Source organism: Ostrea edulis, chromosome 2 (assembly GCF_947568905.1).
Source record: "Ostrea edulis chromosome 2, xbOstEdul1.1, whole genome shotgun sequence".
Classification (NCBI taxonomy): Eukaryota; Metazoa; Mollusca; class Bivalvia; order Ostreida; family Ostreidae; genus Ostrea; species Ostrea edulis.
Window position 1 is genome coordinate 86,263,091 of NC_079165.1, and position 72,089 is coordinate 86,335,179.

At 35.4% G+C, this 72,089-nt stretch overlaps 2 protein-coding genes across 5 annotated transcripts; one reads left to right on the forward strand and one right to left on the reverse strand.

Moving 5' to 3' along the window:
• Positions 1 to 12,443: 12,443 nt before the first annotated feature.
• LOC125681718 (uncharacterized) lies at positions 12,444 to 49,903 on the forward strand. Of its 4 annotated transcripts, XM_048921905.2 has the most exons (39): positions 12,444 to 12,589; positions 16,663 to 16,725; positions 17,461 to 17,625; positions 17,893 to 18,074; positions 19,299 to 19,437; positions 19,727 to 19,891; positions 20,161 to 20,342; positions 21,880 to 22,018; positions 22,309 to 22,473; positions 22,743 to 22,924; positions 24,464 to 24,602; positions 24,889 to 25,053; positions 25,319 to 25,500; positions 26,514 to 26,648; positions 26,760 to 28,077; positions 28,380 to 28,550; positions 30,164 to 30,339; positions 31,844 to 31,978; positions 32,087 to 32,277; positions 34,482 to 34,671; positions 35,750 to 35,865; positions 37,470 to 37,587; positions 38,807 to 38,980; positions 39,714 to 39,746; positions 39,995 to 40,177; positions 40,568 to 40,735; positions 41,130 to 41,312; positions 42,273 to 42,373; positions 42,587 to 42,713; positions 43,642 to 43,838; positions 43,952 to 44,042; positions 44,122 to 44,317; positions 44,426 to 44,607; positions 44,860 to 45,012; positions 45,135 to 45,271; positions 46,235 to 46,377; positions 46,931 to 47,028; positions 48,984 to 49,125; positions 49,230 to 49,903. In XM_048921905.2, exons 1-39 carry the CDS (start codon positions 12,553 to 12,555, stop codon positions 49,295 to 49,297), a joined length of 6,831 nt encoding a protein of 2,276 aa, XP_048777862.2. In that variant the 5' UTR covers positions 12,444 to 12,552; the 3' UTR covers positions 49,298 to 49,903. The 4 variants fall into 4 exon arrangements, with proteins under 4 accessions (XP_048777862.2, XP_048777874.2, XP_048777868.2 ...); XM_048921917.2 differs by lacking the exons at positions 22,743 to 22,924; positions 24,464 to 24,602; positions 24,889 to 25,053 and having other exon boundaries at positions 12,445 to 12,589; XM_048921911.2 differs by lacking the exons at positions 21,880 to 22,018; positions 22,309 to 22,473; positions 22,743 to 22,924 and having other exon boundaries at positions 12,445 to 12,589.
• Positions 49,904 to 62,576: 12,673 nt separating this feature from the next.
• On the reverse strand, positions 62,577 to 65,538 carry LOC125681722 (uncharacterized). Its single transcript, XM_048921926.2, has 2 exons — positions 65,432 to 65,538; positions 62,577 to 65,132 (listed from the first exon to the last, which is right to left on the reverse strand). The coding sequence occupies exon 2, from the start codon at positions 65,103 to 65,105 to the stop codon at positions 63,441 to 63,443; it is 1,665 nt and encodes a 554-aa protein (XP_048777883.2). The 5' UTR covers positions 65,106 to 65,132; positions 65,432 to 65,538; the 3' UTR covers positions 62,577 to 63,440.
• Positions 65,539 to 72,089: the final 6,551 nt, after the last annotated feature.

Below are 72,089 nucleotides of genomic sequence, written 5' to 3' on the forward strand. Positions count from 1 at the left end.
TATAGTTACATGTATCCTATATTTTCTGTAGTGTGGTATAGTTATCCTATATTTTCTGTAGTGTGGTATAGTTACCCTATATTTTCTGTAGTGTGGTATAGTTATGCTGTATTTTCTGTAGTGTGGTATAGTTACATGTATCCTATACTTTCTGTAGTGTGGTATAGTTAACCTATATTTTCTGTAGTGTGGTATAGTTAACCTATATTTTCTGTAGTGTGGTATAGTTAACCTATATTTTCTGTAGTGTGGTATAGTTATGCTGTATTTTCTGTAGTGTGGTATAGTTAACCTATATTTTCTGTAGTGTGGTATAGTTAACCTATATTTTCTGTAGTGTGGTATAGTTATCCTATATTTTCTGTAGTGTGGTATAGTTATCCTATATTTTCTGTAGTGTGGTATAGTTATCCTATATTTTCTGTAGTGTGGTATAGTTATCCTATATTTTCTGTAGTGTGGTATAGTTATCCTATATTTTCTGTAGTGTGGTATAGTTACATGTATCCTATATTTTCTGTAGTGTGGTATAGTTATCCTATATTTTCTGTAGTGTGGTACAGTTACCCTATATTTTCTGTTGTGTGGTATAGTTAACCTATATTTTCTGTAGTGCGGTATAGTTATCCTATATTCTCTGTTGTGCGGTATAGTTATCCTATATTTCTGTAGTGTGGTATATTTATCCCATATTTTCTGTAGTGTGGTATAGTTATCCTATATTTCTGTTGTGTGGTATAGTTAACCTATATTTTCTGTAGTGTGGTATAGTTATCCTATATTTTCTGTAGTGCATGTGGTATAGTTACATGTATCCTATATTTTCTGTAGTGTGGTATAGTTATCCTATATTTTCTGTAGTGTGGTATAGTTATCCTATATTTTCTGTTGCGCGGTATAGTTATCCTATATTTTCTGTAGTGTGGTATAGTTATCCTATATTTTCTGTTGTGCGGTATAGTTATCCTATATTTTCTGTAGTGCGGTATAGTTATCCTATATTTTCTGTAGTGCGGTATAGTTATCCTATATTTTCTGTAGTGTGGTATAGTTAACCTATATTTTCTGTTGTGCGGTATAGTTACATGTATCCTATATTTTCTGTTATGCGGTATACTTATCCTATATTTTCTGTAGATATTATTTCATCCATCGTTTTAACATGTTCTGTGTAGTTAACAGCGTTAATTCTTGAGCACACAATTTCCCAAGCTGTTTGTCTTACTTTTCAATTCACATTATGTAGGAAAAAATGTCTTGAATAATTATTTAATTTCACCTAACATATCATATAATAATTCATCATTTTTATAAGTCTTCTTTAAATATTTCTCATAAGGAGTTTAAGCTTAATAAAACTTTTGCTGACTTGACCTATACACAATAGCATTATTAGAACAAACTCTCATTAACTAACTTAGGAAAACTTTATTTCTATAGCAAAATCGTAAATTGTAATGAATTTAAATTGCAGGATTACTTAAAGTTTCTTTTGAAAAAGTGTGAAAGATCACAGCTTATAAAATTAAGAATGAGTGCACATTCACTATTTATTGAAACAGGCAGATATTGTAAACCAATAATCCCCAAGGAAAGACGTATATGCTATGCTTGTAAATTATTTGTTGAAAACGAAAAACATTTTGTACTTTACTGTCCTGTGTATGACAAACTTCGATTTCAAAATTATGATATTTTAGTGATAAATTATACTGTGGTACTGATCCCATTAAAGAAATTGTTAACCTATGTGATTATAATTTTACAAAACGTTTGTGTAGCTGTTTAGATAGATGCTTTATGCAGAGAAAACAAATCCATGGACTTTAAAGAACTGTGTGAATATGTATGCTATATTCATTGTGTCATAATTTTTTTTCTTTTCTTTTTGTTATATGTCATTTGTTTTGTTATTTTGACTGTATGCCAACATTGTGATGTCAATAAATAAATTGAAACTGAAATAATCCCATACAATTGAAGTTGATGGATTTCTTAAGTTTGTAAATGTATTTCCTCTTCTAAAATAATTTATATAAATTTTCGTTACTTTCCGGAATTAAATTGAATTAATTTTTCCCCATTTAAACTAAAGGTGTTTTCAAGAGAATTTTCACTTTTTTGTTTGAAAATTAATGCTATGATACTTTTTCATCAGTAAAATGATGTTTAAAAATGTTATGATCTTACGACAACCCTAAGACCATCCAAGTCCAACTTTGTTAGGACAATCCTAAGACATCTTTGATATACAATTTATGATTGTCCTAAGATTGTCCCAGGACTGCCCTAAGATTTGTCCTAAGATATATTTTAGGATCAATCTTAGCATACTTTCGAAAACCAGGCCCCAGAATCTCAAGTCAAGTGTTTTACCAAATGCGCTATCTGGCCATCGGCGATTGAACTCCTCTGACCGCCTCTTTCCATCCTCCTTAGATATCTTCGCACTGAAAACACCAACCCAGGATCTTTATCCTCCGACAGACACTTGTCAGTCTACGTCATCAAATGCGACAGGTAGGGGGTGAATTTATGGCTAGCCCGGGACTCCTGCATTTATAGTCAGGAGCTATAGCCATTGAGCTATCCGGGCCGATATTAAGTACATGTACTAAACCTCTATAGATTAAATATTTAGTGTCTTTTATTAAATTTGTGAATCAAATTGGAAATAATTGCACGACAATTTCTTAACTTGAAATCAAAAAGACACACATAACATTTGGATATATGTATTTCACTGATTAGGACTTATAAATGAGAAGAAACGTCAACCTTACATTACATGAATGTTAAAATTGATTGTGAAAATAATTGCACGACAATTTCTTAACTTGAAATCAAAAAGACACACATAACATTTGGATATATGTATTTCACTGATTAGGACTTATAAATGAGAAGAAACGTCAACCTTACATTACATGAATGTTAAAATTGATTGTGAAGATACAATAGAAAGGGGGTCCTCTATTAAAAATCATTTCAGTCGCTGCTATCGAATTACAGCATTAATTTCGTTTAATCTTATCATTGAAAAGCATACAGCATGTCGTGATTGGGGGTCACAAAAGCCTTTTACAGTGTAAGATTAAAGAAGTTCGTGACGAAATCGCACAGGTTGAATCACGATTGCATTGTTCTGCTTATGGTGAAGTTTGGTGTTTATTCTTTGGTTGTTGTTGTTATAGGAGCAGCGTAGACGATTCGAACTGACCCTCAACCGAATTTAGAAATGGACTATTGCCGATGTTGGTCACAAATTAAAGCTAACATAAATATAGCTATGATGCACCTAATGGTTTTCAATTAATGAACAAAACTTATTGAAATAAAGGCTTTAACACAAATGTACAAGTGCTGATTCCATTAATGTTTGATATTAAATGTAGTTTTATAGAAGTATACCCTTTAAGAAGAAGAAATCCAACATCCAAAAGACGAGGAATAACGACTCAGCTGAGAAAGAACTGTTCTCATTTTTACTGGAGGTGCTGAGATGTAAATATTTTATTGGAGGTGCTGAGATGTAAATATTTTGAAAAGAATATTAGTATAAAATATATCCATTAGTTTGCCAAATAAGACTTTGTTTGGAAAATATTGTTTAGGGTGGGGGGGGGGGTATTTTCTAGTGGCGATAAAAAAAGTCATTAGCTTTTATCCATTGAGGGAATGAATTAGTTTACTACGATAACGATTCCAATGACACGGATTTCCTTATGATTCAAATTCGCCATGACCTCATCTTAGCGTACAAGGTCACAGGTACCACTGTTCATGAAGACATTGATGAGAACAATGCATTCTCACGGGGTACACCTCTTCTAATGTGACCAATTGCAATGTGTAACAGTATGACACAAATCCATCCCCAAGTCAGGTGATACAAAATGATGTCATGGTAATTGTGATGCTTAACAAATTTTATTTCGTGGGAACGAATTTAAAAAAAATTCTTCTATTTGTCCTAAACCAGCCATCGTATTGCATCTATTTTTAGAAATGCATGATTTTAAGTAAATTCTAATACTTTTTTGAAAACGTTTGGATAGAAAAAATGATTTTACATGTAAATTGTATTTAGTATAGAAATACGGGCAATGTTGAAATTTAGATTAAATCTCCGGGTTCATTGACACGGCCTTTTAATATCTCTATCAGACTTTTTAAAATAAATGAGATATAAACACCCACTAAAACCAGATTCTTTCATATCACAATCGTTGAGGGGTGCAAGATAGAATATTTGACTTGTACATGTATCTGCTTGCATTGAAGATTTCGAAATATGGAATTTGCTGCGTTATTATAACGTCTCAATCTGCATTTAGAAACCAATTAGAGATTGAGCAGAATTTTAAACTTTCTGGATCATTCAATGAAGAACATACTGAATGCTGACAGGGAGTATATTTCTTAATATATTGGACATTCAAAGGAAAATTCCTAAACATTTTCAACAATGCTATTTACACGTTGTTGCATCCGCGAAAACATCTCTTCACAATCGAAATCAGTTGTCAGGTATTACAAAATCGAACTGTCTTTGTGAAATAATTTCATGAATGCAGTATTTAGGACTCCTTTCACATCTAAAGTCGGCATTTATAAACTTCAGTGTATAGTAAATTAAGAAGTCAAGATACCCTAAACACACTACTAAAATAATTTTTTTTTTTTTTTTTAATGCGAAGTAAATCAAAACGTACCGTATTCCAATTAATCACATCAATAACACATTTTCTTAAATTTGAAATAGATATTTAGATTCGAACGGATATCATGAATATAGAATACCTACATTATAAATATAAATAAACATTGGTTAAGGGTTCATGTTAGAAATATAAAAAGAGTGATAGCATTGAGTTCAATGTTTGATGTAATAAAATCAGAGGTTATAGAAAATGATAAAGGGGAGATGTTTAAAAAAGAAAAGAAAAGAAGAATAGTTAGAGAGAAATAAAAAAGAGACACGTTATTCAGAATTAAAATGCATATTTGGGGGGAGAGGGCTTCAGACATTTAAAACACAAAATCTGAACACTCATGTTCAGTTGAGAGAACAATTTTTGATGTGCATTCTTGAGACCATCCTTTCTTTCTAGCTGCGTGACAATTTTCTTCAATTACTTTATATTTATAAAGTTTAAATCTAGCGTTTCTACTCTTTTTCACTGTCACGTTTCATAATTTCCATACTTTAAATATCTGAAATGTTGTTCATTGTCATTTTATGTCGTGGAAGTTCATAATCAAGCCGGTGAAGTTAATAAGTAGTCGAGGCCGAAGTGGAACTGGTCCGCTGTGACGTATAGGCGCACTGCTCTACAATAACGAAACAATCTGAATTCACCAATGAGATAAATCAGAAAAATTATCCAATTATATGTAAATACGTGTGTACATATAATTAGATATGTACATATCATTAGAACTGTACATGTTAATGGGTGTATAATAGTAGATTTGTACAATTTAGTTAATGTGTACTTGTTATGAAATGTTCACATGTTACTAAATTATGTGTACATATTATCAAATGTGTGCATGTCATTCAATATGTAAATATCATTAAATGTGCATGTTATTACAAATTTCAATGTTATTTAACGTCGGTATGCTAATAAATGTGAACTGGTACAGAATTAACCGAAGTCCGGCAAAAATAGAAAAAAAAACCAAAAACAACCAAAAAAAACTTGCTTTTCATTAACAACCATTTACCGTAAAATATATCAATGTAAAATACTACCTTACAGTAATTAAAGTAAAAAACTTCTATTACTTTATATCAGACCTCGTTAATATTATATCAGCCCTCAGTAACTATATATCTGTTCTCACTAACTTTATATCGGACCTCACTAACTTTATATCAGATCTCACTAACTTTATATCAACCTTCACTAACTATATATCAGACCTCACTAACTTTATATCAACCTTCACTAACTTTATATCAGATCTCACTAACTTTATATCAACCTTCACTAATTCTATATCAGACCTCACTAACTTTATATTACACTTCACTAACTTTATATCAGACCTCACTAACTTTATATCAGACCTCACGTACTCAATATTATACCTCAGTAACTTTATATCAGCCATCACTAACTCTAAATTAGACCTAAGTTACTAGCTTTATATCAGCCCTCAGTAACTCTAAATTAGACCTTACTAACTTTATATCAGACCTCACCAACTTTATATCAGACATCACTAACTTTATATCAGACCTCACTAACTTTATAATAGATTTCACTAACTCTATATCAGACCTCACTAACTTTATAATAGATTTCACATACTCAATATTAGACCTCAGTAACTTTATATCAGCCCTCACTAATTCTAAATTAGACCTTACTAACTTTATTTCAGACCTCACCAACTTTATATTAGACTTCACTAACTTTATACCAGATCTCACTAACTTTATATCAGACCTCACATACTCAATATTAGACCTCAGTAACTTTATATCAGCCCTCACTAATTCTAAATTAGACCTTACTAACTTTATATCAGACCTCACCAACTTTATATCAGACATCACTAACTTTATATGAACCTTCACTAACTTTATATCAGACATCACTAACTTTATATGAACCTTCACTAACTCTATATCATACTCACTAACTTTATATCACACATCACGTACTCAATATTATACCTCAGTAACTTTATATCAGCCCTCACTAATTTTAAATTATACCTCACTAACTTTATATCAGACCTCACCAACTTTATATCAGACATCACTAACTTTATATGAACCTTCACTAACTTTATATCAGACATCACTAACTTTATATGAACCTTCACTAACTCTATATCATACTCACTAACTTTATATCACACATCACGTACTCAATATTATACCTCAGTAACTTTATATCAGCCCTCACTAATTTTAAATTATACCTCACTAACTTTATATCAGACCTCACCAACTTTATATCAGACATCACTAACTTTATATCAGACATCACTAACTTTATATCAGACATCACTAACTTTATATCAACCTTAACTAACTTTATATCAACCTTCACTAACTCTATATCATACCTCACTAACTTTATATCACACATCACGTACTCAATATTAGACCTCAGTAACTTTATATCAGCCCTCACCAACTTTATATCAGACATCACTAACTTTTTTATCGGAACTCATCACTTCATATTTTACCTCACTAATTTTATATCAGACCTTACTAACTTTATCTCCCTCATGTTTTATATCAGCCTCTACTAACTTTTTATCAGACCTCATTTACTTTATATCGGACCTCACTAATTTTATATCAGACCTCACTATCTTTATATCAGACCATATTAACTTTATATCAGACCTCATTTACTTTATATCAAACCTCACTAATTTTATATTAGACCTTACTAACTTTATATTAAACCTCACTAACTTTATATCAGTCATCACTAACTTTATATTAGACCTCACTAACTTTATATTAAACCTCACTAACTTTATATCAGACCTCACTAACTTTATATATGACCTCACTAACTTTATATTAGACCTCACTAACTTTATATTAGACCTCACTAACTTTATATCAACCTTCACTACCTTTATATCAGACTTCACTAACTTTATATCTGATCTCACTGCCTTTATATCAGACCTCACTAACTTTATATCATACCTCACTATTTATATTAGACTTCTTTAACTTTATATCAGACTTCACTAACTTTATATCAGACCTCAATAACTTTATATCATACCTCACTAACTTTATATTAGACTTCACTAACTTTATATCAGACCTCAATAACTTTATATCAGACCTCACGTACTCAATATTAGACCTCAGTAACTTTATATCAGCCCTCAAAAACTCTAAATTAGACCTTACTAACTTTTTATCAGCCCTCACCAACTTTATGTCAGACATCACTAACTTTTTTATCGGACCTCATCACTTCATATTTGACCTCACTAATTTTATATCCCACATGTTTTATATCAGCCTTCACTAACTTTTTATCAGACCTCACTAACTTTATATCGGACCTCAATTTATATCAGTCATTACTAACATTATATCATACCTCAGTAACTTTATATCAGACCTCACTAACTTTATATCAGACCTGATGTACCTTATATCAGACCTCACTAACGTTATATCAGACCTCACTAACGTTATATTAGACCTCACTAACTATATATCAAACCTCACTAACTTTATATCAGTCCTCACTAACTTTATATTAGACCCCTAACTTTATATTAGACCTCACTAACTTTCTATCAGACCTCACTAACTTTATTTCAGACCTCATTAACTTTATATCAGACCTCACTAACTTTACATCACACCATATCAATCTAATTAAAATTAGATGTTAGATCCGCTCACATACTCGCTACACAAATGTGTAGCGAGTATGTGAGCAGATCTAACATCTAATTTTAATTGTATTGAGACCATATAAACTTTATATCAGACTTCACTAACTTTATATCAGCCCTCATTAACTTTATGTCAGAACTCATTAACTTTATATCAGCTCTCACTAACTTTATACCAAACTTCACTAACTTTATATCAGACCTCACTAACTTTATATCAGACCTCAATAACTTTATATCAGATCTCAATAACTTTATATCAGACCATATTAACTTTATATCAGACCTCACTTACTTTATATCAGACCTCACTAACTTTATATTAAACCCCACTAACTTTATATTAGACCTCTTTAACTTTATATCAGACCTAACTAACTTTATATTAAACCCCACTAACTTTATATTAGACCTCTTTAACTTGATATCAGACCTCACTAACTTTATATCAGACCATATTAACTTTATATCAGACCTCACCAACTTTATATCAGACCTCACCACTTTATATCAGACCCCACTAACTTTATATTAGACCTCACTAACTTTATACCAGACCTCAGTAACTTTATATTAGACCTCACTTACTTTATATCGGACCTCACTAACTTTATATCGGACCTCACTAACTTTATATCAGACCTCAGTAACTTTATACCAGACATGATGAGCTCTATATATCTGCCCTCTATTACTTTATATCAGATCTTACTAAGTTTATATCAGCCTTCATTAACTATATATTATACCTCACTAACTTTATATCAAACCTCAATAACTTCATGTCGGACCTCACAATCTTTATATCAGACCTCACCAACTATATATTAAACCTAAGTAACTTTATATCGGAACTCACTTTTTATCGAACATCACTAATTTATATCAGACCTCACTAACTTCATATTAGACCTCACTAACTTTATATCAGACCTCACTAACTTTATATTAGACCTCACTAACTTTATATTAAACCTCACTAATTGTATATCAGACCTCAATAACTTTATATCAGACTTCAGTAATTTTTATCAGACTACATTATACAAATATAGCCCTTTGATGAGGTCGATCCATAGATATATCGACCGATTGAAAGGGCTATATTTGTTATATTATTTTTCAAAGAATGCTTGACAAAATTAGGTAAAATAAATTGCATTTTTTTGTTTTTTAACATATTGAGACTAAAAAATATGGTATGCTGTTTTAGTTTCAGTGTGGGTTCTTTATACTGATAGAGTAATTCTATGAAACATGTAATGAATAGAGCATCTTCCCATGTCCGGAAATTATAGCAATTTAATAATAATTTCAATTCACTAATCTATTATTAGAAAGTACAGGTCAATCCGAGTTTTATTTTAATATATATATTTATAATTAGAAAGACCGGAAAGAGAATTTGATTGGTTGGAATAACATACGTCAGCGAATCATATTCATTGTTGCACGTAGCAAAATTTCCCTAATCTATTACTAGAAAGTACAGGTCAATTGGAGTTTTTTTTTTAATGTTTACAATTAGAAAGACCCAGTGAATCCGCATTTCTATACTCTGGCACGTGATGTAAAACGAACCACTGGTGAAGTGCATTACAATACTTAAAAATAATATAAACTTTATATCAGACCTCACTAACTTTATATTTGAATTCAGTAACTTTATATCGGACCTCACTTACTTTTTATCAGACCTCACTAATCATACCACCTTCACACTCACGGATTTGTCTTTCGAGTCCTCACGGATCTCCGACTCGTAGTCAATCGTAAGCATTCGTAAATCACTCGTCGGTATCCGTTAATAACCCACAACTCGCACACACTCGTAATGATCCGTGAAAGTAGGGGCACATTTTTTGACATGTCCAAAAAATTTCACTATTGTCCACGGATTTCATTTTCCATGAATGACTTGTAACAATCCGTAAGTATCGTAAACTGGTCGCAAGAACACGTAAACTGTTCGTAAGAATCCGTAAAACACTCGTAAAAAGTTGTTGGTTTTTTTTTTTTTTTTTGTTTTTTTTAAACAAATCTTTGCGGTTAGTTTACGATACGTTACGGATAGTTTACGAGTTATTTACGGAATATTACGAATGCCTAAGTGATATATTTACGATTTCATTCACGTCGGGTTGCAATCGCTTTACGGATTGTTCAGAGTCATTACGAGCGCTTTACGTACAGACACGATTACTTTACGAATACATACTTAAACTTTACGATTAAGGAAAGGTATAAAAGACGCACAATCTGACAGTTTCTTTCATTTGTTATCAAGACATTAAAGAAGTTACACTGACATTAATGAATGTCAGTTGTCGAATGATGATACAAAACCAATTGCGAACACTTTTGAGTCAAAACGTAAACAATCGTAACTAACTCCTAACTATTCGTAACAGCACCTTATCAACACGTTAACAGGTCGTGATTTACATGTAAAAGCTAAGCTAAATCGTAAATTTCCGTTATATACTCGTAACAATCCCTAAAAAGCTCGTAAAATATCGTAAATTGCTCGTATTTATCCGTGTTCACTCGGAACAAATCGTAAATTTTTGCCGTAAATGCATCGCAAGAACTCGTAATAAACCAATTCGTGTACTTTTACGGATTTGTGGAATACGTAAGAATCCGTAAGAAAAATCCGTGAATGTGAAGGTACCTTAACTTTATATCAAACCTCATGAATTTTATATCAGTCTTCACTAACTTTATATCTGACCTCACTAACTTTATATTAGACCTCACTAACTTTATATTAGAATTCAGTAACTTTATATGAAACCTCAATACATGTAACTTTTTTATCGGACCTCATCACTTTATATTAGACCTCACTAACTTTATGAAAGGTGAAGATAACGAACAGTGATCAATCTCATAAATCCTATAAGCAATACAAAATAGAGAGTTTGGCAAACATGGACCCCTGGACACACCAGAAGTGGGGTCAGGTGCCTAGGAGGAGTAAGCATTCCCTGTCGACCGGTAACACCTGTCGTGTGTCCTATATCTTGATCAGGTATTGTATTGTTTATTGGCTTTAAGCCTTACGGCTCATCAGCATAATATATATTCAATTACAAAGTATAAACAAAAAAATGTATACAATATGAAAAGTGGAGTGAATATTAGAGGATGGACATACATGAAGAGAGTTATAAGTCAAGTTTACATTAAAAAAAAAGAAACCAACAAAAACCAGCATATACATTAGACGATAGTTTGGTTAGATCGTAAGAGTAAAGCACTTTTTAAAAATTTACCCAGATTACAGATTTGTTTTCTATTATGAATCAGGTAAACAGTTAACCGTAATCAAAATCAGAGTGCCAAGAACGGCCTAACAATCAGCATGAAACACGTCTGACAGCGTTTGACCAAATGATAGGTTATATTGGCAAACTAGATCGTTATAACGACCATAGAATTTGCGAAATGCAATCTAATTAAAACTATGGTAGCGGATTCAAAACAGCTAATTTTAATTAGATTGTGCGAAATGCTGACTTTAAACAAGACTATTGAAACCCCTACACCATCAAGTTATACAACAAAATGATGACATTTTTACTTTAATTACATCATGAAATAACAATATGTTTACTATAGTTATACGACAAAATGATATTTTTACTTTTTAAAATTACACCATAAAATAACAATATGCTTACGATATTTTTTACTTTGATTATTCCATAAAATAACAATATGTTAACTTTAATATCACGACAAAATGATGACATTCTATTTGCTTTAACTACACCATGAAATAACAATATGGATGTACCTATAAGAGAAAATAATAGCAGTGTATTTTAAAAAATAATTTGTCATATAAAATATATCAAAAATGGGGTACAGGTATATGTATATCAATGTCTTCTCTACAAAATATAAACAATTCTAGCTCTCACATTTCACAATTCTAAATCTGATTTGGTTCAATTCTTTGAATACGAACTTTAAAGAGCCCGCTCCGATACTGATACTTCAAGCTTGACTTGCTATTGATTTTGCAAAGACTGTGCAATGTGCCCGTAATTGATATTTTTCTTTCACTTGACTGAAATACTTTAACTGCGCTGGTCGCAGTTTCTGGATAAAAGAGTAAATTTATCTGCTGGTCAGAAAATGATTGCCGGGAAAATAATAACTTGCTCAGCAACACGTGAGTGATGTCATAAGATATTTCCATCGATTTTGTAATGTTTATTGCACTTTTATTCAGCTAATTGTTGGAAGATTAACCATTATTTGTTTTTAAACCATGATGATTAAAGGTACATATTTTGCAACGTTAGCAATGAAAAACGAGACGTGAAAATGTGTACTGCAGTGAGTTACTATGTGTTATTACGTCCATCCGGTAAAAGATAAGAAAATTACATAACGGCGTTCTTGTTCGCGTATTATTGCGTGTATAGAGTTAGAAACAAATTTTCGAGAAATGAAATTATGAGAGGATAATAAAATAGTAAGTCTGGCCTTATAAAAAATAGCATCTTTGAGATTCTATTTTAAAATTTAGATAACGACTGAATGTAAATTGAATAATTTTTTTTGTGTTAATTCTCATATGTAAAACCAAATTACCTCTTACCAAGTATTATGAAATACATGTAGATTAAAAAGACCTTCAATTTTCATTTTCTAGATTTCAACAAAACAGTAAAGCCGTATTTGCGGATCTATGTACAACTGATCATGCATTTATGTAGAATTGTGAGGATAAATGTATACAACATGTATATAAAGGGTAGAATTGTGAGGATAAATGTATACAACATGTATATAAAGGGTAGAATTGTGAGGATAAATGTATATAAGGGGTAGAATTGCGAGCACGTATATGTAGATCTAAGTAAAATGTTCATACTGAATTGTATTGATTGATTGAATAATGTTTAACATCACTCTCGAGAATCTTTCACTCATATGGAGACTTGTAAATACGTACATAAAATGTATTGTAATTTGTTCATCAAGGAATGAAGGTAATGGTTTATCAATTCAAGGATATGACCTAATTTAGGGCTGTTTTGGCTATTTACAAAATTATCCCTCATCCTGTATTGTACTGATCAAACCGATCGATGAAAATGGTTGATGGAATAAATATGCTCAAATTAAAATGAATACAAAATTACGAAATTGGAGATAACGTCATAAAAAGTTAGATGTGGTTTTTAAAATAATAATTATAGATCAATGGCATATCTTTCTTTGCAACAGTTTACAACCCTTAATATGCAAAGAGCAAGGTATTCGATACAATGATTTGTCACTACGCATTACTCAGTGCAGTGCGCGGTCCGCACATTCATTGTCATATAAATCGGGGGAGAAAAGTCATAACGAAATGTCTCCACTTTTATAAACTAAGTAACAGTTATTGATTGGTTTTATCTTGTTTAACGTCCCTCTCGAGGATTTTTCAGGCCTATGCTCGGTGCTAACGACATTTGAGCAGGAAGGGATCTTTATCGTGTCACACCTGCAGTGACACAGGGCTTTATTTTGCGGTCTCATGCCAAGAACCGATATTGAATAATGAACTTACATCTATTTGGTAACATAAGAAAATATAAGTTTTATTAAAAAAGTTTTTAATTTGGCAAAAAGAGAAATAAATGTGCATACATTGCGCACGTCATGGTATGCTTGTGAAATATATTTTTTGTGACAGTATAGACCGTATTTCCTCTTTTATTATATAGCTTATAAATAGTCTAATATAAAATCTGCGTAAAATCTAGAGAATGTTAGCGTTCAATATCCTGAGAATTTATTGAACGCTAACTTTGCATTGTGTAAATTGTATGCGCCCGAAACATTCCGAGTATGAGCGTTCAATATTGACGTTACCGTAACGACGTAAACAAGCCAAAATGTCAAACGACGGTCCTCCGAATCTGACAGAGCCGGTATTTGATATTTACTTAAGCAAAATGTTTTACTGTACATAAATTATGATGTCCCCATTTACAAAATCAGTTTGCTTCATGCATTAATGACGGGTTAAATATTGAACAGTTAAGAAATGCATGCTGTTATTGCACACTGCCAATATTTCGGATGAATTCTCGTCTATTTTGGAGTAGTTTGAGTGAAAAGGGATATAATTTAACAACTAAATACTTTAGCTATATAATAAAAGGGTTATTGAACTTATATAGGTGAATATTGGCACTCGTTGGCTGTCAAAATGCACTCGCAAGCTCGTGCATTTTTACAGCCTACTTGTGCCAATATTCACCAATATAAGTTCAATAACCCTATATTACTGCATTTTTTAAATATCGCGGGCTATTTTCCTTCAAATCTATTAATTTTTACAGTTCAAGATATCAATCCATCAACTTCCTATCAGCATTAGCATTCCAAAACTTTAACCGTTTCCCGAATAGTGTACCGATTTTACCTCTAACACGTATGCTTAACAATTTATGAATAGCTTACTGGTTTACCTCTAACACTTATGTTTAACAAATACGGATAGCTTACCGGCTGTACCTGTAACACTAATGTTTAATAATTTACGGATAGTTTACCGGCTGTACCTTTAACACTAATGTTTAACAATTTACGGATAGTTTACCGGCTGTATCTTTAACACTAATGTTTAACAATTTACGGATAGTTTACCGGCTGTACCTGTAACACTAATGTTTAACAATTTACGGATAGTTTACCGGCTTTACCTGTAACACTAATGTTTAACAATTTACGGATAGTTTACCGGCTTTACCTGTAACACTAATGTTTAACAATTTACGGATAGTTTACCGGCTTTACCTGTAACACTAATGTTTAACAATTTACGGATAGTTTACCGGCTTTACCTGTAACACTAATGTTTAACAATTTAAGGATAGTTTACCGGCTTTACCTGTAACACTAATGCTTAACAATTAAACAATATATGTTAAATTAATCCACCAGACTGATGTATTTTATATATTCATCTGTATGTGTATTTCAGCATTTGTTAAAAAATCATGCGTGGCCTCCAAAGGTTGAAATTTTGTATCATTTTATAAATTATTAACAAAATCATCCAAAATATTTACATAGTTTCCAAGGCAACATATGAATCGATCTTTAACACATTGCTAAAAAGTCCTCCGAAATTCATAAATGTATTGATGGTCTAAATTCATTTTTTGTATATTTAAAAAAAAATATTATTTACAGGAATCAATTAGCACACACATGGGGCGGAGTAAATCGTGATAATCTTTTCGATACCGATTGCAATAAAAAATATTCCTTCAGTCCGGCCCGATCGATTAACAAGCCATTGTGCAATTATGAAATTCTCTGCAGAACAGTCACCGATCACAGAGCAAAACTCAAACCGGCTGTGTTTTTGTTTTGGTATTCGGGTTTAAAGTATGTGCCATATCTATACCTTCTTCAAACGGACAATTGTCTCTTTATCTTTATAATCTCGGCTTGAAACAAATGTAATGTATACTCTCAATATTTTGCAATAGTCGTTGGTGATGGAAACTACATTCTGTAATGTTTAAAACACTAAGATCGCACACGAGGCCCGGCAGGATATGGTGTCATTAATGATGTATGTTCTGCATCCACGCGTTACTTCATTTCACTAACGGAGCAAATAACTTTTTCTGCACAATTTTAAATCTAAAGCTAAGCGTATAATTTCTATAAAATGCATTAAAAAATAATCAAACAAACATATTTTGTTTCTCTAAGAACCTGCATACCTAAGTGTATAGATCTTTTTTTTTTTTTTTATTATGAGATGATCAAGAGATAGATGTGCTTTTCTAAAGGATTCAGAAAGATTTGCTGTTACGACATTTAAGGAGGAGGTCAATTTTGTCATATATATAAAAGATGCATGTAACTGCCGAGATTGAAAAGGCTCTGCTCGTTACATATTTAGAGGGATCTGCCAGAATCATATGTCCATAGTCTACGTAATTTCCATTTAAAAGAACATTGTTTTTAGTATACTAAAGGGTGAATTATTCCACTTGTCCATCACTAATGTATTGCGGGTCTTAAAAGTGATGTCAATTTTATAAAGTTGTAATCGATCCTTCGCCCTAAAATGAAACATGCTTGAAAATTTTCAAACGTTTTGGTCAGAAAATGAATTTATCTCCTATAACGCTTGAACCTTCCCCGACAAGTACTGAGAGTTTCAAAGATGTTCACCTACCTTCATTTTCGGTTTAATTCAACACTGGATTTCTTTTATTTTAGTGTTTGCCGTTTTCTCCGCTGTGGTCACACAGTCCTTGGGACCCCCGACTGGTGGAATCTGTGGTGAGTATAAATAGATTGGACACCACAGGTAGAGTTACAGGGAAGTTTAAGGAATACAGTGGAGCACAGTTACAGCGAACACGCTTATAATGAATTAACGTTTCCAGAGAAGTGATGTTTACTTATTCTGTGTAGTTTTAAAACACATAAATTTCTTGGATACTAGTATAGCGAATTACACCTGAGTAAAACACGGTTACAACAAATACGTTTATAATGAATTCACGCTTACAGTAAAACACGGTTACAGCGAATACGTTTATAATGAATTCACGTTTACAGTTAAATACGGTTACAGTTAATACGTATATGATGAATTCATGCTTACAACGAATTCATCTTTATTCCTCGTGGCTTTAAAACATATTATCAATTTCTTGGATACAACGAATAATTGTTTGTAACAAATCAAAATTCTTCATCCCAAGCACTCGGCTATAAGTATGTTTTACGGTACAAAGACCAAGCGTCCTAGTGATTGGAACGTTCAGGTGATTAGATTTTACGTATTTCATCTTTTAATCAGATATATTTCTAACAAATGAATGAAGAGATCTGAAATATTATACACAACAAATTTTACAGAGTATAAGTTATCTTTCGGTGGAAGAAAGGCATGATCTGTTCATCGAATGAAACTGCGTCCGAAATTCCCATCGCTATATGATAATTTGAAGATTTTCTGAAATGAATTTTTCTTCTTCTATATTTCCTATTTTTTCTTTATATATGCAGCAAATATTACTGGACTGCCCTGTCCTGTAGACTGTCATTGCTACAAAGACAAAGCGTCAGATGATTGCTTCGCTTATGACCAGTTTGGGAATTCCCTACCATGTCCACAAATAGACTCTAATATTACATTGGCCACCGCACGGAATGAAACGTCAGACGCTAAAGGTACGCATGTCATCAACGTCATACACACAAATATAAACATTACACCCACGTCATGATTAGAATGAGAAGCTATTTTAGTAGTAAAGATTTCAACCGACGACATATTGCTCATTGCATTCATCTCTCATTTGGTACATGTAATGGTGAGCTTCAAAAGCATTGTCTTATTACCAGAGAAATAGAGTACAATAAAAGTTTAACCTTGACATAACACCTTCACCCACAAATGAGACATTTGTGCTTATTCTGCTTATTCGACTGTTTTAGTATTTGAAGCGTCATCTGTGATGGGAACTTGTAGCAAGTTTGCCAAATATTTGAGTATCTGGTCGGGACTTACAGCAGAGGTCAAACAGAAGATAATAAACTTCCTCTCTAATCCTAGTGATCCAAGCATCACTTACGAAGACGTTGCCAAAATGCCACTCGAAGCCTTTGCTGCCGCAAACGTTAGTATAAATATTTTCATGTACCTAAGGTATAGGATTCAGAAGATGAGAATAAGTACAATATGCTCCTTAAACCACATATTGACGCTATGAAAGTGAAACAGCTTAAGTGTCGGCGAAATTCAATTTGATAAAATTACCTAACTTAGACAAGTGTACAAAATTTCAGCATAACTCATCCATGTTTTCCATCTTGTGCTGAAATAAGTGAACCTGTAGTGTCGAACTCGCTAAAAATCGATGGCAATTTGATCCTATTCCACAATTTACTCCAGAATAAACTCTTGATATGCAAGACATGAAAACTGAACTACACCATAGACTAATATGTCAGATGTATTGGTACTTGTATCTGTTGAATAGTGACCACAGCATTTCGTGAACTATGGAATGATGGATTTACTATTGTACTTAATCTTGGACAGAGTGACTATTAGGCCCAGAAGACGTGTCTGTATAGTCTGTTTTACTGTATCTAAAAACAAGAAACCTAGATATACTTTGCTGAACTGCTCTTGTTTCATTTGGAAGATACCTTCAATGTCTCCATTAGTATTTTTTAATCAACAGTTTAGGCAAATTGCACAACAATAACAGAAAACATTTGCCCCTATCAATGCAGTGTTTCTACCTGAAAGCATTCTGTCTACCCTGAATAAAATTGCCATAGAAATAAAACAAATCTAAAGATTTAGGTAAAATTTTCGAAATGTTTTTGGGAAAGAAAAGAAATGAAATTGATTGCGTACTTCAAACATTTTGACTTTAATATACCTGAGAGTAGTTCACTGTAAGGCTGTTCCGGGAGTCCTAAGTTCTATTTAGTAATAGTTGGAATTTAGAACTGAAAACGTCTATACGTTTACTTCAAACTGGATACTAGGCAGAGTTGATGCACCGTTTCAGGTGTTACTAATTTTAAGACATAGTGATTCTTATAATAAGATACAATCTACATAATGGACATTAATTTTCCAATTTCAGTTCAACACTAAATTATCACTTTAATTCAAGACCAGTGACTCTGAAATATGAATCGCACTCAAATACGTACAAATGCAACATATTGACGTAATGTAATGAAATGGTATTTGTTGAATTAATGCATGTCAGTTTGACATTAAAACATGACGCTAATTTCCAATATTTCAATGGTCATTCAAATATCATTTGTACATGATGGAAAAGGTGAGGATAACGAACATTGATCATGATGAATTTCAGAGAAGTATGTGGAGCGAAATCTTATCCAAGGCAACAGAGAAACAGAAGTTGGAAATTCAGTCGAAGCTTATGAAGACCAATGACTGTGAAACTAAAAGCAGGCTAAAAGGACTCAACACCACAACTGGTGGTTCCTGTGGTGAGTATCAATGGACTGGACACTACAATCGTTTTATAGAAAATCAATTGAAGTATTTCATGAGGTACATCTCTAACAAATAATCAAAGGGTATGGGATGCAAGATATAACTTCTATTATGGAATATCCTTTACTTTTCTGTTAAAGTAAAGGGTAAATTGTTCAAATAATAAGTCTTGTCCGAAATTCCATTTGATTGATGTTAACCAGATAACAGTTTCTGAAATAAAAACAAAACAATGTATTAAACTTCATTTCTGTCTTTGCATTTTCCACTTTACATCTGCAGCAAACGTCACTGGACTGCCCTGCTCTGTGGAATGTCATTGCTACAAAGACAAAGCGCCAGGTGATTGCTTCGCTTATGACCAGTTTGGGTACTCCCTACCATGTCCACAAATAGACTCTAATATTACATTGGCTACCGCACGGAATGAAACATCGGACGCTAAAGGTACGCATGTCATCAACGTCATACACATAAATAAAACCTTACAACCACGTCATGAGAATATATGATTTGAATGAGAAGCTATTTTAGTAGTAAACATTTCAACCTGCCCAATGAAATATTGTTCATTGCATTCATCTCACATTGGGTAATTTTGAACTTCAAAAGCATTATCTTATTATAAGAAAAATAAAGTACAATAAAAGTTTAACCGTGACATAACACCTTCACCCACAAATGAGACACTAATTGTGTTTATTCGACTGTTTTAGTATTTGAAGCGTCATCTGTGATGGGAACTTGTAGCAAGTTTGCCAAATATTTGAGTGTCTGGTCGGGACTTACAGCAGAGGTCAAACAGAAGATAATAGACTTCCTCTCCAATCCTAGTGATCCAAGCATCACTTACCAAGACGTTGCCAAAATGCCAATCGAAGCCTTTGCTGCCGCAAACGTTAGTAAAAATATTTTCGAGTACCGAAAGCATAGCAGTCAGAAAACGAGAATAAGCATGAATGTTCCGAAAACCACATATTGACGTTATGAAAGTGACACAGCTTAAGTGTCGGTGTAATTCAATTATATAAAATTACCTGATTTAGACAAGTGTAGAAAATTTCAGCATAACACATTCATGTTTTCTTTCCTGAACTCCGATTAGTGAACCTGGAGTACCGACACTTGTTAAAAATCGATGACAAATTGATCCTATTCTACATTGTACTCCAGAATACACTCTTGATATCCAAGACGTGAAAACTGAACACATCATAGACTAACATGCCCGATGTATTGGTACTTGTATCTGTTGAATAGTGACCATTATGGAATGATGGATTTTCTATTGTACTTAATAGTGGACAGAGTAACTATTAGGCTCAGAAGACGTGTCTCTATAGTCTGTTTTACTGTATCTAAAAAAACAAGTAACCCGTATATACATATGTACGTTATTGAATTTATTTCAGTTCATCTAGCAGATACCTTCAATGTCTCCAAGAGTGATTTTAATCCGTATTTTACGCAATCAGCACACTATTACCATGAAAAAAAGCTTGATCCTAACAATTTAGTTTTTCTACGTGAAAGCTCTTGTCTATAATAAGTAAAAGTGCCACAGAAAGGTAACAAATATAGCATCTGATCCCACCTCTGGTGTGTCCAGGGGTCCGTGTTTGCCCAACTATCTATTTTGTACTGCTTATAGGAGTTATAAGATTGATCACTGTGCATTATCTTCACTTTTCATAGAGATTTAGGAAAAATGTTCAAATCTTATAAGAAAATATCGGTTCCCAATGACTGATTGATTCTATATTGTATGACATTCCTCTCGAGATTTTTACTCAAAAGGAGATGTCAAAATGGCGGCGAAGGGCTGCAAAATTGAGGTGTAGGCTCGTCGATTATGACCTTTGAGCAGCGAGGGATCTTTATTGTGCCACACCTGCTGTGACAAAGTCCTTTCATAATTCAAGAAATTGATTGCGTACTTAAAACATTGCGAATTTATCATACCTGAGAGTAGTCTACTGCATGGCTGTTCCAGGAACCCTTAGGCTAAACTCCATTTATTAATAATTTAGATTTTGAACATAGAACTGGAAAAATACGGCTGTACATGTACTTCAAATTGAATACTAGGCAGAGTTGATGCACCGTTTCGGGTGCCACTCATTAAGACATAGTGATTCTTATAATCAGATACAATACCGGGTATACCATAATGAATATCAATTGTCCTAGTGTAGTTCAACATTAAAATAGCACCTTGCTTCAAGAAAAATGGCGCTAAAATACGAATCCCACTCAAATACGAACAAATGCAACATATTGACGTAATGTAATAAAATGGTATTTGTTGAATTAATGCATGTCAATTTGACATTAAAACATGACGCTAATTTCCAATATTTCAATGGTCATTCAAATATCATTTGTACATGATGGAAAAGGTGAGGATAACGAACATTGATCATGATGAATTTCAGAGAAGTATGTGGAGCGAAATCTTATCCAAGGCAACAGAGAAACAGAAGTTGGAAATTCAGTCGAAGCTTATGAAGACCAATGACTGTGAAACTAAAAGCAGGCTAAAAGGACTCAACACCACAACTGGTGGTTCCTGTGGTGAGTATCAATGGACTGGACACTACAATCGTTTTATAGAAAACCAATTGAAGTATTTCATGAGGTACATCTCTAACAAATAATCAAAGAGTATGGAATGCAAGATATCTCTACTATTATCGAATATATTTTTACTTTTCTGTTAAAGTAAAGGGTAAATTGTTCAAATAATAAGTCTTGTCCGAAATTCCATTTGATTGATGTTAACCAGATAACAGTTTCTGAAATAAAAACAAAACAATGTATTAAACTTCATTTCTGTCTTTGCATTTTCCACTTTACATCTGCAGCAAACGTCACTGGACTGCCCTGCTCTGTGGAATGTCATTGCTACAAAGACAAAGCGCCAGGTGATTGCTTCGCTTATGACCAGTTTGGGTATTCCCTACCATGTCCACAAATAGACTCTAATATTACATTGGCTACCGCACGGAATGAAACATCGGACGCTAAAGGTACGCATTTCATCAACGTCATACACATAAATAAAACCTTACAACCACGTCATGAGAATATATGATTTGAATGAGAAGCTATTTTAGTAGTAAACATTTCAACCTGCCCAATGAAATATTGTTCATTGCATTCATCTCACATTGGGTAATTTTGAACTTCAAAAGCATTATCTTATTATAAGAAAAATAAAGTACAATAAAAGTTTAACCGTGACATAACACCTTCACCCACAAATGAGACACTAATTGTGTTTATTCGACTGTTTTAGTATTTGAAGCGTCATCTGTGATGGGAACTTGTAGCAAGTTTGCCAAATATTTGAGTGTCTGGTCGGGACTTACAGCAGAGGTCAAACAGAAGATAATAGACTTCCTCTCCAATCCAAGTGATCCAAGCATCACTTACCAAGACGTTGCCAAAATGCCAATCGAAGCCTTTGCTGTCGCAAACGTTAGTAAAAATATTTTCGAGTACCGAAAGCATAGCAGTCAGAAAACGAGAATAAGCATGAATGTTCCGAAAACCACATATTGACGCTATGAAAGTGACACAGCTTAAGTGTCGGTGTAATTCAATTATATAAAATTACCTGATTTAGACAAGTGTAGAAAATTTCAGCATAACACATTCATGTTTTCTTTCCTGAACTCCGATTAGTGAACCTGGAGTACCGACACTTGTTAAAAATCGATGACAAATTGATCCTATTCTACATTGTACTCCAGAATACACTCTTGATATCCAAGACGTGAAAACTGAACACACCATAGACTAACATGCCCGATGTATTGGTACTTGTATCTGTTGAATAGTGACCATTATGGAATGATGGATTTACTATTGTACTTAATCTTGGACAGAGTGACTATTAGGCTCAGAAGAAGTGTCTCTATAGTCTGTTTTACTGTATCTAAAAAAACAAGTAACCCGTATATACATATGTACGTTATTGAATTTATTTCAGTTCATCTAGCAGATACCTTCAATGTCTCCAAGAGTGGCTTTAATCCGTATTTTACGCAATCAGCACACTATTACCATGAAAAAAAAGCTTGATCCTAACAATTTAGTTTTTCTACGTGAAAGCGTCTTGTCTATAATAAGTAAAAGTGCCACAGAAAGGTAACAAATATAGCATCTGATCCCACCTCTGGTGTGTCCAGGGGTCCGTGTTTGCCCAACTATCTATTTTGTACTGCTTATAGGAGTTATAAGATTGATCACTGTGCATTATCTTCACTTTTCATAGAGATTTAGGAAAAATGTTCAAATCTTATAAGAAAATATCGGTTCCCAATGACTGATTGATTCTATATTGTATGACATTCCTCTCGAGATTTTTACTCAAAAGGAGATGTCAAAATGGCGGCGAAGGGCTGCAAAATTGAGGTGTAGGCTCGTCGATTATGACCTTTGAGCAGCGAGGGATCTTTATTGTGCCACACCTGCTGTGACAAAGTCCTTTCATAATTCAAGAAATTGATTGCGTACTTAAAACATTGCGAATTTATCATACCTGAGAGTAGTCTACTGCATGGCTGTTCCAGGAACCCTTAGGCTAAACTCCATTTATTAATAATTTAGATTTTGAACATAGAACTGGAAAAATACGGCTGTACATGTACTTCAAATTGAATACTAGGCAGAGTTGATGCACCGTTTCGGGTGCCACTCATTAAGACATAGTGATTCTTATAATCAGATACAATACCGGGTATACCATAATGAATATCAATTGTCCTAGTGTAGTTCAACATTAAAATAGCACCTTGCTTCAAGAATAATGGCGCTAAAATACGAATCCCACTCAAATACGAACAAATGCAACATATTGACGTAATGTAATGAAATGGTATTTGTTGAATTAATGCATGTCAGTTTGACATTAAAACATGACGCTAATTTCCAATATTTCAATGGTCATTCAAATATCATTTGTACATGATGGAAAAGGTGAGGATAACGAACATTGATCATGATGAATTTCAGAGAAGTATGTGGAGCGAAATCTTATCCAAGGCAACAGAGAAACAGAAGTTGGAAATTCAGTCGAAGCTTGTAAAGATCGATGACTGTGAAACTAAAAGCAAGCTAAAAGGACTCAACATCACAACTGGTGGTTCCTGTGGTGAGTATCAATGGACTGGACACTACAATCGTTTTATAGAAAATCAATTGAAGTATTTCATGAGGTACATCTCTAACAAATAATCAAAGAGTATGGGATGCAAGATATCTCTACTATTATCGAATATATTTTTACTCTTCTGTTAAAGTAAAGGGTAAATTGTTCAAATAATCTCTTGTCCGAAATTCCCATTGATTGCTGATTAACAGATAACAGTTTCTGAAATGAAAATTAAGATAAATCACACTACATTCCTTGCCTTGCATTTTCCACTTTACATCTGCAGCAAACGTTACTGGATTGCCCTGTCTTGAAGAATGCCCTTGCTACAAAGACAAAAAGCCAGATGATTGCTTCGCTTATGACCAGTTTGGGTATCCTCTACCATGTCCACAAATAGATTCTGATATTACATTGGCCACCGCACGGAATGAAACGTCTGACGCTAAAGGTACGCATGTCATCAACGTCATACACAGAAATGTAAACATTACAACCACGGCATGATTAGACTGAGAAGCTGTTTTAATAGTAAATATTTCAACTTGCCCGGCGAAATATTGTTCACTGCATTCATCTCTCATTGGGTAATAGTGAGCTTCAAAAGCATTGTCTTTTTACAAGAGAAATGGAGTACAATAAAAGTTTAACTTGATGTAACACCTTCACCCACAAATGAGACATTTGTGCTTATTCTGCTTATTCGACTGTTTTAGTATTTGAAGCGTCCTCTGTGATGGGAACTTGTAGCAAGTTTGCCAAATATTTGAGTGTCTGGTCGGGACTTACAGCAGAGGTCAAACAGAAGATAATAGACTTCCTCTCCAATCCTAGTGATCCAAACATCACTTACCAAGACGTTGCCAAAATGCCAATCGAAGCCTTTGCTGCCGCAAACGTTAGTACAAATATTTTCAAGCATCTAAACATAGCATTCAGAAAAAGAGAATAAGTGCAATATAGTCCCGAAGCCACAGATTGTTTCCATGAAAGTTAAACTGCTTAAGTTGTGTCTGTGGAGTTTGATTTGATAAAATTACCTAATTTAGACAAGTGCAGAAAATACCAACATAACGCATCCATGTTTGCCATACTGCATTGAAATATCTGCAATCCGAGAGAAGTCAATGATAAATTAAAGCTATTCTACGATGTATTGCAGAAGACACTTTTAATATGGACTAAGTGAAAACTGAACGACACCATAGACTAACATGACTTATGTCTTAGTATTTGTTGAATAGTGTCATTTAAGAAATATGAAATGTTGGATTTCCAATGTGCTTAATCCTGGACCGAGTTGCATGTCCAAGGGTCCTTGTTTGCCCAACTATCTATTTTGTATTGCTTGTAGGAGTTATGAGATTGATCACTGTTCGTTATCTTCACCTTTCATCAGGCTCAGAAAACATGTCTATTAATTAAGTTGGTTTTACTGTGTCTAAACGAGTAACCCGGAAATAAGTCATCATTTCATCTATGAGATACCTTTTATGTCTCCATCATTAAGTTTTTATTTTGAGCTGCGTACCGCAAGATTTCGAGGCAACAATTTGCCTTAACAATATGTTATTGTTGCATTGAGACGTTCTAAGCTCAATCGAAAGAAGTTATAAAAGTGATTGTTTATTCTTAAAACACCATAACTTTAAAAGTTCTGACAATAATCCAACGTATTAAATTGTTTCGGAATTGGTGCATTGTTTCTCGTACCGTTAATCATAATTTAGCGCTCCTTACATGGTATGTTTCGTAACAGATAGAGATTGTGGTGTTTTAGCACAAATAAAGTCGCAGTTTTGCTTCAATGTTAATGATTCTGAAACGCAAATCCCACCCAAATAAGTACATACACATTACATTGATACAATGTAGACCTTTTGATTGTCATTTGAACATGATGTATTTCAGAAAACTATGTGGCATGAAATACTATCCAAGGCAACAGACAGACAGAAGTTAGAAATTCAGTTAAAGATTATGAAGACCCATGACTGTGAACTTCAAAGCATGCTGAAAGGCCTGAACTTCACACAACTCTACAAGGTAAACTTTTGACAATGTCTCTTCATAATAAACTAATAATCAGTGCCTTCTTTTAAAAACTCTTTTTGATATATGTTACTATCATCCAAAACATTTGTTTGTTCTTTTCAGAGTAGTGAAACAAAGGGCGAAGTAGATTCCTCTATCTTCGAACTAGAGGTCTGCAATTATCTTCTACGTAACTGCTCATCTCCTGATATCTGGCAATTCATAAACACCACTGCGACTGTCTGTCTTGCGTATATTTCACAAAGCAACTGTAGAGACTACATGGTGAGTTTACCAACTGGAAGTATGCCTACCCTAAGTGGATACAGATCAAGCCCAATGCCCAGTGGAAGTCCAACAATGCCAAGTAGAACTGGATCCTTTTCTTCACCAACCGGAAGTATGCCTACCCTAAGTGGACACAGGTCAAGCCCCATGCCCAGTGGAAGTCCAACCATGCCAAGTAGAACTGGATCCTTTTCTTCACCAACCGGAAGTATGCCTACCTTAAGTGGTCACAGGTCAAGCCCCATGCCCAGTGGAAGTTCAACAATGCCAAATAGAACTGGATCCTTTTCTTCACCAACCGGAAGTATGCCTACCCTAAGTGGTCACAGGTCAAGTCCCATGCCCAGTGGAAGTCCAACCATGCCAAGTAGAACTGGATCCTTTTCTTCACCAACCGGAAGTATGCCTACCTTAAGTGGTCAAAGGTCAAGCCCCATGCCCAGTGGAAGTCCAACCATGCCAAGTAGAACTGGATCCTTTTCTTCACCAACCGGAAGTATGCCTACCTTAAGTGGTCACAGGTCAAACCCCATGCCCAGTGGAAGTTCAACAATGCCAAGTAGAACTGGATCCTTCTCTTCACCAACCGGAAGTATGCCTACCTTAAGTGGTCACAGGTCAAGCCCCATGCCCAGTGGAAGTTCAACAATGCCAAGTAGAACTGGATCCTTCTCTTCACCAACCGGAAGTATGCCTACCTTAAGTGGTCACAGGTCAAGCCCCATGCCCAGTGGAAGTTCAACCATGCCAAGTAGAATTGGATCCTTTTCTTCACCAACCGGAAGTATGCCTACCTTAAGTGGTCACAGGTCAAGCCCCATGTCCAGTGGAAGTCCAACCATGCCAAGTCGAACTGGATCCTTTTCTTCACCAACCGGAAGTATGCCTACCTTAAGTGGTCACAGGTCAAGCCCCATGTCCAGTGGAAGTCCAACAATGCCCAGCGGAACAAGACCCATTTCTTTGTCAACTGGAAATACACCAACTGTAATGCCGAGCGGAGTTAGGTCTAGCTCCATGGTAAGCGTAAGTGTTTCTCGGTCCATGCCTATCAGCATGACGTCAGACGTTCGACGTTTACCAACTACGGCCAGTTCACCTACTAGTGAGAACCCGCCTGTAGGATATGCTCCTGCATCCTTCAGTGGATGTGGTAAGTAGAATAGAACTAGATCTAGAAATATTCTCTTAAAAGCAATATCTTAGGCCAAATGTTCATACATACGTTCATTTTTTCGACCTACACATTTCTTTTTATATTATCTGATCTCTTCAGTCTTGATGACTAAATTTGCATTGCATAAAGTACAAACTTATGAAAAAGGACTTGAATCTTGTAATACATGTATATTGTACTTGTATATCAATCTATCTGTCGATGACAGATGCCGGAGTAGAGAGACTGGAATTTTGTAATGTACTGTTCTTGTATGTCGATCTCTCTGTTGATGACAGATGCCGGGGTGGAGGGTATCAGATGTCCCCAGAATTGTTCCACATGTTACAATGACAAGCTGACTACAGACTGCTATTCCTATGACAAATATGGGAACTTTCTGGGTTGTCGAAGCTTTGCTGGAAATGCCACGATGATGAAAGCCCTGAATGACACAACAGCAGCTGCTAGTAAGGAAATTATGTAGAATAGCTTTATTTGATATCACAATATTTTGAAAGTTCGCAGAGTGTAATATATGCCTATTATTGACACTTTAAAATGAGAAATTCATATGAAATAGTTGAAAATGGAAATGTGTCATTTTTTATCGAGGAAAGCTCGGACGGGTCAAAGGCCCGTCCGCGAAGGAAGGCTCTAAAGGAACATGTAACATGTATGTTAAAGTAAAAAGTCAAAATCGGCAAAAGAATGAAAATAATATCTATATATATTCACTAAAAATTCTGTAAGCCTTGTAGACGCTGCCATATTGTTTATTTATTTACTTAATTTTGCATAGTATTACATTGTATGTTCTTTAGTTGCTTTTAAATTAACAGTTATTCGAGCTTTGACTGCCACAAATACAAGACTCTGGCGTGCAATTCGAAATTTAAACACTCAATTTGTTCCAAATGCATTATGCTATAATTACATATTCACAGTGTTTAGCAAACCAGTGATACAATTAAGTAGATGAACGAGTTGAGTTTCTCTAAATAAAAATTATCACCGATACTTTTTCACCAATCTAAATTTGCTGGTTTTGCTTATTTTCATCGGTTTTTAAAATTGCAAACAGGAAGTATAGTTGTCGTTTAATTCTTTGGTTGAAAGAAAAAATTATTAAAGCTAAATGTGACGTCACAATGCAATGTATATATTCCCAATTCGATATTTACAAAAAGAGTACAGTGATATATATATATATATATATATATATATAAAAGGAAAAATGTGAAAAACTTATGAAAAATTAACTATTCCTATGGAACTTGAACATTTTGGTCAAAATGGCTTAGATTCGAACACAAGCGCGAGGATATGTATTTCACCATATTGAATCTCGTCTACCCAACTTCACGTCGTTCTGAGACCTTACAAAAAGTCTGTAATAGAATGCAAACTACATTTTCTCAATAATGGGCCTATAATCACTCCTCGATTGTACCAAGTTTCCTATGTTTGTAACTATGTTAAACACGGAAAACACCGACGCAAAATATGACGTCAAAATGCACTTTTTATATCAACTGCGTTGTATTTCCCGCGTTCAAGAAATAGGCGGATCAAATGTCTTAGGTCGTGTAACAAGATGATGAAGATGCTTTGACAGCTGTCTGTGTCTGGATAAGTTGGGAATTTGTTTTATCCTGTTATGGATATACATACTAATACCAATACTTTTTACTTCGCCCTCAAACACGTTCACGCCGTAAAACATATTATATATTTCAAATAAATGGGTGTCTCTATTTCTAACTTATCCCATTTAACTGAATTATGATTATCACTTGGAACACGACAATGGCCATTACATACATCGCTCTGTCCAACGGTCACACCATGAATGCATATTATTTCAGTTTTTCTTTAAAAAAAAAAAATCACAATATTGTTTGCAACCAGTTTCGGGGGCCCCGTGGCATGGTTCACGTTGGGGCGATAAATTTCACACACACCATTTTCTAGTTAGCATTCATACAGTAGTAAGACCCATATATATTATTACTTTGTTTTCATGAATAGTTTAATTCAGTCTTGTGTTTCCTTCATTTTCTCCATTGTAATTTTTTCAAAGTATTCGACGCAACCGCTGAAATTGGAACATGTTCGAGACTGGCAAAGTACCTAAGAAAATGGATTAGTATGGATAACAGCACCAAGGAGAAGTCCAAGCAATTCTTAACTAACCCGACATCAGTATCTGATGACGAAGTGGAACGTCTTCCTGTGGAGGTTTTCGCTGTTTCCAATGTAGGTGATTTTTCGTATTTGGTTTAGTTATTAGTCCCTCTAGTAAGATAGATGGCTTGTCTTTTAAAATCTGGTCATGTTTCAGAATCTCTAAGTTAGACAAGTATATACTAGTACTGGTTAATTTTTTCATCGTCGATCAAAATTCTGGAAAGTATATGAAAGAAAACTCGTTTTATAGGGTACATAGAAACCTGGAGTCGTATACTTATAGCATTTCTAAGTATTTTCTTATACGGATGTACACTGTACGTAAATTTTTAAGCACATTCGTAGCTAAGCAAGATCTTAAAGATCTGTTGCATAAAACTTCTAAACAACTCCCATGACTACACATTTGAGTCACATAATCTTCTCTTCATCAGCTGAAAAATGACGAGGACTACCCATAGTGCTCTTGAAAAATGTCGCCGTCACTGCGGTATTAACAAACCTGTAGATAAGATAAAAAAAATCATTGCGAAAGAATAACAATTGGTTTTCAATTCCGGTCAAGCCTCCTCATACCTTCGTAGGTTTTGTTGTTGTTGATAATTGCTTGGTTTGAAAGAAAAAAAATCCCAGTTAATAATGATGTCACAATGTTTACATCAACTGTGTTATATTTCCGACGTTAAATGAATAGTAAAATCGTGTTGCAATACGTTAAAGGTCTTTGCTCGTCTCAACGATCGCTCCGTAAAAGATATGAATTCTTAGTCAAGTACACTGACGCCATGACAAAGCACTTCCGCTTTCCCTTTAATGTAAACAAAGTAATCTGTAAATATTGTAAATGATAGAGGAATAAATAATCGAATTGTGGAAAATTTTAAGTCAAATTAATTAAAGGATTCATCTTAATTCATTGAACCTTTTAGATCGATTTTATTACAATATTTGTTTGTTATCGATGGCATGTTTATTAACGTCTCCTGCGTGGAAAGGAAAACAAGATACATGTACTTTACCTGCATTCGAAATCGATAGCCTTTGTTGGGTGAATAAAATAAGTAATCGGCCATTTAAAAACAGAATGCTGCTCAAATCCATTGTCCAAACTACAATTCAGAGCTAATTACACATTAAATCACAGTTCGTAGAATTTAATCCGAGTTTCCATATTTTCAATCCCTGTTAAACTCTTTACATTGATTGGGATGATACTTCGATCTTTGCGGCAAACGTTTACTTGATAATGCAATACATTATCTTTCAAAAGCTTCGTTTGAGAAAGCACTTCAAAGCACGGAAAGCACGTTTTATCCCGTGAAGATCCGGGTTAGAGTAGGTCCTCACTACCCCTTGCTTGTCGTGAGAGGCAACTAAATGGGGCGGTCTTTTGGGTGAGGTACGATAAAGATCCCTCCAAAGGCCGTGAATGCCAAGCATAGGCCTAAATTTTGCAGTCCACCGGCAGTGGTGACGTCTCCATATGAGTGAAAAATTCTCGAGTGGGACGTTAAACAATATACAATCAATTAATCAAACTACGTTTTGTTAAATCATATCCTATCTTTTACAGATGACTTTACTTGCTAACGTAGCACAACACGGCTCCACCAAACAAAAGTTGTATTTGGCTAAAGCAGCGACTCTCACCAGGAGCTGTCTAATCCAAGACCATATGAAGGCATTCAACCTCGAACAAGAGTTCAAGGTATCCCCTATTTATGTCCGAGTCACTTTCACACCAATTCTGTCGAAAGGTATATGGAAAAAAACGAAATACATAACGAAATATTGAATATACTTGGTTTATGTATAGGATGCAAGACAATCAGGAGCAGTGGACGCGGCCTACTTCGATGAATCTGTGTGTAAAGCGTATATGGCAGGGCAGTGTGATGTACCAATGAGTAAATGGCAGTTCGTGATAGACAATGCACAAGACTGTCTGCTGGATAAAGCTGTATGTCTCAAGGACGTCACCGATGCCACCCTGGACACCTTGCTATCGTAAGATATATATTTCTCCCTAGATAATGTGAATCTCTCTCTCTCTCTCTCTCTCTCTCTCTCTCAGGAATATTTGAACATAACATAAAGTTTCTTGCTCCATAGACGAGCCATTTGAATTGTTTGTCTGTCTTTGCCTACGTTCTGCAACTTTTCAAATTTTTTTTAGAACTGCTGGGTCAAACAAATCAGGCATAAGTTATTTTTTTTTAATTTGATCAAATGAAAAGCTAAGTTCCTTCCATGAGGGAAATATTGGGAAATGATGAAAATAACCCCTCAGCCGGAAAGTTAAAACAAGGGAGAAAACTTTCTTCTGTAGAGTTGAAATTCAAATTTGTTTAAATGATGACCACTAATATACCGTGTATAGTTATATGTTTTGAGAATCTTTGAATTCTTATTAAGAACCACGCTATATTGCAATATGTCAAATTAGTATGTAAAATCCTCCTAGTTTGTTCAAATTATGACCCCCGGGTCTGGGTGAGACCACAGTAGGATTTAAATTTTTCTATAGATATATAAGGATAAAAAATTAAGTGCCCCGAGGATCCATGTGTCATTTTTGATATGCAATCTACATTCAGATATCCGGGGCCATAATATTAGTTTTGATACTTATAAAAAATACAATGATATATTTCTTTAAAATATTCTCGAGACCATTTGTAATATGATCAGCAGCATTCTGATGAGGTATTATGTTTCCCGAGCTAGGTAATAATAATAATGGTAGATATTACACAATAAGAATGGTAAATATTGCACAATAATAGTGGTAAATATTGCACAAGAGTGGTAAATATTGCTTAATAAGAATGGTAAATATTGCACAATAATAGTGGTCAATATTGCACAATAAGAATGGTCAATATTGCACAATAAGAGTGTTAAATATTGCACAATAAGAGTGGTCAATATTGCACAAAAAGAATGGTCAATATTGCACAATAAGAATGATAGATATTGCACGATAAGAATGGCAAATATTGCACAATAATAGTGGTAAATATTGCACAAGAGTGGTAAATATTGCTTAATAAGAATGGTAAACATTGCACAATAATAGTGGTCAATATTGCACAATAAGAATGGTCAATATTGCACAATAAGAGTGTTAAATATTGCACAATAAGAGTGGTCAATATTGCACAAAAAGAATGGTCAATATTGCACAATAAGAATGATAGATATTGCACGATAAGAATGGCAAATATTGCACAATAATAGTGGTAAATATTGCACAAGAGTGGTAAATATTGCTTAATAAGAATGGTAAATATTGCACAATAATAGTGGTCAATATTGCACAATAAGAATGGTCAATATTGCACAATAAGAGTGTTAAATATTGCACAATAAGAGTGGTCAATATTGCACAAAAAGAATGGTCAATATTGCACAATAAGAATGATAGATATTGCACGATAAGAATGGCAAATATTGCACAATAATAGTGGTAAATATTGCACAAGAGTGGTAAATATTGCTTAATAAGAATGGTAAATATTGCACAATAATAGTGGTCAATATTGCACAATAAGAATGGTCAATATTGCACAATACGAGTGTTAAATATTGCACAATAAGAGTGGTCAATATTGCACAAAAAGAATGGTCAGTATTGCACAATAAGAATGGTAGATATTGCACAATAAGAATGGTAAATATCGCAAAATAATAGTGGTCAATATTGCAAAATAAGAGTGGTAAATATTGCATAGAGGAGCCATATATTGAGTCAATTTGAAGCTCTGGAAATATTGGCCTATTAGGCGGATGAGGACAATTTGTCAAATATGCAAACTCTAAATGTCTAATAATACTATGAACGATTCAATTATTAGATGAAAATGTACCAAAAAATGAAGACTTGATATTCAAAATTATGCTTTTTAAAAGAAAAATATGCTTAAAATTTCCGACACTAAAATTACCTTGTATGCAGTATTTAACGATATTTTCACGAAAATATTCTTAAGTACTGCAAAGGTACAATGTCTGAAATTAGAACGCAAGCATCCTCAAGTAGTGTTATATCCCCGTTGTCATAAGATATGGAGGCGGGTTGGAAAAGCACCTGCTCATGCAAGTGATAAACGTCATTTTCTTCAGTTTTGTTGGTTTTCTCATTTTATGTGCGCTGTTTTTCTTGTTGGTTTTAATATCGTTTGTTCTAAAATGAATGCATTTATTTGCAGGGCCGAGTCCATTAAACAATTGTGCAGCAAACCAAACATTGACGATATTTCGAAAGATCTATTCCGAAACCGCTTAAACTCCTATCTGAGCAGCAAGACTGCATATGCCTGCGATCGGGATTTCTTCAGTGTGGTCAGGAATTGTAGTCTGGCACCAAAGTTCGTTACAAAGTTCTGTAACCAATCAAGAGTAAGATATTATTGTTCTTATTCAGTTCACTCGTATAATGTTTTATATCTCGCTAGTATTATACTGATAAAATGTGTAAAAAGTGTGACCCAGGGCCAATATTTGATTTGATCATTTTAATTACTTTTTCCATCGATTAAAAAGTCTTGAAATCATGGCCATCCAAAGCACATGTACATGTATTACAAATCATTCATGAAATACGCGTCACAAATCAAATCTACGCTAAACGTCATACCCTTTAACAGATGGGTGTTTATATTTCAAGCAGCATCATACAACAGCAATGTCTGTATTGTGCACTAATTTACTGCAAAGGAGCCTTGTAAGTTACCGAGACACAATTTGAATTTGTAGAAGGGGGGGGGGGGGGGGGGGGGCGGGGGCTTTGAAGCAAGACACAAATTGATGATGTTCTGCTAGAAAATTAGACGAAAATGTGTCTGCTTTGGTAACTTTACTCCTGAGATCAGATGGCAATGTAAAACATTTGCGACAGTAATTTAGAGGGGTTTTATGCCGAAGCATTATTTTCCCGATTTTACAAATTTCGTCAGATTATCTCTAGCTCCAGGCATGATATATACACGTGCATTACATAAAGTACCAAAAGCTTTTTCTTTTTCCTCAGTCACTATCCTTTACGCATAGAAAGTTGTTCTTCCAAATTTTCATATCTCTCTCTCTCTCTCTCTCTCTCTCTCTCTCAGGTAATCGTTAACAGTTGTCACCGACTTTGTTAACTCATGGCCATCAACATTATTTTCATCTATACCTACTCGCAAACTGGAAATCACAATGCGAACTAATTCACAAAACGAATCCAGAAATCAGAATTGGGAGCATTGGCAACTAAAACTTTAAACAAAAGAGCAAAACAGACACGCCTCATTAGGGAGTGGGGGTGGGATAGGTGTCATGCTTACCCGGATGAGTCCCCTTCCGCACTGCTAAATGGAAAACGTTTTATGAAACGAGTCATGTTACTAATTAGATAACAAATACGGGTCATGAACAAAAATGTGCAAGTATTAATACACAGTTTTCTATTCTCCGTTCATTTGTCCATGTGTTCCAGATTGCAGAATTTACACCGACAGGCGAACAATCTCAAGACTGGAATATTTTGAAAACCGAGGCTCTGGCCGATCTGAACGTAGATTACTCCGCTATGGACAAGAGTACGCTGTCCACGTAAGTAGTGTAAAGAATCAGTTAAAACACCACTCAGTAATTCATAAAAAGGAAACACTCCATATTTTTATTTAAAACAGATACTGACACCATGAGAATTTAAGAATCAAACAAAGAATACATTAAAAAAGAAAGAGGTCAGACGGCTGTCGCAATCACCAGAAATCTGGGTTTTTTCTTTTTCATTTATGGTGTATGTCCGTGTAGCGTTTTTTATATAATATTCTTAAGACACAGTTGACTATGCTATCAACATTCTCAGCAAATGGAGATTCAAGAATGATCAACTGAAGAATCATGTCCCCAATGCAAGATAACTAAGTGATCAGCTGAACGGGTGTAAACAATTTCTGATGACGAATATTTGAAATAGTAACTCGTAGGAATACAAACTCCATACAGGATCGTTTCAAGTTTGTTCATTGCATGCTCCCGGAATAAGTGATGGAGGAGCTTAAAGCTATGCATAGAAATATGCATGCAAAATTCGGATACTGGTCACATTAGCTTAATAGTTCTGATGCTCACTTTGTAATGTAAAAACTGTCCATACCTACTGTATATCACTAATAAACAAAAACAGACTGTAGGAACTTTTCAATATCAGGAGATAAATAATTACGCCATGGGAGTCTTCGTTTGAACGCAAAATTATTTTGGGTTTTTCATACCTAGACGGTATGCATTGCAGAATTAATAGTGATTGAGAGTTAGTTTAAACTTGCAGTCATTTATCTGAAGCGAACGGCCGTGCCACGTAAGTGCACATTAATTACTAGAACCAGCTGAAGTTGAATGTGAATTTCCAAATATGAATCATGATGAACTACAACGAGATTCGACAAAGGCGTCCATCCAAATATCAAGATCTCAACGAAGCTTATTCTCAGTACCAGAGCCGCGTCAAACCCAAGAAACGTAACACAGGAGAGTGACGTAACATAGGAAGTGACGTAACATAGGAAGCGCCCAGTATGAGAAATGAAAGTTACAGGTCTTTCGGATACATATATGCCCTGATAACGAGGATCCCGTTTTACTATAGGCGTGATCATAATAAAGAGCCCTCACTGCTACGGCCCTGAGTGTAAACTTATGTAACTTCTCCTGCAGCTGGATCTTTAGGTGATCGAAAAATAGAATGGGACAAAAATGATTTTTGAAAGTTTGTCTTTAAGAAATTAGATATTCACATACGAAGCACACAACCACTAGAAAAATATAGAAACACTATACGGACAAGCATGTACAAATATCAGAAAATAATTTGATAAATAAAAATATCTCTTAAGATTTCCTAATTTCATGAAGTTGAAAGTGAAATACACCAATATTAGGAAATGGAGTTGAAAACTATATATATTACAGTTACATTGCTTTTATAGAAAAATGAAAAAAAAAACAACCAAAAACAATAAATTAAAATTTAACGAGATTTCAATGGTACAACAATTTATGATCCAACAACATTTGATAAAAGGTACAGGTCACGTTATCAGGACTTGATACGTTATTAAATGCCCAAGTTCCCTATTCAAGCCATTCATAAGTATTTCACAATTAGAAAAAGCACATGTAAGGTTGTAAATCGTTTAAATCTACAGATATTTACCAGTCTCCAAGTCCACGATGAAATCCATGAACGGCGCGACATTAACGAAAGTCAAAGAGCTGATATGCACAGACAATGTGATGTCCGGAGACAGATTTGACGAAGAACAGGTGGGTACATCTAGCGTATTCGGAAATAGTATACAAGAATGTTAATTAAAGTAAATATGTACTGGAATATCCGGAAATAGTATACAAGAATGTTAATTAAAGTAAATATGTACTGGAATATCCGGAAATAGTATACAAGAATGTTAATTAAAGTAAATATGTACTGGAATATCCGGAAATAGTATACAAGAATGTTAATTAAAGTAAATATGTACTGGAATATCCGGAAATCGGTTTATTGAAACTATCAAATAAAACATTGACACTCCCATCTTCACCAGTCCAGGGTTATTGATTCGTTATCTTGCACTAACCCTTGACATCAGTCGCTATATAAAAATTGGGCTCATTAGACCATCACGCAATCCACTATTATAAATCGCTGCATCTTGTTATGGTGTACATGGATATAAATGACGTGATCTCATACTACTATATTGATGAACATGTGCAATTGTAATATTTACACCACTAATTACGTTTATTGATAGTAGATCAAGTTTGGAAACATTTTTGCTACAGACAATATTGCTGAAACGATTGAAATAGCCATAACTATAGGTATCAATGCACGTGCTTTTATTTGAATCTCTCGCTTTGCGTTGTTATAAATAGAACCGCATTTTCATTGGTTCCCACACTTTTCGGGAAACAATCAGAACGAGCCCAACTTTTATATAGCGACTGATGTCGAGGGTTAGTGCGAGGTAACGAATCAATAAACTTTGACTTGTGAAGATGACACTCCATACAATGAAAAAGACAAAGTTTCTTCAAAAGAAGAAAGAGAGTGTGCTGTTGTACCGAACAACATTTGTACAATTGTACATAATAGAATCTTTTACTTGATATAACAATCTATATCTGTTATAAATGAGCATTACGTAATGAGCATTACGTTATTAATGGATTGAGTTAGAACGACATACATAATGTTGTAAGAATAGCTGGAACCAACAGCAAGTTTGTCTAAATCAAGATGAGTTTGATTCAAATATGTAAAACTTCTGTTGCTTCTGAAAAAAATTGTCATCACACGCACTGCTTTCTTTGATGTTCATATATAGTAGACTTTGGCTAGTATATTTAATGACCATTAACACAAAAACAGTTTTATTTAAAACGCCTCAGTAAATTGTCACAGAAACGAAAACCGTATGTAATGGTCGTTAAGAGGGAAAACTAGGATATGGACTGATTCATAGCTGTAAACTTTCAGACAAGTGATGTCATGGATATATTGAGAGAAAAGGGAGTACTCGACCAAACGGCAGACAGGGATTGTTTCCTGAAGTACGACCCCTCTGTGGTCGCCGACGCGTTGACAGATGATGACCTGATAGCAGAGATATCCAAAGGCACTGTCAACGCCACCAAACTTACCTCAACTCAGGTATGCAGAAAAAACAAACTCACCTCAACTCAGGTATACAGAATAAACAATCTCACCTCAACTCGGGTGTACAGAGCCAACAATCTCACTTTGATTTGGGTATTCAGACCCAATTAAAGACACACTTAACAAACTGATAAAGAGCAGACTTAACAATTCGTTACAAATTAGAAAAAGGTCTCATTTAACAAACTCACTTCAATTCATGCATGCAAAGTTGTCAAAGGACTCACTTGTGAACTGAAGAAAGGACATTGGTTAAAAAGTCTAGCGATGGTACCTTCGTAAAACAATATGATGATAAAACAAACTAAAATTGATATAATTATTATAAAACAAACTAAATTACTATGATCATTATGAAACAAACTAAAATTACTATAGCTTTCTGTGCAATGCTCACAATTCATTATTTTCCCGAGTTGTTTGATATCATATGGGTGCTTGATGAATGCGTAAAGAAAAAAGACTGATGTTGCCAAAAGCGTGAAAAAGGTTACATGTAAGTTGACAAGATATATCTAGATTGCTGTACAGAAGACTGCAACAAAAATTGACATCCAGACAATCTGAAAAGTTTTTTAAAAACATATTCTTTACTCCATTTAAAGACTGTTTTGGACTTTGAAATTGTCGGGTGCTTAAATGTTGGGGCTAGGCGTTGCTATTGTCGTATTCAGAACATTGTTATTTGAAGTGTGATATTGAATGAACTTGTTTCATTTCATTTCAGAGTTTCAAAGCTATGGAACACATAAGGTCGAACGTAAGTATTTCATGCAAACCCATAGACTGCGGAGGGTCAGGGGCAGTCCCAATTCTTTTATATACTTCTCTCTTTTTCTTTTTTATCCAATTTCGTTGGCTTATCAGAACATTTTCGAGTTTTCCCCCTCCCACAACCGTTGTTACGGACATGCTCTAAAACGATGCATTTTGAGTTTAAAAGATTATAATGCTGCTAACGCGTCACTGTGTGAAACACGACCATATCTCAGTTTTATAATTCTACAGCTGACAACGGACGCACAAGTAAAGGATAATGCCGTGTTGATTGTCCGCAATGGAGCAGACGTCCTTTCGTCGTTCAAAGGCCGGATGTCCGAGGATACAGTGTCGACGATCCTGGAGACGTGCAAGAATCTGGAGGCAGAGGATAAAGTACCTCCCTCTGTTAAATCGGCGGCCATTATTGCGGTAAGATATTATTTACTCAGGTATTCAAGAATATTTAATTTAAGTTGGATCTTTGCAAATTTTAATGGCAGCCATTTTCTTATGAATGCATCGAAGTTGTTAAAAATGTACGTATAAATCTTGAATAAATAGTAAGTCTATTTCAACGGCTTGAATTCGGGCAGAAATGAAAGGAGAATGTAGAAATGAAAATGAGTTTCATGTTTGAAAATACGTGAGGGTATGAACTGCAACACTACACACCGGCATTCTTTTCATGAACTGAGCTTCGTAACGTATGCAGGCGTTAAGCCTCGCAGTTCAAACGCTCATATATTTTTAAAAATGACATTTATTTTTAAATGTCGCGAACATATGTAACATAAAGCATTAATTTGTTTATATTTTTAGAGTATAGACACTTCTAATCTCGCAAGATCCTTAAAAACAATAATGTTGAAATCGTCTAAAGAAATGCTGGCATTCGTTCCGGTGAAAACCATTGAGGATTTGCCACCTGCCCAGCTGCAATCCTTCTGCGGGTCAGAGGCAATGACAGCTGATCTTCCTGAAAAGATGGTGAGTACTGTCCAAGTGAGAAATCCTGGTGACTCTGTGTCATCGTTTCTACAGAAGTTCTAATGACTGCTTCTTCTTAAAAAACCCGTATCTCCTCTGGAAAGAATCAAATTAGACATTTATCAAAATATAAAAAAATGAGGAATTGAAACTACAACATAATTGCATATAAAATACAGACAAATATACGGAAAATTGCAAAATCATGTAAATGACAACAAAAAGGTTGTCATCTTTTGTGTAGAACTTCAGAAAAATAAGGAAATAGGGCGTTGTACTCCAACATGGATAACAGGGAAAAGTAATATAAAGATCAATGTTGACAATTGTTTGCAAATTCAGAAATGAAGTGTAACAAACATCCTCGTCTTGCACTGTTTCTCTCTTCCTGCAGAGTAAGAGTTTGATGTCGAAATGTCAGAAGAGTGGGACTCAACTGGACCCCACAACTGTGTCCAATATGCTACCAATGGTTGGCGCTGCCCCCAAGACGTTTTTTGACACTGTTCCAAATGATAGCAACTGTTCATCTGTCTTTTCCAAGATCGTTGAATCAAAGACGATAACAGCTGAGAAGGTGGGAAGAAACACGAACACTGTATAGCAGTGTATAAACATCCGGGGCAAATTAGAAAAATGAACAGTGAAAATTGTAAAGATTTAAAGTATCTTTCATAATTATTGTGTAATAATGTTTTACGTTTTACGTGTATTATGGAATGCCATACAGAAACCTTCTTATTACCTTGCCATTAACATTGGTCGTGGGTTCAAATACATTAACCGTCTTACTTCTGTCATGTCAAGCTAATGACGTAAAATAACACTCTGCATTTGATTAAAAAAGACGAGAAAATAGCGAACACTCATTTAGTATTATAAATCATATAAAGAATACGAAATTGGGAGTATGATAAATACGAAACCTCAGACATATCAGAGGTGAAATCAGGTACATAAGAAGAGGAAGCATTCCCTGTAGACCCACTGTCAGTCCTATATACTGATCAGGTAAACGGAGTAACGAGTTACTTTACAAATATTTGTTAGAAATCATCTGTGATGTTTTCTATCTGGGCAAGTTCTTGGATGCAAAATAAACAAAAACCACTTGCATGAGTAAGTCTTACTTGTACAACATTACACTGGGACAAATGGGGACAATTACTCTAGACAATATAAATGCGTATAATTTTACAAACAATGTTACATTTTCTCTCTTTATAGGATTAGTTAGATTGATCACTGTAGTGGCCGATCTAGAGAGGTTGAGGTATGGGGGTTACAACCTCCTCCACCCCTACCTCTCCCCCTACGTTAAACATTTCTAACATAAAAGTTCAGTTCTGTCACTTTTGGTTCCTTATCCTCTTTGGGCGGAAAGGTACAAATTTGGGTCGTACCCCTTTTGAAAAAAAAATCTGGATCCACCCTAAATTATTCGTTAAGTTTACTCTTTCTATTAATTACACAACTGTAATTGTTTTCATTTCATTTTAATTATAAAAGTTAAATCGAACTTCCGTCCGTATTTCAGTATGACTACGTCTGTAGCAAATTGCAAACCTGTCTTTCCTCTTCCGGTGTGGAAATGTCAGATGCCTCCACGCTTTCCGGAAATGCACTTGCTTGCTTCAGGTACGATTTTCTAGAAAAGGGTAAATATAATCTTCACTTACCATCATATCGAAATATCAACTAGTGAATTAAACTTTGCAGATTTAATAAATACAGATTTTATAATCTCATTTGTCTGCAGAGTCCAATGAATTTGGTTGTGTTTGAAACAGCTTGAATGAAGGAGTCATCTTGTCGTCTGAATTACATAGCACTGATGGTTTTCTCTTTCAGCAAAACAACGCTCAACAGTTTTCAAGGAAGCTGTGCAGATATCTCTGCAAAGATGTGTTCTGCTGACTTCTCCCTGCTGGATGGAAAGGACAGGAAAACCGAGATCAAGGAATACATCACTGAATGCGTATGTAGCTTGGCCACGTGGGTTGACAAGATTTTGAGATTATTGCTAAAACATTTCATGTCCTCAAATGACAAAAGAAATTGTACGAAAAGATCCACTACTTTAAGTGAGATAAAGAAAAGTGAAATTTGATCTGAAACTATTCATTTTAAAGCTTCATGTCAGGTTTTATATCAATCTATTGTGGTGAGGCAGATTCCATCGCCGACAACAGATAACTCAGGTGGTAGATCATCTGGTCAGGTATTCAGAGGTCTGGGGTCGAATCATGACTGGTCTTTTGCATTGTCCTTCTCCATGTTATAATATCAATACATTAAAGTGTAAAAGTGCAGATCATGAAACAGAACAGATTACACATTCTGAGGAACGAACGGAAAGGTAGAGAAGAAACGAATAGCACCCCCTATCGTCTCTTCCGTTTGAAAAATAGATAGAGGATCTTGAACGAGGGCTTGTGGGATATGAAAGTCGTTAGAGGATTTAATATTTCCCGAGCCTTGGCGAGGAAAATATTCAAATCCGGTAACGAATTTCATATGTCATAAGCACGAGTGTAAGATTCTATTTATCCCGCAACTATCATTAAAAGCATATATTTTTTGCTTTCAATTCGATTGTGACGTCGTCGCTACGTCACAGTTTGAAGAAAGTTATAAAAATTATTTTCACTTCACAAAAGACACAAAATCCTCTTGGAATAACTTTGGTGACAAAACAAGGTCTTTTACCGTCAGTGTTTTAAAACAATTTGAAAGAATGACATGTTGATTTGTTTATGTGGCGCATGAATGATTGACCTACTTAATTTGCATAATTATGAACCTGTGCTACGAGTTCATATCGTTTTTCTGAACCCGTGTTACGAACCTGGAAAAAGTACTTTTGCGTGATAAGAGGGCTTACAACCGATGTCTTCTTTACACAGCTTCAGGTTACGAGTGCTACCATCACAGAATCACAAATAAACAGCATGGGAGGCTGCGTGCAGCTGCTGGGCGATACAGAAATTTCTAAAATGGACCAATCAGCAACAGAGGCCGTAATTAGTAGTCTCTCTGATAGTGAAGAGGATTTCACCTGCTGGGACACAATGAAAAAATATGTCGACAGATTTCGAGTAGTGTGAGTCTTGGCATGTAATACCAATGTCAGTAAGATTGAATAGTAAATGCCATTCAATTGTAATATGATTTCTTATATGATTTTCCTTTCATTGGTTGATAAACCTATTACAGAAAAGGAAGTAGCACTTTGAAAAGTACAGATATTATCACCAAACTCAAAGGCTGGACTGTTTGCCTGGAAAGCACAGATTTCTCCGGTGTGGTGAGTACTAGTCACGTTAAACTTGAAATAAAATAATCTCAAAAAGTACCTTTCTTAAATAAATATAAATTATATTCAGACCGGGCTTTGTGACACTATATCTGCCATTGGTAAAAGTCTAAAGAGGAGAAAGGTCATAAAGAAAACTCTTAAAAAGGCTGGACTGTTTAAAGAATGTAAAGAAGAACTTGATGACATCAAAACGGAAATGAAGAAGTATATCAGCGCCGCCATTCAAGACTGTAGCTCTGCCAGACGTAGGAAAAGAAGCACAGGTATCACTTGATAATCTGATACTAAAGACATGGATGTGATGAATGCTTAATCCGCATCTCTATCAGTAAAATTAATTAATCAACATTCAATGCTATCACATTTTTTAGCCTCACTCACGTGCTCCCAGCTAACTGCCCTGGGATCTTCCATGCTTAGTTCTCTGACGACGTCACAGCTATCAGGAATCCAGGACTCAGAATTCACCCAGTGTGCCAGCTTGCTGGGAACCCCCTCCGACTACAGCACCGAACAGAAACAAACTCTAGCTGAGGTCGCCAAAAGAACCGGAGTAAGCGCTATTTTTGTAGACGATATTTAGCACCATCGTATGGTGTGAATTATCTAGAAAATGCACGGTATACTGAATTATTTCCTTTCTTTTAATCAAATGCTTAGGATTTATTAATTCATCTGTGTAAGCTCTAATTGCAAATATTTTACAAATATTTTCCTTGTATGATACTGATAATCCACTTTATAATTTAACTCATCTTGTCTGCACTTGTAGACCTCCAAGTAAAGTTGTTTTGTTAATTTCCAGGTGTATAGCACTCCAAGCACATGGACCACCTCCACCATACAAAGTCTGGGCTCTATCCTCCAGGGTTTGACATCATCAGAGCTCAATACGATGCAGTTCACTTATGACGACATCGCACAGTTAGGTGCCTTCGACGGATGGGATGACTCTCAGGTTTGTCACCTGTTCTACATCTTACGCCATCAAAACTCGCCATCACAGTTAAATTAATCCAAGAAAATAGGAGTGTTTCTTGGTTTATCAATATTTATATATAATTCATTGTTTTTTTGCAGAAAACCACAATATTTGGCAAATGGAGCAAATCAAGTGCCATTTCTACCATTACTTCATCAGAGCTCCGGTCACTTGGTCACATGACCTGCGCTATGTCAACGAGTCAAATCCAGCAGATTACGACCTCAATCTACGAGTATGTCTTTTACTCTCAACAATAGCAGATGCATTATTTATTGATACTTCTTGTAGTCATGACCAATCATCAGAAAACAATCCACTAGTTTTACGACCATAAAAATCTGCTGGACATTATCATAGTGTACACTGTTGACTGTTTCCTCACTCTATACAGCATGGTTTAGTAAACACTGCTACTGCTATGGGACATTAAAGCAAAACATGTTGACAAGTTGTGATAGCAAAAACACTTTCTTATTTCAGCATAATGGGAAGGATCTCATAATAGGGTATCTCTATATTTTGACCATCTGGTAGACAAATTACTGATATCTATATTTTGACCATCTGGTAGACAAATTACTGACCTGAACAGTGTTCAACGAGCGGAACCTTCTACAATGAAAAAGGGGAAATAACTAATACAGATACAATACATTTCAGGGAATTGTGTGCATTGAACGTTTAATAAAACACAATAAATTATTGGAAATCTGCGGAACTTAATCTGACACTACAATAAATTACATGGAATGTTGTGTATTGAACCCTTGACATTTTACAACAAATCAGAGGGAGTTTTGTGTATTTAACTTTTGACACTTTACAATAAATTAGGGGAGCTTTGTGTATTTAACTTTTAATAGTCTACAACAAATCAATTACAGTTAGTTTTTATGTTCTAAATTTTTCACATTTTACAACAAATTACAGACAGTTATGTATGCTGAGCCTTTGGCAGTTTACCATGAATTACAGAAGTTTTCTGTACTGAAACATTGATAGTATACAATAAATTACAGGGGTCATTGGGTACTAACTTTTGATAATATACATCAAAATACGGGGAATTTTGTTGACAGAACCCTTGATGATATACATTTAATTACAGAAAGTCTTGTATACTGAATTCCTGATAATATAAGACTATAACGGAGTTTTGTGGACTAAGCACTTCATTTTATTCAATGCATTATAGGGAGTCTGCGGACAAGATTGGTGAGGTGACGAGTTGCAGCGACACACAGATGGTTGAGTTTGCGACCCATGCCAAGTCCGTGTACGGTTCTACTGTATACAACTGGACAAGCATTCAAATCACCAGCGTTGGAGCCCATATTGGTAAGATGATATTCATATTGGTAAAATAAATTCCACCTTGGTAAGATACTGTCCACCTTAGTAGTATTATTGGAAAAATAACCCACTCATATTGGCAAAATAAGCTTTCCACGCAGACAAACATCCACATCGCTAAGATAAGCTTTTCACATTCGTAAGATAACTTTTTTCTGTCGTAAAATGGCTGAACGTTTGCCAAAACGGCATGAAGAACAAATCAGTTCTTTTCATAGGATTTAGTGTTTGTAGTTTTCATAGGATTTACTGTTTGTAGTTTAGGCCCCAGTGAAAAAAAACCCCCAGATCACCCATGTACAGATGACATCTTCATCTATGATGGATGTAGAGCAAAAATTAGGCCAGTTTCACGGTTCTAGAGTGCGGATCTTTACCGTATTATCGTTAACCGTGATCTTTGACATCACCATTACAAAGAGATTTAAACATGTAATATTGAAGAATACATCGGAAATTGAAATTCTGGGATTCAGTATTGAATTATAGACTTTGTGAAGTGTATAGGATGTTAATGTTCTTTTTTTTTCTTCACCAGGAGGCTTAAGCAAGACCGAAATTATCACACTAACAGAGGCCCAAATAGATGAGATACTGGCCTCTCACGTGACCATCATCCCGTCCTCAATATTCTCCGTAAGTAGGCCAAAGAATCATTCCGGCTAGATAGTATGTTCTATCGTTAAAGTGATAATGTCCTACATACCCGTTTTAACGATACAATGGGTACCGGACGTACATCGTTAAAGTGATCATGTCCTGCATACCCGGTTTAACGATACAATGGTAATGTCCTGCATACCCAGTTTATCGATACAATGATAATGTCCTACATACCCGGTTTAACGATACAATGGTAATGTCCTGCATACCCGGTTTAACGATACAATGATAATGTCCTACATACCAGGTTTATCGATACAATGATAATGTCCTACATACCCGGTTTAACGATACAATGATAATGTGCTACATGCCCGTTTTAACGATACAATGATAATATCCTGCATACCCGGTTTAACGATACAATGATTATAGGTTATAGACTTTGTATGGGAAAATATGACGACCGAGTTTTTTTAAGCGTAGACGGACCGAGCTTGCGAGGTCCGTTCGCGACAAAAAACGAGGTCGTCATATTTCCCATACAAAGTCTATAACCTTTTTATTATATACTTTCAATTTCATTTAGAAACTAACAATAATTTTATTTTTAACAATAACTTTATCGGTTTAACTGAGTAAAAGATGAAAAACACGAAAAATTTGAAAATTAACGGCGTAGAAATTTGATTGTGACGTAATGTTTGCGGGCCGGAATGTTTCCGGGCATATATCGTGTGATATATGCCCGCAAACTTTTAAAGAAAAAAGAAGAGATGAAATTGAAAGTATATAATAATAATGTCCTACATGCCCGGTTTAACGATACAATGATAATGTCCTACATACCCGGTTTAACGATACAATGATAATGTCCTACATACCCGGTTTAACGATACAATGGGTACCGGATGTACACCCGAAATGCAGTAAAATGAAGATTACACTCAGTACATCTTTCGGTAAAATCACGTCACATACATGTATTATTGACAACCAAAATAGTTACCATTACAAATGACTCGCCATTAATTTCATTCTAATTAACGGAGGAGGCGAACTAAAACCTACAAGTTTTAATTTCACTGTGTACAGATTCCACTTTACCGGAACTTGTCATTGCGTAAGCGCTACGCTCACAAATATGGAGATATGGCCTTTTATGGAAAATGTTACTACGCCGTTATTTTATTGGAAATTTTATAGTTTCAACAAAAAAAAAAAAAAAAAACCAAAACACACAACCGCCGTGAATTAAGAAACATACGTTAAGTCAACGCTGTAATGTCAAATTAAATTAATATGAAGGTTTAAAATTCTTCTTTTGATTAAAATTGCTTTTAATAGGCCTAATTCAAAGAATTCGATTAACCAAATTGCACTGGCAAACACAAGCTTTCCCTCTACCACTGCAGAGATTATTTCTGCCGGTTTATCTTTGAATTCTACAGTGTAATTATGTGTCCATTGGTCATCGTACTTTTTTGTCTTAAAGCTCTTTGCAAAAAGGTACGTTTCATGGTTATTCATTGAGCATTCGTTTTCGAAAACTGTAGGGTGTTCCGATGACAGTTTCCGGTAAAATGGCAGTCAATTCGAAAAGGTTCAATTTACAATATTCTTTTTATGTTATTTTACAGTGATAATGAGGTTACTTGCATCCAATTCAAGCTTTAGATTGAAGTATTTATTATTTGGTGAATTTAAAATGATTTCTGAGCGATTCTGCAATTTTCTACTACATTACGTATATATGGGAGGCATTCTAACTGTGGCGAAGGCCTGCCCCGAGACACCGTTAGATTATTCTAGCTATACCCCGACCTCCGTATTCTCCGGAAGTAGGTCAAAGCAACAAACACGGCTTTTCCGTCAATAACGGATGGGTGTTCTACCATAACATACGATAACGGAAATGCCAACTCCCAGGAGAAAATCAAATATATTTCATCATTTTAAATTATTTATTTATTTATTCATATGTGAAGGGTTTTAGTGCCACTCAGCTGGGGTCCTTTAGTGCCGCCCAAGCACAAGCTACGACCACCACTCAAAGATCCACCCTCGATTCTTCACAGCTGTCGGCGTTAGAGACTGCTGCAGGAACCACCTTCACCACCCCTAGTGGAGGTAAGAATACACTTCCGTTGTTCGTGGATAGTTGATATTCTGAATAAGACATAACCACAGTAACTATTGGAATGTTTTGACATGTTTTTACTTGATCTTTTTAGCGGACCGTAGCGTTCGGATCACGTGGTTGGCCGTCACGCTGTCTGTGTTGTTGGCGATGATCCTCTAAATGAAAATAGCCCCAGTGAATACCAGTGACTGATATCTGTGATATTTCTTGTTGATCGTTGTTTTAATACCATCGTTTTAATTGTTACTTAGTATTCCATATTTTACTAACGTTACATTGTTAGTGTTGTACGTACAAATGTTTTCAGTTATTTTCTATATGACGAAGCAAGTGTCGGTATGATATCAAGTGGCTAAACTGCTGGCAGTTGTCATAGGAATGACTACTGGTTACCAAAGCTCGTTTGTTGGAAGATAAATATCCAAGAAATATCCACCAAAAAGAATCTCACATTTGCGATATTGATATTAGAATTTGTTGTTGCTTTTATACATCTTTTTTCTTATTTTATTTCATTTCCCCCTTATTTTTGTATATTTCCATTGATTACAAATCAATATTAAAGATTAATCCTTGGTCTATGATTTTTATAGCTGGTGAAGACTGAGATAATTCGACACAGCCTTTTTATAAACATTCTGGTTGTTGCAATCGACTTGAATATTATTGCATAAACAAAATAAAGCAATTCGTACAAAGTATGCAAAATCTGTAAATGTTAAAACAATCTGCAGACTGTTTAATAAAGTTACTTCTTTTCATCAATGTCGGTTATGATTTGTTGATTACTAATCGTCTGAATTGTGTATTGGTGAATTGTCTGTCATCCAACTGTTCGTCCGTGAAGAGATACTGTCTCCTACAGTTACTATCAGAATTTGATAAAATCTTGCAGAAAAAAAGAACAATCCGCAATCCACCTTTTAAAGTTATGCATTAACAAAATAAAATATCAATTCTTTTTAAAAAGCATCTCGTCACAGTGATCAAAGTTTGATAAAATTTGACACATATATACATAAAGATAGATTTTCTTGTTTAAAGATGACATGAATTCATAAATACGTATACATTTCTCAGTTTATCTGTCATATTTCTTTTAGATAATCTGTTTTACTTTACCCTTATATACCCCAAAAGTAATTCTTACACCAGATTACGCGATGATTATACTGATAACGTGATTTTTACTAAGAGACGAACGAAAAATAACAGTTGCGGATGATCTGTAATGCATATTTACAAAACATGAGTAGAAAAAATAACTGTATTCCAGATTAGAAAAGATAACAGGAGGGGGTGAAATGATTCATGTCCCAAGTGCCTGTGATGTACAGTAGAAAACCTCTATCAAAACTGTAAAATTAATAATCCCCAGGGGAGAAGTTTTTACTCCAGGGCAGGGCCAAAATTGGTATATACTATAGTCCTTATGTCATGTTTATGCAAACACGGATCATTGGATATATCAGAGGTGGGATCAGATGTCTAGTAGGAATAAGCATTCCCTGACGACCAATCACACCCGCCCTATATCTTGATAAGTTAATCAGAGTTATCCTTAGTAAAATCAGTGTGCCAAGAACGGCTTAACAGTCGATATGAAACAAATTAGACAGCATTTGACCCAATGATAGGTTGTATTGGCAAAGTAGATTGTTATAACGACCATATAATTTGCGAAATGCTGACTTTAAACGAGAATGCTGAAACCCCAGCACCATCAACTTGTTTGTCAGTAACCTGCCTCGATTAAAAAACTGATCATACGCAGAACACGCTCTTGCGTTTCGAATCAGTTGAGAGATATGAACACCATATGCAGGTGATAATGGAATATTGCTACATAAATATGGGAAGTTAACAATAGAGAAGCTGAAATCATCCCAATTGTCATAAAGTTGAGTTGTTGTTTACCGTTAATACACATGTATCTATTTTCAATAAAATATCTAAGTATGAAGCAGAAGTGGACGACTTTGTTTAAAAACCTTGTAAACCCTTGTTTAATAGTATTGATACTAAATTGAAACTAAACGGATGTTTAGAATGAAGAGGGAGTCCTTTACTAAAATTGTAAATTTCGATATCCCAGGGATACGGGTTGTGTTATCAGGGTGGTTGCAAAATGGTCAGTGATTAAATGTTTTCACAGTTGAACATTTTATCTTATTGATAACTACCATTCCATTTTCTTTTATGCAAATTTGATATGAAGCATTTTGGGGTCAAGGGTGAGATAAATTATAAATTGCAGGGCTTTTCCACCCCAAGGCTTTAGTGGTGGAGCAAAAACTATCCGTTGGTATCTGTTGATGAAAGTCGTTCTTGCCGCTGTTCGGAGCTCCTGAGATTGGTGTATGAAGAGTATGAAACGCATAAGAACCACATGATTACTGGACACGCACTGAACAATTAACAGTTGATTAATGGACATCACCGTCTTAATAACGGACAAGTACCGGGTTAACCGAATATGGGGCGCATGAGAAACTGATATAACGTTTTTTAAACGTTAGACGAACGGACGTGTAACGACCACGTGACTGACAAAACGGATATATATCTTTTCAGACTTATCATCCCCGCGGACATACAATGTATCTCCATGATGCCTTCAAAAGGAAGGTCTACGAAAGTTGGGAAGGGTAAAAGCAGGGCACGGGGAAAGGCTACAACCCCCCCCCCCCCCCCCCCCCACACACACACACGCCATTTCCTCCCTTTGACTGGGGAATATCAGATCGTTGAAGATTCATAAGTAGAAATTCTGTCTGAATCTGAAGAGATTCCCGAACGCATTACCGTCTGAATAAAGGACAAGTACCGGGTTAAACGAATGTGGGACGCATGAGAAACTGATATAACGTTCTTTCAACGTTAGACGAATGGACTTGTACCGGTCCTGTGGACCTCCGTTTGACAACCGTTTCATGCGTTTCTTGTCCACAAACATGCGGTTGGTGTCCAGTACATCTTTTGTTGACCCGCTGCATGTCCGGTAGTAGTCCGGTCGTGACTCGTGTCCACCGGGCATTAACGAATGCGAACTGGACAATTATAGGAAAAGAAACATATGATTGATTGTATATTGTTTAACGTCCCTCTCGAGAATATTTCACTCATATGGAAACGTCACCACTGCCGGCGAAGGGCTGAAAAATTTAGGCCTATGCTCGGCGCTTACGGCCTTTGAACAGGGAAGGATCTTTATCGTGCCACACCTGCTGTGACACGGGACCTCGGTTTTTGCGGTCTCATACGAAGGATTGCCCCCATTTAGTCGCCTAATACGACAAGCAAGGGGTACTGAGGAACTATTCTAACCCGGATGCCCATGAGTTCCGATTAAAACGCATAACGACACATAGACACCGTACACTAAGCGCACTCAATAGTCCGGTGTTATCCGTTTCAAGTTTTCGAACAAGTTCAAAACTTTTTGCCGGACAAGGAACGCGTTGGCCGAAAGAGAAACGGACAATAAAAAAAAAACAACGCAAAGGAACGGACACGAACAGATTGACAATTTCGTTATCCGTTAGACGTCCGTTAGTGTTATCCGGTAAGGTGTGACTGCTGCTTTAGTTATGATTACTGATTGTAACAATATTTAAATTGTCGGGCTCGGAATTCATGTATCCTTTGTACTGTACTGTATTCCTGCAATCGGAACTCCTCGAATGTCTCGCGCACTCGACATAGATCTCGGATGTAATACAATGGCATCCATGAGCGAATTTGATGCATTGCTGTGACGTCACAATTGACAATGCATCAAATTCGCTCATGGATGCCATCGTATTACATCCGAGATCTATGTTGAGTGCGCGAGACATTCGAGGAGTTCCGATTGTGTATTCCTGTTGATGATATTCCCGCCATTATAGTTTTTAGCACAACACGCTGCTTGTTGTTATTTATTGGACATCTTTGCATTGAAACTTGGTGTCAGAAATGGCTGCAATGTGAAACCTGCAGAACCTTTGATAGTCATCAATGCAAGGAACCACTCAAACCACATGAGGTTCCTGCTCGACCATGGGCAAAAATTGGATTAGATCTGTTTTCGTTTCATGGACGAACATACTTGATCTCAACCGACTACTACTCAAACTTCTTTGAGATTGATCAACTGGATTCCACCACATCAAAGGACGTTATACGCAAACTTAGGTCTCAATTTGCACGTCATGGAATTCCTGACACATGTACATCCGACAACAGACCACAATTTGCGTCCGAAGAATGTGCTACATTTGCCAAAACTTGGGAGTTTCAACACCTTACTTCGTCACCTCATCATCCGCAATCCAACGGAAAGGCAGAACAGTCCGTGAAAACAGCCAAACAAATACTTAAGAAAGCAAAACACTCCAAGTCCGATCCGTTTCTCGCTGTACTGAATTTTCGAAATACACCCACAAAACATCTCGGCACAAGCCCCGTCCAGAGACTCATGAATCGGCGCACAATGACTCTACTTCCGACTAAAGAAGATCTTCTAAAAACAGGAAAAAATCAGACGTCGAAAAACAAAAACTCACGAAAATGAAAGCAAAAATGTCCGAAAACTACAACAAATCCGCTCTCACCCTACCACCACTCGCATTGGGAGATATGGTTCGTCTGAAAACTCCTAACAAACCATGGGGAAAAGGAGTAGTTACTTGTGAAATTGACTCTCGATCGTACGAAGTCCAAACCGAATCCGGGGGAATTACCGGCGCAATAGACGACACTTGCACAAGTCTCACGAAGCTGGTTTCCACCGTGAACAACCTGAATTCAACATACTGACCCCAAGTGTTGATTCTGCTTCAACAGTACCGACAAAGGAGGGTGTTCCGAACATCGATAGTGATCAGATACCAAACGCATCCACCAGCACAATCTCCGACAGCCACAATCACGTCACACGATCCGGTCGTGAAGTCAAACCACCCATGCGACTGCAGGACTATGAACACTGAATATGTCAGAACACAGACTGATCATTTGATCCAATGAACAGTGTTTCTTTTAGTAGCTGTTATAGTTGTGTGTTTTTTTTGTACTTGATGTTGTAATTTGCATTACATTCAAATGTGCTAAACTCATTATCCTACAATAGTTAAATCTGGTCATAAAGTTCTCTAGTCAATTGAATATATACTGATCATGGACAGTGACTTTTATATGGACTGTAATTTATGCTTCTTGACTGTGAACTCAAATGGTTTAAAAAGCATAACGTTTCTATGTCAAATGAGGGGGTGTAACAATATTTAAATTGTCGGGCTCGGAATTCATGTATCCTTTGCACTGTACTGTATTCCTGTTGATGGTATTCCCGCCATTACAGTTTTTAGCACAACACGCTGATTGTTGTTATTTATTGGACATCTTTGCATTGAAACACTGATGACATAACATGTAAAATAGATACAACATGATATGTACGGTATGGTCATAGCTACACAAATTATACTACATAACATGATATGTACGTTATGGTCATAGCTACACAAATTATACTACATAACATGATATGTACGGTATGGTCATAGCTACATAAATTATACTACATAACATGATATGTACGGTATGGTCATAGCTACACAAATTATACTTAGTCTACATAACATGATATGTACGGTATGGTCATAGCTACACAAATTATACTACATAACATGATATGTACGGTATGGTCATAGCTACACAAATTATACTACATAACATGATATGTACGGTATGGTCATAGCTACACAAATTATACTACATAACATGATATGTACGGTATGGTCATAGCTACACAAATTATACTACATAACATGATATGTACGGTGTGGTCATAGCTACACAAATTATACTACATAACATGATATGTACGTTATGGTCATAGCTACACAAATTATACTACATAACATGATATGTACGGTATGGTCATAGCTACACAAATTATACTACATAACATGATATGTACGGTATGGTCATAGCTACACAAATTATACTTAGTCTACATAACATGATATGTACGGTATGGTCATAGCTACACAAATTATACTACATAACATGATATGTACGGTATGGTCATAGCTACACAAATTATACTTAGTCTACATAACATGATATGTACGGTATGGTCAGAGCTACACAAATTATACTACATAACATGATATGTACGGTATGGTCAGAGCTACACAAATTAGCCAAGTGTTAAAAATGATCACATAAAACATTATTTGGCAAATAATACTTCATTAGGAGGAGTAGGCAATCCTTTACCGAATTGTGAAATTTCATGATGCCAGGGATAAAGGTTTTGGTTACAGTTTGGGACCAAAATTATTATAGTGATTATTGTCTTTACCATTGCTGATACGGTGTAGAACTAAATACATATTTAGAAAGAGCAGAAAAGGATATACCAAATTTTGAATATGGCAATCCCAGAGTTTTAACTGAAAGACGGATCCTACTTAGCCGTATAGTGTGAATGTTACATATAATAGTAAAATATTTTACCAGTATAGCCACTTTCGAGTGGATTTAAGTTTTAAGAACACGTCTTGTTTTATACTGTTGCTGAATATTATAATTTTGGTTAGATATGTAAAACAAAATTTTCCCCTATATTTTATAGCCCTTTCGGCAAGTGATACTTTTAAAAAAGTAATACTCAGGTGACCAACAAGGCCTGTAGGTCTCTTGTTCATGGGTCGCGGTGTTAACGTTAGGTAACATCGGAAATCAGGACTTATCATATCTTGCATAAGGGTCTGGTGAATGGACGCATTCTCTATATTAACTAGATGCTGTCCTGAGACAGTAATACCCGCATGCATGTGTTTGCCTTTAAGTATACTCTCCGTCCCATTGGTGGATCTAGAGGGGGTTGGGGTTGGGGGGGGGGGGGGTTGTAGTTTTTCAACATACAGCCAATTTGTATGCCATTTCTTTTTTCATGTAGAAGTTAAATAAAACTAAGATTAATTAGCAGTGGAAAATACATGTATTTATTTTTATCGAATCATAGGATAAGATATAGTGCCGTTTCTAGATCATCTTTCTGGACCACCCCTATCGCTTTTCGATATCGCTGGTCCCCCACACATATATAATCATCTCTCTCTCTCTCTCTCTCTCTCTCTCTCTCTCTCTCTCTCTCTCTCTCTCTCTCTCTCTCTCTCTCTCTCTCTCTCTCTCTCTGTGTGTGTGTGTGTGTGTGTGTGTGTGTGTGTGTGTGTGTGCACACATAAGAAGCTACATTATGACTTGGCTTTCGCATAAAATGTAAGATGAGTTATAGAAAAACGTTGGTTTCGTTCCCCATTTGGCCCCAAGGTGAAAATGAAAATTCTGAAACCTTATTGCGCATCTACAGGACATCACTTTTCAGCTCCTAGAATTCTATTTGTTGATTTACCAAGCATGTTGGCATACAATCAATATGAGATATAAAATCAGAAGCTCCTGGATTTTATAGATTTTACAGGGCTTGAAATATGTCTCCTATTTAAAGTAATTCATGAAATCAACAAAATTTGTCATTCATTTCTCAGGGAGTGGAAGAAATTATTGCCTCTTTTATCGTTTTGTACATTTTACGATTTAGCTTAAATTTAAAAATTTTAATGGGGGAGGGGCGGCGGCTGCGTCCCCTTAAATCCGCTTCTGATAATGGTAATAACCTAAATATAGCTAACAGTTGGTATACACATATGTAAATACGTGTATATATTTGACATGTACATGTAACGTCAAACTGTATACCGGTACATATGCAGTTTAATATTATTATACTTTCATGTAAAATACTCGAATCTGATTGGTCGAGAAGCATTTGAAAAAACATATTGTTACCTTCTGAGAACAGAAAGCACGCCCAAACTCCCCGTCGAGGCCTCATTACGTCACCTACGAATATACCTCTCCTATGTGATGCAGCACAATATACAGATTTGTATGGTACTGACTAAAACCCGGTCTCGGTCTCGGTCCCGTGACTAAAACCCGGTCTTCGGTCCCGGTCCCAGATACTTTTATTCAATAAAAACAGAATATATCAGGATATTTGAGCCCCATTTCTCAATAACTTAGGTATGACATCTCATGCCTGCATTCTGATAGTAAATTGATCATATTATTTTCTTCTTTTGTAAAATAATATGTGAAAACTCCGGGACCGGTGGGACCGAGAAATAAAAACAGTGCTAAAAGCCGGTCCCGGTCTCGATATTTTTCCTCAATAGCCGCTTTAATCTACCTTTTCATGAAAAAATATAAGGACGTGATACTCAATGGCATCGCTTTGTATACATATATTTATTGTGTGTATAGGTTTTTTATTCCAATATTCTTTATACGTGTATTTATGTCAGAATCGAACTCAACTACATGTACATGTACGTGACATTCTGTCCCAAATGATCGCGTTACACTACCTTTTCATTAGAAGATAAGGATGTAGAAGGAAAATAATATATATGTACTTATCCTGGTGTATTTGTTTGTAATTTACAGTTAGTTTATTTGTTCATTTATTTTATTTCTTCTATTCCTGTCAAAATCAGTTTTCAAAGATTCATGTTTGGTATTCCGAACCCGATCTCTTTATATGGGTATAGTTGTATATAACCAATAAATAATAACTATAAAATATTTTTTCCTTTCTTATTTCATACTTAGTTTTCTTTTTTTTTCAGTTGTGGTTCTTTTAGATACAATGCTTTTAAAAAGGTCCACCTAATATATTTATAGTATCTATAAAAGTGTGTCATACATAGAGCACATGCTCACCAAAAATTCTCAGATTCTGTATACTTATACAGAAGATACCCTCTGACTTTAGATGATCTTCAAATACTCTATGGTATGTTTTACTGTAATATTATGTGGTAACTATATTTATTGTGAATAGTTATATACGTATATGTGCAAACATATATGCATTAATTATGCTGCACAAAAACTGTTGGTTTCCTGTTTTCAAAATATCTTATATTTCAAAGTGCATAAATTTGACATAAACTGATAAATTTAAGAACAATGAAATCTACATTTATAAATATGCAAGACATACATGTAAATTTATTTAAGGAATAAATTTCAGTTTTGAAAATACAAATAGGCCTACTGTTAGCACTTCATGAAAAGTATGCCTGCGTGAAGCATTTTATACCCTCGTAATTTGAAAAGTGAAGAATTGCATGTAAAGAAAGGTCTTGTCACAAGGAGTACACATGTGAAATATGAAAACCCTATCAACATGCATTCAAAAGTTATGCCGAAGGTTCAAGTTTTTGCTGACAAACAGACGGATGGACCAAGAACTATATAAATGCGCCCCAAATATCCGATTACGGGGGTATAACATTTGCTTTTCAAAAGCATCATTCTTGTATTCAAAATCTTTCTGGAAAGGGGCGGGGGAGGGGTTGTTGACTAGAGTGCACATTAATTTTGTTTCGCTATCAACAACAATTATTCATCATGTTTCAATAATCATAATAAAATTTAAGAACAATATTTTTTTTTTTTTTCCATTTCACTAATGAACATAATTTTTTAAAGTACTTCATACATCGTACATTCTGGACTCATATCTTGCACGTATTATTCTAATATTTACATAGAGGCTTTTCTTCCCTGATTAAAACAACTAATATAACATCATAATTTAACAAATTAATGCGATTCTCACGATACACTCGTAAATGAGAGAGAGAGAGAGAGAGAGAGAGAGAGAGAGAGAGAGAGAGAGAATACATATACAGAGACCCGGTTCGGAATACACCAACATTGAATTTGAAAATTTTATCAATCGTGTGGTCAGGTGTTTGACCTAAATGAAATATAAAAAAGACTTTGTAAATACTACACCCAACAGTAAATTACAAACAAATACACCAGGATAAGTACATATATATATCATTTCTCTTCCACACCCTTATCTTTTTATGAATATGTATTGTAACGTGTTCATTTGGGAGAGAAAAATCACGTAGGTGAGTTCGATTTTGACATTAAAAAGGAAAATTGGAATAAAACACAAACATACAATAAATCAGAAATATACATGTGCATACAAAGGAATGTCATTGAATATAACACTCTTATCTTTTTCTCATAAAAAAGTAGATTAAAGCGGCTATTTAGAAAAATTAAAAAAAAACATCGAGACCGGGACCGGCTTTTAGCACTGTTTTTATTTCTCGGTCCCACCGGTCCCGGAGTTTTCACATATTATTTTACGAAAGACGACAATAATATTATCAATCAACTATCAGAATGCAGGCATGATATGTCATATCTAAATTAACGAGAAATTGGGGCTAAAATATTCTGATATATTCTGTTTTTATCGAATAAAAAAATCTGGGACCGGGACCGAAGACCGGGTTTTAGTCACGGGACCGAGACCGAAGACCGGGACCGAGACCGGGTTTTAGTCAGTACCGATTTGTATATTGTGAGTCCGCGATTATCACGCAGGCAAATAACACTAAAGAAGTAGTTCGCAGTTAAAAGTTTGAAGATATTGATATTAAGAGCATTAATATTAAAGTATAGATTTTATTTTAAACATAAAATGATCAAAAGATCATCAAAAAGTAGGGAGACTCTGTTCAAATTATTGTGTAAAGTAATGAACTTGATGTTTACGTTCTTGTTTTGAAAGTTGTTTACGTTTGACGTTATGTTTTTTTGTTATTCTACAGTGACGTCACAGTATACGCGGCCTAAGAAATCGCTATCCCATAATGCCTAAGTGGAAGAGTTTGGTTTGTGAGTAAACGAACTCTGGTGGAAGTTTGAAAGCACGCCCTCCAGGGTGATAGCATCTAGCAACGGGTAACAGTACTTGACAACGGGTGATATTGTTGTAAATTACGTGGTATAAATATAATAAAGAGTGCCCAGTTAGTGCAGTAACTGCATAAGTCGCTCACCATAGGCCGAGTTGTACAGATCTCCGAGATGATAGCCTCTAAAGGTCTGGTCTGGTCTATGACTTGAATACAACTAACTCGACAGCTGATCAGTACCGGGAATGTCGAGCCCGATCTTAATAACATCGAATATTACTACAATATTATAAAAAATTATCACATGCGTCTACGGTTCGCTGTAAATTGTAAGACGACGTCGTTTGAGTGTTTGTAATAAACACGAATATACCCACATCGATATACAAAAAATCGCATGACAGTGATTGATCAAATGTCAACAGACGCAAGTCTTTCTGCTTTGTTGTTTATATAACATTCAGTATAATAAAACAAATATTGCATGTAGTTGAGGGTAACATTGTCAATTTTCACCCCTCGAAAAACCATTGTCAACCGCTACGCCTCGGTTGACAATGGTTTTTCGAGGGGTGAAATTTGACAATGGTTTTTCGAGGGGTGAAAATTTTCAATGTTACCCTCAACTACATGCAATATTTATATATTGTTTATAACATTATTATAAGTTATAAATTTTGTATGGAAAAATATGACGACTGAGGTTTTTGGCGCGTAGACGGAGCGAGCTTGCGAGCTTTTCCCATACAAAGCCGGGTCGGATACAGGAATTTTGGTTAAGGTTCAGTGAATTTTGTCCAGAGGCAGGGGTCTGGGGCCCGTCCTAAGGCCCCCAGTTGGTCAAGGGCAAAGCCCTGGTGGGGGCCAAGGGGCTTAGCCCCCGTAAGCTCCTGAATTTTAGTGATTATAAGAGTAAAATTTGACCATATAATTAGCCTTCATAGGTGAAGTTACACCCCCTCTTATCAACAGAAACACACCTTTTTCAACACTACTCAGATGAGGCAGAATTTATCATCAGTAAATTTCTTTCTAGTCAAACTCATTTGCTCGTCATTGAGCTGTGATTTGAATCCATTTATTTATATTTCTTGGATTTGAATCTCCCCTACATACACCTCTTTTCATCACATGTTACGCCCCTTGCCTCAACAGATGTTTCTCGTTTTTGAAATAAGAAGTACATATATTTAAAAAAAAAAAATTATAATAGCCAATAAGATATTAATGCATGATTTTGGGGAGGGAGGGGCTGCAAAAACTTAAACCAAGGTATATATAAACAATTCTCAAGAAACGCATACTAGTATTTCTAATGAAAAAATATATTCAACTAGGAATCTCTATACAGTTATTCATTAATATGTGTGTACAGTATTAGAGCAATATATAATGCTTATTTATCCTACTTATGTAAAATATTGTAAGTAAAAAAATAAAATATTCCCCCAAACAACCTCAGCAATATTCTAGCCACATTGGTATATCATCTTTAACCCTTGATATAGACAGTGGCGGATTTAAAGGGGGCGCAGCCGGCGCGCACCCCCCTAAAATTTTCAAATTTAAGGTAAATCGCGGTATCTTGTTCCGGAAAATGTACTACACGATAAAAGAAGCAATAATTTCTTCCACTCCCAGAGAAATAAATGACAAAATCCTTTGATTTCTTGAATTACTTTATTGGGAGAACTTAATTTTTTCCAAAAACCCCTTAAAATTTGGGTCATTTTATTAATTTCACCTTATTAAAATGATAGAAAATAGTACAAATGACTTAATAGGAGAAATATTTCAAGCTCCATAAAATCTGTAAAATCCAGGAGCTTCCGGGAGCTTCGACCCCTGGACGCCCACCAGGGCTTCGCCTTGCACCCACTGCCTCATAAATTAAAGTGGCGCCCCCCGTAACCACAATTCCTGGATCCACCCGTGATAGACCTTCTTAAAAGTGGCTGTCAGCTAGTATGTTGTCGCTGTGACGCAGGAATCGATGTGATAGCGCATGAAAGGGAAAGTGCTTACTGATTTCAAATAAAATATGATAGATATAATAGATTACGTATTAATTTATTGTTATTTGTTTGGACATATTCTTGAATTGACTACTGCGCAGGGTTTCTTGAAAGTGACGGAGTTAGGGACTTTATGTATTTTGGCATTCATCTTTTAGAATCAATTATTATATACTTCTCTGTCTTTCCAATGTTCTACAGACGAATATAAAACTACAGTTTGAAAAAAATAATTCTATATGCATACAGGCACGTGTCTATCGCAGCATCAACGTATGACTTACCGGGCTCACGGAGGGTGTGACCGGTAGGCAGGGGGTACTTACTCCTCCTAGGCACCTGATCCCGCCTCTCGTACGTACAGGGGTCCGTGCTTGCTCAACTCTTTATTTTGTATTCCTTATACGAGTTATGAGATTGATCACCGTTCGTTACTTTCACCTTTCATGAAAGAAAGCCAATGTCACAATATCGTAAATAGATAGTTATGACACAGTTGACATCATAACATCTCTCACTATATTAATAAGTGTAACTCATAGCGCCATTATTTTTGCAACAAACCCCATGAAAAGTGTATAATTCTGGTTCCAAATATTACCAAGATAATGAATATGACAACGTAAGGGGAAATCATCGTTTTATATAGCAATATACAGCAAATTCATTAAAAGAACAAATTCTTTTCAAGAGCAGCGGGTCCACATTACAACAAATTGCAAACACTTTGAAATGGTTTTGATTTAATTTTTCTTCTTCAAATCATTAACTTCGGGGATAGGGCGATCAAATTTTATATAATGCATGTATACACGAAAGACAACCTTTTAAAATGTCTTCTTTTGCAGAACAGCAAAGTAATCATAGTGGTATTGAGACATCCCCATGTTCTGTGAATTCAAGTTTGGTTGTGGCGTTATCCTTTGGAGTTAGGTTGGAACACAATACAAGGTCAACATTTTTCATGGGAAAAAAGATTGTAAAAAAGATTTTAAAAATCACAACATGAGTGATGTGGCCCATATTTCATAGTGTTATAGAAGTCTGCTCATATGAGCGTTTTGCTCATTTTGAAAAACTTTGTATTTCGTTATAAAGATTTTTTATCTCATTATTACGACTTAAGAAAAGTGTATTCACCACTTTTTATTATTTTTTTTCAAACAATTTTGGGGGTCATTCTTAACATCGTGGTAGAATGTATCCTTGTTTAGAAATTAGATTTATTTCATACACAATAAGAACTCCAAAAAGCATTTGGATGAGATTTCATTTACATTACAGTTAGATTTATTGTCTTATATCTTCTAGCATTTATTTGTAATTGTATACTAGTACATTAGCATTTTTATCTTTCAAGTTATTATCAATATCAAACAGTACATCTAACATAACTTTGATCAAATAGAGATCCGTGATTAACAGAAAACTGTAATGAACATTGTTTTCAGATATATAATCAACATATTGGTTAGATGTGTAATTAACACTACTTATTTACAATGTATATTTGATTTTCTTTACTTTAGCAGTGTTCCATTCAGTCACAAAGAGGTTGTCTCTGATGTCAACACACAAACCGTATGGACGGCGTAAATCACAATTTTGAATGTAACGGAGGAACTGTCCGTCCTGATCTAGGATGTGGATACGGTGATTTCTAAAGTCTGCTGTCAGGATGTGACTCTGGCTGTCTGTAGTGATGCCACGTGGCGTAAATGATTCGTTTGTATTAGAGGGATGACCAGTGTATCTAAATCGAAGTTTTCCTGACTGATTGACCACCACTACTGCTTTAGCTTCATTGTCAGCCACACAGATATCCAGGTTCTTGTTCTCACTGATGTATTTATAGTAAGAACCAGATGAATAGAGAGGACTACCCTGATCATCAAACTGAATGGTTTGTGTCTCTGTGGAGCCGGAGTAACGGACAACTTTGGATTGTTTTCTATCATCACTGAACATGGTAACCAGGAGATCATCAGAAGAGGTACTGCACACATTGAGTGGTCTCCAGCCTTGTAGTCTCATCATGGTCTGTATCTGTTTATTTTTCACTAGGTTTACAGTATTAGTGTCAGTATAAACAAGATATCCGTCCCGCGTCACTGCTATGTCCTCTGGTTCATTCCCTGGCTCGGTTTGTACTGATGTCAGTAGTTTCCCCTGAAGGTTGAGGAGCTTCATGATTTCATCATTCCCACATGTCCAGACTTGATTTTCACTGAGACAGCTAACACTGAATAGTGTATTATAACCAGTGTCTATGGTGGCAGTGAGGCGCGGTTCATCTAGCAGTGGTTTGACTGGAGGAGACGATACAGCTTCTGGTGACATAATGGTGTAAACTTGTTCTTCGGTTGTAATGGACAATGGTGACAGACACCCAAACATATTACTAAGCTGATATTTGTTTATTTTGGAAGGAGAGGAATTTGGTAAAGTAATATGGATTTTAGGAGGTAAATGTCGGAACTGGCCATTCCTAGATTTGTAAGCAGATGTTAGAGAGACGTCCTTGGTGTTCAGTATTTTCTTCAGGTCCTCAATTATTTTTCTAAGTTCTGTAATTCTCTGTGTGATTTGATATGTGTTTTTATCTAAAGCAGCCATATGGTTATTTTTCATCTCCTCAATATCGGATTTCCGTTGGTTTACAATGGCAGTGATCGCTCGGTGCAAGACGTCTCCATGTTGATCGACAGCTGTTGTCAGTTTCCCGTAACTCGCTTGTAACTCGGCTTTTTCAGTTTGGACATCAAATGCCATTTTTTCATATCGAGGATAAATTCTGATCTCTAGTTCCTCTAAATCTTTTTGTAAAGTTTCCGTTTTAGAGCTGAGTATTTCCAGAATATCACATAAATTATGCCCTTTATGTTGTTTTGAGATGCAGGTGCAACAGACGGGAATGTCACATTTCTTACAGTAAAGTTCGCAATGTTTGTCGGCATGTTTTTTACATTTTGTGTAGTTAGGAGTAGACTTTTTGTATGAAAAGGACACGACATTGTGTTTTTTAGATGAATCAGAAAGGTGTTCCCCAACACAGGTCTTGCATAAGTTTATATTACAAAGTTCACAGTGACGCTGTAGGGGTACAGTTTCACAGAGGTCACAAAGTAGAACGGCCTGGGCACTGCGCCGGGGGTGCAGCATTTCTGATATCTGAGTCACATACGTTCACTGTCAATAGTAAAGAAACCTTAAATACATGTATTTCGACAGGTCAAACAAAATACAAACTAGAATTACATGATATTAAAACTAATCATTATTCTAATATTCGTAAATACAATGCAAATTTCATCAGTAATACATTGAGTTTTCCGACTTTTCGATATATAGAATATCTCAGAATTGCATGTAATTATGATCATTATACGCAGAGCTATCACAATGGTTATATTATGATCAATTAAACATTTATCTTATACATTTTTAACAATTTAATAATCTATAATATGTGTATGTTTTATTCTTACCCGGAAATCCAGTATGTCCTTCCTGATATTTCGACTTTCCGTCTGCAGGATCAGTGTGCGGCGTCAGCGTGTGTACTCTATTTATATATTGATACGCTAGATTGTATCTAGTTTTAAAGTTCATATCGACCCAGTTTACATCATGTTTGCTGCCAGAGAGCAAAACCAACCATTCTTTGGAGTGATTTTGCCCTCTGTTTTAAAACAAATACGACAATTTCAAGGGAGATAGAGAAACATCCTCAGACATCATTGATTAGAAAATTTGAGAAATTATTTTTTAATAAAAAAAGAGAAAGGGGCTCCCCTTTCTTCATACGAGGTTGAAATACTGATATACACGTCTGTACACTCTGCTTTCATCCAGTGGAATCATTCTTAATATAATGTCTTCATTCATATTGATATAAGCTACAGAGAACTTGCGAGAGCTTACGTTTTCACAGGCGATTACGTAAGGATATTCTGCCTTTCGTTTTTACAGGTGATAAGGTAAGGATATTCTGCTTTACGTTTTCACAGGCGATTACGTTAGGATATTCTGCTTTACGTTTTTACAGGTGATAAGGTAAGGATATTCTGCTTTACGTTTTCACAGGCGATTACGTTAGGATATTCTGCTTTACGTTTTTACAGGTGATAAGGTAAGGATATTCTGCTTTACGTTTTCACAGGCGATTACGTAAGGATATTCTGCCTTACGTTTTTACAGGTGATAAGGTAAGGATATTCTGCTTTACGTTTTCACAGGCGATTACGTTAGGATATTCTGCTTTACGTTTTTACAGGTGATAAGGTTAAGATATTCCGCCTTACGTTTTTACAGGCGATTACGTAAGGATATTCTACTTTACGTTTTTTCAGGTGATAAGGTAAGGATATTCTGCTTTACGTTTTTACAGGTGATTACGTATGGATATTCTGCTTTACGTTTTTATACGCCCGTCGAAGACAGGACGTATTATGGTATGGCGTCGTCCGTCTGTCTGTCCAGACCTTGTGGGCAGGATACAGACTGAACCATAAGTCCTATGACTTTACAACTTGGTACATTTGATCACCATGATGAGAGGAAGATGCCTATTGTTTTTTGCAAGGTCAGAGGCCAAAGGTCAAGGTCGTAGTATCACTTTTTAGGAAAACCTTGTGGGTAGGATACAAACCGAACCGTAAGCTCCAGGATATTATAACTTGGTATATTTGATCACCATGATGAGAGGAAGATGCCTATTGTTTTAAGGTCAGAGGTCAAAGGTCAAGGTCGTAGTATCACTTTTAATGAAAACCTTGTGGGCAGGATACAAACCGAACCGTAAGCTCCAGGATATCATAACTTGGTATATTTGATCATCATGATGAGAGGAAGGTTCCTATATTTATGAAGTAGCACATTCTAAGGCTATCCCTCTTTATATCTTGATATCCATTTCTACAAGCATAATAATGAATTAGCTCACAGAGGACAGTGCTAACTTCACTAAAATATGAATCCCACTTTTCTTTGAGCAAAATCTACGGGCGTATTATGCCACGTTGGCATTGCTCTTGTTACAGGTGATAATGTAGAGATATTCTGCCTTAGGTTTTTACAGGTGATTACGTAAGGATATTCTGCTTTACGTTTTTACAGGTGGTTAGGCAAGGTAAGGTAAGGATATTCTGCTTTACGTTTGTACGGGTGATTAGATATGGATACTCTTCTTTACATTTTTACGGGTGATTAGGTAAAGATATTCTGCTTTACATCTGCGCTTTTTCCCGTAGGTAGAATTGCGGATCCGAAGGTCCGTTGCCTATATCAAAGAGACAAACTAGAAATCTCCCCAATGATTTGTATCAGTAAATACAGCTTGTAAATATATAAAATGTGTTATGTAATATGACATTATTTTTGTTGTTGTTGTCGTTGTAGATTGAGTTGACTGGAATAATAAACCTCCAGATATTTTATGTACATGAAAGGTGAAGATAACGAACAGTGATCAATCTCATAACTCCTACAGGCAATACAAAATACATAGTTGGGCAAATACGGACCCCTGGACACACCAGAGATGGGATCAGATGCATATGAGGAGTAAGCATCCCCTGTCGACCGGTCACACCCGCCGTGAGCCCTATATCCTGATCAGTGTGTATGATTATAATTCTGTTTCACTTGCGCATGCGGGCTCATCCTGTGTTATGCGTTTTTAAGTTTTATCTAATGTTATGTTGAACTCGTGATTTATTTAAGGAATGAATGATGATTGGTTATTTGTGTTTTAGAAACGAGGGGGTTGCATGCCGGCGAAGACAACCATCCTCTGAAACATCGACGTATAAAAATTGTGCATCGTATGTTGCTATTTTCATATGTACAACATGCCATTGGGGAGGGGGAATGAGAATCAATATCGTAGTTTGGTTTGTGGCAGTACCTTTCTCTTGCATGCACATCGGGGAATATTGAAAAACTATGGCTTAGAGGAAAACCTATCAGATAATTAGAGTTTGCAGGCACGTAGTTATATTAACCAAATGCCACTTTCCGTTGAACGGAAGTCTGTAAATCGGAGTTCATCTACTTTGAAAATCCAGTGCGAATTAAGGAGTCCTGATTGTTAAAACCAGCAATAACTGCATCTGCATTACAAGAGTTTGAAGCATGTATGCATGTATGAAAGGTATGTTTGTGTAAGTGTCTGATGTATTGTATGTGACCAAAAAAATAAATAAATTATAAAGAAAAAAGAGTTTGGTAAAACCCCAAAATGGCATTGGAAATGAAAATTAGATAGATACTAAAGACAAAAAAACCCACGAATTTTCTTCATTAATTTGGTTATCACATTACAAAAGGGGATGGTGGATCAAAGGGAGTATGGGTCGAACAGTCAGATACTGATGATGGACTTCTTTTAATAACGTTTGGATTTTTTTCTAGTTTGCTTTTCAATTGTTTTAAAGAATTAAACTATTTATGAAATAATCAATTCATTTTTCCTTTATCTTTCATATTTATTATTAAATATTTAATGTCAGAGTGGTTGTCCCCCTTTCACTTTTCAAGGTGAGCTATCACGTTGTTATTCAATATTTCAAATTTTGGCACACTGATTTCAACTACAGATTACTCCGTTTCCCCAGTCCAGACATAGGGTTCATGGCGGGTGTGACAGGTCGACAGGGGATGCTTACTCCTCATATGCACCTGATCCCTCCTCTGGTATGTCTAGGACTCTGACTCTTTATTTTGCATTCTTTATAGGAGTTATGAGATTGATCACTGTTCGTTATCTTTACCTTTCACACAAAATTACAAAAGATCGTTAAAATTTGTTGGCATGACAAGGTGTCACACCCTAGGGAGGACATGAAAGAATGGCAACCCTCGGCACTTGTTTCGTCCTAGTGTCACATTATCTCGTGAGCTGGTAGCTAAGTACGCAAAGTATTTTCCTGTGGGAAAGTCAACGCCACTGCAAGGATCACATCTGATTCCTTGGTGCGTGTTGACATCTTGGTATAACCCTGCCTCACTATATCTTCGACATGGAGTAGTATTTTCGTATCTGCCTCCTCGAGGCTGCAAGGGGCGTGACCAGCAACATATCGGGGCTGTGTACAAAGTGCATCCTTGTGGAGTGTGCTGATGATTTGCTTCTTTATGACCGTGGTTGCTATCCTCGTTGCTATGAAGGCAATCAGTTCTACCTTGTTTTCGTCTATGCGGAGGAAGGCCTACCAGTTTTCAGGGCTAAATTAGTAGACAAAATATATAATTAAAAGGAGACCATTTTGTGAAATGGTCACCCCGCCATTTTAGCCCTATGAGAAATCTGGAATGCCCCAACATCCAAAATACACTATAAGGGTATGCCCTTACTGTATGCTAAAGTTCATGATTGTATGTCAAAGGCACAATTCCATCAGAATTTTCACATATCTGCTGTGCTGATAGGCAAGTTAAGCTCGACAATCTAAAAGTACATGTATCATGGTTTTCGCAGAAGAGACAACTTGCTAGAAATATACCCAATATAATTATCTGTCGTAACCTAACACTCATTTTAAACTCCTGAATCACTGATTTTTCTGATTTAAAGGAAATCTACGTAACATTTTTTCTCCGAATAAATAACCCAACATAAATGAATTGGTGCAGTCGTGTTATCTTGTTCATCGTTATGACACATTACAGGATACGATGAAAAAATAGATAACACAGGTGTATATATAACGAATCGTTTCCTTGGAAAATGATTTCTCCGAAAAATGTAGGTCGGCGGTAAATATCATATTATCCGCCGTTTGGAACATTTCTCGGATTTCATTGCAGCCAGAATATGCCACCACAAAACAAGCACTTGATAGTTTTTCATCTTGTTGATGGACACCTCCGGATATGCGTTTCTGATGAAAATGAAAATGGCGATATCGATGCAGTATAGATCACCACACTTACTATGAACGTCTGTATTGTATTGTTCATTACTATGAGCCATAGAGTTAATGTTTTTCGTACGTACATGAATTTATACAAAAAATGTATACGTATTTTCAGCATGACATGTAAATAGAACAAATACAAGATAGTAAATAAAATAACAAATTGTTACATGATACCGGACAAACACCCCAATATATATAAGACATAACAGTGATAATGACATCAGTAGAAGTGATGGTAAGGTCTTAAACCATACGAGAAATCGATTTTCTGTTCTTAGTTTTAAACAGATGTTCTCCAAGTTAACATAGCTCTATAATATTTGTTTTGAACAATGGCTTTTAAATTCAAATGCAAAAAACATCTGGTTTAACACTCCTTGAACCATATTTTGCAAATCTCGTCGTACTTGCAGTAGTTTTAAATTGAAAAGTTCCCTTTGTGTTCAAGTCCTCCTTTTGACTGAGAGAATATAAGTTACAAGTACACGAACAATTTACATGTACAATGTAAATACAACATATCCCTGGGAGTTCGAAATAACAGAGACCACAGAGTCGTCCACTTCTGCTTCATACTTAGATATTTTATTGAAAGTAGATATTGACGGCAAACTAACAACTCAACTTTATGATAAACGGGATGATTTCAGCATCTTCATCGTCATTTCCCATATCTATGTAACAATATTCCATTATCACCTGCACATGTTGTTTATATCTCTTAACTGATTCCAAGAACGAAACAGCTAGTTCTGCGTATAACCAGTCTTTAAATCGTGGCAAGCTACTGAAAAACAATTTGATGGTGCAGGGGTTTCAACAATCTCGTTTAAAGTGAGCATTTCGGAAATTCTATGGTCGTTATTACGATCTAGTTTGCCAATACAACCTTACATTAAGTCAAATGCTGTCTGACGTGTTTCATACCGATTGTTAGACCGTTCTTGGCACACTGATGTTGACTACGGATGACTCCGTTTACCTGATCAGAATATAGGAGTTATGAGATTGATCACTATTCGTTATCTTCACCTTTCATTAGTTCGGTAATTATGCAAAACCGAAGGTATGTTTGGTGACGTGGGATAAATGATAAGATTAACGGTTTTCTGTTTTGTTGTTTTCTGACAGCAATGTATAGGAATTTCATTGATTGGTTTGTAGTGCAATACACGTGTAGACGGTTGTAAATACGTTGATGCTTCTTGCAAATGTACAACGGTATTTATTCATCCATTGAATTATCCACAAACCTCACCTTCCCAAATGTGGAAAACTAAAAGTACAAATGCACAAAGATATAGCACAAAATAGATAAATTGCACAATTCAGATCTGTGTAACACAGATCACTATCTATCTATACATCAGAATAAGACTAAATTTACTCACTCTTTAGGGGGTACAAACACCAAATGCAACATGTAGTGCGCAGGAAACAACAATGTAGTGCTCAGGAAACAACAAAGATACACTAAAATATGAAGGGCCACTGCAACATGACAGAAAGGTAAGATATTCAATAGATAAAGCAAGTTTAGTTGAAGGAGTCGGAATATTGAATATAATTACACTGTACATTGTTATACAAATTATTAAATTTTCCAATGAAATTAATCATTCCCCATGTGCAAGCCTTTGACTATTTCAATTTATACAATGATAGGTGTTTATAAATGCAATAGTAGCGATGTAGTTTACGTCATATCATTTAGTTTAAAATTGCATCTCTCTGAGTCTGGTTTTGAATTGCCTGTCGAGCTGCTGTTGTACAATTAGTTGAATATTCTCCAATTCATAACAAGAGTTCTCAAATTAATTAAGTAAGTCACTGGGGATGCTGATAATTGTAAATTATAAGTTATTTCTCCACCTCAAGAAACAAGTGAGAGTCCACCCCTCCCCTGATTAGATAGAAGTGTGAAAACTTAGTAAATGGGAATGCCGAATATCCCTCAACGCATGCATGACAACTTGGTTTTAAAAGATATCAATCATGAGGTCAATAGCGGAACATGAACATTATCATTTTATCCAGTTTCAAAAATATTCATTCCCAATGCAAAACTTTTCCGTTCTTTCACATACTATATATATATGAATGTTATCCGCGTATACGAACTACATGAGGTATATAAATATGCAATCTTCATCTAGAATCTCGCGCTTATTCATACATTTTCTAAATTGCAAAACACAGCACACAAGGGCCATGCACAGGAGAT

What these genes read in the sequence shown, in the direction of transcription:
- LOC125681718 (XM_048921905.2), top strand. Translation starts at nt 12,553, where the DNA reads ATGATTGCCGGGAAAATAATAACTTGCTCAGCAACAC. An exon ending in ACTTCACACAACTCTACAAG is followed by an intron (nt 26,649 to 26,759) that starts GTAAACTTTTGA and finishes TGTTCTTTTCAG; the next exon opens with AGTAGTGAAACAAAGGGCGA. An exon ending in ACGTAGGAAAAGAAGCACAG is followed by an intron (nt 44,318 to 44,425) that starts GTATCACTTGAT and finishes CACATTTTTTAG; the next exon opens with CCTCACTCACGTGCTCCCAG.
- LOC125681722 (XM_048921926.2), bottom strand. Translation starts at nt 65,105, where the DNA reads ATGCTGCACCCCCGGCGCAGTGCCCAGGCCGTTCTACTTTGTGACCTC.